The sequence below is a fragment of the Pelobates fuscus genome, chromosome 5, assembly GCF_036172605.1.
Source record: "Pelobates fuscus isolate aPelFus1 chromosome 5, aPelFus1.pri, whole genome shotgun sequence".
NCBI classification, from domain to species: domain Eukaryota; kingdom Metazoa; phylum Chordata; class Amphibia; order Anura; family Pelobatidae; genus Pelobates; species Pelobates fuscus.
The window spans coordinates 6,010,813-6,082,543 of NC_086321.1; the positions used below are offsets into that span (position 1 = coordinate 6,010,813).

Consider the following 71,731-nt stretch of genomic DNA (forward strand, 5'->3'; position numbering starts at 1 on the left):
CTGCTTTTTTCCTGATGAAATAGTGACTCGGTGTGTTTAACTAGAACGTACACTTTGAGTCAATATGTCTCTGTAGAATTCGTTGTCACTTTATATCGAGCTCTCTCTATTTGTGGCACGTTCATTCAGTGAAGTAGACATTCTTTTAGCAAATAAACATAACGATAAATGTTTGCTCCATATTAGGCTGACTGACACTTTCATAGCTAATTCTAGCATTCTCACCATAGAAAATGATCTGTACTAATACCTATGGAGACAATCTGTTACCTTCAGTGTGTATACTTCCACGATATTATATTTTTATAACATCTAGGTTTATAGGCTGCAGATTGAGTCACCTATTTCCATCTCATACAGTCTCAATTAGCTTTGTGTTATACTGATATTATGATGTTGGAGATCGCCATCATTTACTTTACTCCTATTCATTTGACTAATTTATTTCTGTAATTATTTTTGCCTTGTGTCCTTCCTTACTCCCCTTATCCCCTATGTATACGCCCTAAGCATTATATGTTGTTTACTCTGTTTGTCTTAATTAGACAGCCACTTTGTACCATATTATCTTCTTAGGGGTAGTCTATTTTAGGAAACGTCTTTTGGTATTAATAAAGTATCTTCTAGATTTTTAATAATTCCCCATTTTAGGGACAGATTCCTCTCTCTTTTTCTTCGTTTCATTACCACAGGGTTACCCCCTTGTCTGTTCCCTCTATATTTGGATAACCTCCTTGGACAACTTTTTTCTATTCATCATTTCCAGGTTTCAATACCTATCCGGCCTTGCTGACAAGCCATAATATAAATTAACAAGAGTTATTTCATCTTTTGTATTTATCTGTTTACTTCTCTTCTGTTAATTGAGTATTAAACTTTCTTGAATGACTGACCTCCTAGACAAACTAGGTGACTTAAGCCTAGGTCAAGAGGAAATTACTAATGTTTTCTCGACCAATCCATTATCCTCACATGGAGTCACTAACGACAACATCAACACTGCATTCTTTGAGATTCAGAAGACATATCAAGAGCAAATAAAAAGCTTCTGGGAATTAACAAGTTTAAAGCAATATCTAGAACAAAAATTAGTTCCTAGAGGCCTACGTCCCGACATTTTGCCAGATAAAATCCAGATTTAAGAGCAGCTCAACGAATGGAATTCCATTTTATTGGGCTGCTCTTTCAAACGAATGGATTTTCTGGTAAAGTTGGAAACGAATAACTTTGAGGCAAGTAACCTCAAACTAAATGGAGAGATCACTGTGATCAAAAATTACAAATCTGACGATCTATATACCCCCATGGAAACTAAACTCCAACAAAATATCATTAACTTTGGACAGCATTTAAAAATAAAAAAACAAATTCCAAAGAGACTTTAAAGACTTCAAAAATGGCAATATTTTCAGACAAACCAACAAATAGAAACATCTATTATTGTTAAACCTGCAGATAAAGGGGGGTAGTTATCTTGGATAGAGATATGTATATACAAGAGATTAATAGACAGTTGACAGATACATATCTGAAATTAAAGAAAGACCCCACTGAAGAAATAACTAATAAGCTAAAATTGTTTTTAGAAAAAGGTCTGAAAGACAGGATCCTCAATAAAAGGGAATTTTCCTTTTTAAATCCAGAACATCCGAAGTTCCCAGTTATATATCATCCTTTGACCCGCAATCCAACAAAGCGTCCATCAAAACATTTTTGTCCACAACAGGAGCTGATGCTAAGAAAGCTATATTACACCAAAGGAGATTACCACAGAATGTCACCAAGCAACAAAGAGACATCATTAAAAATGTGGCTAATGATACATCGATTACCATAAGGTCAGCAGACAAAGGGGGAGGTATAGTGATCATGAACTACCGAGACTATGCTGATGAAATAAAGATGCAACTAGCGGATCAACAGACTTATAGCCTGTTACAACAGGATCCAACTAAGATGATCCAGCAAAAAGCGGAAGATCTTTTGAGCATGGGGTTACGTGCAGGATATATAGATTTGAAGCTATATAAATATCTTTTAAAAATACACCCTCGCACGCCAATTCTCTACACTATACCAAAGATCCACAAAAATCAACAAAAGCCACCGGGAAGACCGATTGTATCTGCCATCGATGGGCTATTGGAGCCAATTGCTAAGTGGTTAGAGGCTTTGTTCCAAACTCCAATTGCAGAACTTGAAACATGCATTAAAGACACACAATCCCTTTTGACAAAAATGGCGTTATTAGAGATCAAGAGTAACAAACTGATACTGATCACGATGGATGTGAGCAGTTTATATACTGTGATCCCCCATGAAGAAGGAGTAAACGCGATGCGACAGGTACTGACACACTCTACCTCTTACAAAGGTCCTCCAATTGAATTTGTGCTTGAATTACTGATGTTCACTTTACAAAATAATTATTTTCGGTTTGAACATTCATGGTACTTACAAATAGCGGGCACCTCTATGGGGGCCGCCATGGCTCCGATGTACGCAAATGTGTACATGTATGTGTATGAAAAAGAACACATTTTGGCAAAATACAAGCAACACATTCAAGGGTATTACCGTTTTATAGATGATATCCTAATTATGTGGAACGGCACCGTAGAGGAAGCTCAATCAATGGTGACACAACTGAATCAACTACCGTCACCAATTAGGATGACAGCCAATGTAGATGCCAATCAAGTACAATTCCTGGACCTATCAATATCTATAGGTGATGACAAATTGGAGTACAGTCTGTTCACTAAACCGACGGATAGAAACACCTTGTTACATTACCAAAGTGCGCATCCATTGATGTTAAAGAACTCAAAAATTACCAAAGGCACAGTATATGCGGACCATAAGAAACAATTCAAATACGGAGGTGATGGAACAACAGATACAGGCGATGACCACCAAGTTTTTTGAAAAAGGTTACCCAAGGCCAGTCCTACTGAAAGCACTCGAAGAGGCAAGAGTTGCACGCGCTCAAGAGAAGACAAGTTGCCCGGCGAGACTAACCTTCCCAATACAGTTTCATCAGTCAGCTACACACATCACCTCCGCGATAAGGAAGAATTGGAAGATGCTAGCAAGCGACAACACCCTCCCGAAAGTTTTTAAAGAACCCCCTTTAATAAGCTATAAAAGAAACCGAAATCTGAAGGATCTATTGGTACAGACGGACCCTGTTAAGAGCTACACACCAACAATGACAACCCAGAACAGAGGATCAGTCCGGTGTCTGGGATGTGTAACATGTGGCCAAATGACGCCAGCTCGTTTGTTTAACCATCCCCACAATAGCAAGACATATCAAATAAAGTATACCATCACATGTAAAACCAGATTTGTAATATACAAGTTAATCTGCCCATGTGGATTAGCATATATCGGGAAAACTGAGACGGCGTTGTGCGAACGTATTAGAGGACATCGATCCAGTATACGACTAGCATATAGAGACTCGATTTCTGACAAACCAGTGGCCAAACACTTTTTGGAGCATCAGCACCCATTGACATCCCTGAAGTTTATGGGGATTGATCATGTTCCCGTACCCAGGAGAGGCGGTGATCGTGGCAAATTGCTGCTACAGAGGGAAGCCTTCTGGATATACAAATTGGGAACAGTTTCTCCAAAAGGCCTTAATGAGACATTACCCTTGAATTGTTTCCTATAACCTTGCTATACCTATTTAGCCATGTATTCTTGCTAATTTTTTGTATACTTAAGATTGATCATAATATGGTCACTATCAATTTTTATTTATTTTATTTCTGTCCAGGTTCATTGTTTAATATACACATTGTGATCTGAAAATTACAGTCTAATATATTGTTACTTTGCTATCTTTGCACTTTTACAATCACTTAAGCACTTTACTTAGCACTTTAGTATTTGCACTTACATTTGGCACTGGTCACTATTAGAGCATTGTTCAATTAGTCTGCACTGGCAAATCTATGGGGTGATATCCACACCCTAATATTTCACAGAAATTGTAAGTTGTATTAACACATATTTTACATTCATCCATCCAGTTCACCCCTTCAGTATACACTGAAGCTTATTCATTTATTTATTGACTTTAATGTGCACTTTATTATTATTTTTATTTTAGTAGTATTATGAGCCCTTTAAGACCCTTAACACGTCCGATACTGTGAGGGTTGCCATGGAGAGGTAGCCATGACAACCAAGTTTGTGTACAAACAAAACCCAGTCACCGGCACGCATTTAGACACTCCGATCGGCATTTCAATGTCTTCACATAGCCCGCACATGCGCAGATTGCGCTCGGACTTATACAGTGTTTTGGATACTTGGGGCATCCGTAGGATAGGCGGAGTTCCGCGATCACATTGCACATGCGCACTATCATCGGCTAGATGCCGAGAATCATACTCAGCACCTGGGGTGAGTCTTTTCCTTCCACAATATGATAATTATTGTGATAATTATTGTTTTAGTATGCACTATTGATTAATTATTGCTTAATTACTTAACCTATATATTAGGGCACTGTTTATGTGTAATTTATTGATCCTGATGAAAGTCCTGAGAGAGGACTGAAACGTTGATCCTGGCATCATGTTTTAAACTTGCTTAATAAAAGAAGATTTTTAACCTGAAGACTGAGTGCTACCTTTCTACATGTATGTATGTATGTATGTATGTATGTATGTATGTATGTATGTATGTATGTATGTATGTATGTATGTATATATATATATATATATATATATATATAGCCAAAGGTCCATAAATACCCCATCAATCCTCCAGGTCGTCCTATCGTCTCCAGCCCTTAGTAAGGAACACCCCGGCTTTCCTGCAGGATTCGATGAGTTTACTTGACATTTTAAAAGATTTTGCGTGGCATGATGGCTATCTTCTTGCCACATGCGACGTGTCCAGCTTGTACACCATTATCCAACATGAGAAAGGGTGTGAAGCTGTTAATTTTTATCTTGAAGCATCTAAGACATATGGAGAATCACAAAGGAATATTATCTTGGAGGGGATATGGATGATTCTGATAAATAATTACTTCTGGTTTGAGGAGGAATTCTTTCTGCAGACCAGAGGTACAACTATGGGGACCAAGTTTGCGCCATGTTATTCCAATCTTTTTAGGTCCTTCTGGGAACATTTTTTTGTTTTCCAGGGGCATGACTGGCGCAAACTTGGTCCTTTACAGGAGATATATTGATATATTTATTGTTTGGAAAGGGTCTGAAGAAACTTTCCTCCAATTTTTTGCACATTTAAATCATAACGATTGGGGCATCACACTTACAAAAAATGTGAATCAAGACAATGTGGACTTTTTAGATTTAAATATTTTTATTCAAGATAATATTTTAATGACCAAAACTTTTTTTAAACAAGTCGATGTAAATAGTTTTATTGAACTGAAAAGTTGCCATCATCGTCCATGGTTAACAAACATACCGAAGGGACAGTTTTTAAGGATACATAGGAATTGTACTAGGGAAGAGGACTATACCATTCAAGCTACAACTCTTAAGAATCAACTTTTAGAAAAAGGATATGACGAATATGATTTACAAGATAAGATCAATCAAGTTGCGAATATGGATAGATCCCTCTTATTACAATATAAACAGAAAGAAGACAATAGACAGAAAAATGATCAGATTCCTTTTATTTTAAATTTTTCAAGTAATATTGGTGCTGTAAAGAGTATTATCAATAAGAATTGGCATATCCTCCAGCAAGAGGAGGATATCCAACAATATATAGGCACTAAACCGAAGTTTATATTCAGAGGGGCCAAGAATCTTAGACAAACGTTAACCTCTAGTTTTATCAAAACAGAAGTTCCTAAGAACTTTTTAACTAATTGGACACAGGAGCAGAAAGGTTTTTTTCTGTTGTGGAATGTGCCAAGCTTGTTGTAATACTATGAAAACCCCTAAAAAAAAAAATGATGAATTTTATTCTACTGTCACTAATAAGAAATATAATATTAAATCCTTAGTCACATGTCATTACACAAATGTTATTTATCTTTTGAGTTGTTCTTGTGGCTTTCAGTATGTGGGAAAGTCATCACGACAGCTAAAAATAAGGATTAGTGAACACCTTAGAAACATAAAAAAAAAGTCTTCCAAATCATAGTGTGTCTAGACATTTTTCTCAACATCATAATTCAGACCCTAAGTTTCTAAATTTTTGTGCAATTGAAAAGGTAGTAAGGAACTGGAGAGGAGGAGATGTTTCTAAGATGCTTAGTCTAAAGGAATCTAAATGGAATTTTGAACTACGCACCTTAATCCCAAAAGGACTTAATATCGACTTTGAGATTAATACAATTTTATAATATATTTTATACTTATATATTTTATTATTTTTTATCTTCTATTTATTCATGATTGCTAACTAAGAAATCTAATTACTCTTGTCAGTTTATCTATATGAATTTGTATTGTTGGGCTTATATATATATTGTGTATAATATACATTTTTTTTTAACTTTTTTCTATATATTTATTTTTTATATTGTTTATATTGCATATGCTTTTAATATATGGAGAGACTAAAATGTTTATTTTTATATCTTTCTTGTGTTCTTTTTATATATACCCCTGCTATTATTTTATGGAACTATCTTACCACTTTAAAAATGGCCTCTTTGGCATCATGAGGGACTAATAAGGACTTCAAAGGAGTATGGGAAAAAAAGGAAGGGACACATCGCTGTTACACGACGAAACCGGAAGTGACGCGACGGCCTGGAATTCGATACACACACGTCGCAGGAAGTGACACTATGGACTGGAACCACACGTCACAGGAAGTAACGCAACGGACGGGCAGAATGGATTTTTAGCTTCCCCATTCACTGAGACACCTGCGAGTAGATCTTGTAACGGTTGTCTCTGGCAGTGAGGGAAAAAGACTTGTTTTGTTTGCTTGATGTTGTTATATATTTTCTTTTATTGTAAATAGGTTGGAGGCATGAATAGAACACCAGAAATGTCCGGACCGGATGTGTAGCCATCTTGGAGGTGGCAGTACACATCCGGTTCGGACCATATAAGGAAATGGGTGGGATCTTTGCTACATGTGTAACAAATGATACAATTATGTAACCCATGTTAATACATATATAAATGTCACTAGGCTCATTGTAATGCTGAACAGCACCTGAGGAAGACCATATGTAAATGGTTGAAACGCGTTGTGCATCTTTTATTTTATTTTTTATGTAATAAATCTTTGTTTATACATCTTTTACTCCTGACTCCTGACTCCAATTTTCCACCAAAAGACCACTGCAACAATTTGATCCATTTGAGAGGAGGAAGAGATTCTTAATGTCCTTGAAAGTGACATAAAAGGCGATATAAGTTCTGAGCCAACTTTCAAACGGCTCAAAAAAGTGTGAGTGGTTACAGCTCATTAATTTCCATATCACTGTGGTTATATACAGATTACACTATGTTCTGTTATATATTTTCTGTATAGGAAATTTATACCACGTATAGTGATGTCGCGAACATAAAATTTTCGGTTTGCGAACCGCGAACGCGAATTTCCGCGAACCAGGCGAACCGCCATAGACTTCAATAGGCAGGCCAATTTTAAAACCCACAGGGACTCTTTCTGGCCACAATAGTGATTGAGGGGGGGGCGGGGGAGACCTACTCTCCTTACCCCCCCTGGCCCCCACCCCTGGGCGGCGGGTGGGGGCCATAAAGATAATGAGTAGGGGGACCTACTGTCCTCCCCCTCTCCGACCCCCACCCCTGGGCGGTGGGGGGGCCATAATGATAATGAGGGGGGGAACCTACTGTCCTCCCCCCCCGGCTCCCACCCCTGGGCGGCGGGTGGGGGCCATAAAGATAATGAGGGGGGGGACCTACTGTCCTCCCCCTCTCCGGCTCCCACCCCTGGGCGGCAGGTGAGGGCCATAAAGATAATGAGGGGGGACCTACTGTCCTCCCCCTCTCCGGCCCCCACCCCTGGGTGGTGGGGGGCCATAATGATAATGAGGGGGGGAACCTACTGTCCTTCCCCCCGTCTCCCACCCCTGGGCGGCGGGTGGGGGCCATAAAGATAATGAGGGGGGGGACCTACTGTCCTCCCCCTCTCCGGCCCCCACCCCTGATCGGTGGGTGGGAGCCCTAAATACTAATAAGGGGGGACCTAATGTCCTCCCCCCTGGCCCCCACCCTAAAAATAATGAGGGAGGGACCTTTAACTAAGAACCTGTAAAAGAAAAAAAAAAACCTTACCATTCGATGTTTTGTTTCTTCTAAAATCTTTGTTCAGCCCCAAAAAAGGCCAAATAAAAAGCTATAATAACCGACGCAATTAAATTAAAAAAAAAAAAAAAAAAAAAATTATCCATCTTCACCCATGGAGGGCTCCGCGCAGACTGAGCTCTGCAGGGCAGGGTAAGGCTTATAAAGCCTTGCCACGCCCTGCAATTAGGCTAAGAACACTCTGATTGGCTGGTTTAAGCCAATCAGAGTGCTCTTTGACATTTTACACAGCGTGGGAAAATTCCAAAGAACTTTCCCACGCTGTGTAAAATGACACAGAGCATTGTGATTGGATGGATTTCAAGCCCCCGCGCAGGGGTGGGGGCCGGGGGGAGGACAGTAGGTCCCCCTTGTTGTTTTTTTGATGACGAATAGGGGCGGATCGAACATCGCATGTGTTCTCGCCCGCGGTGGCGAACGCAAACATGCTATGTTCGCCGGGAACTATTCGCTGGCAAATAGTTCGGGACAACACTTATAGTGATGTCGCAAACACGAAATTTTCGGTTCGCGAACGGCGAACGGGAACTTCCGCAAACGTTCGCGAACCGGGCGAACCGCCATTGACTTCAATAGGCAGGCGAATTTTAAAACCCACAGGGACTCTTTCTGGCCACAAAAGTGATGGAAAAGTTGTTTCAAGGGGACTAACACCTTGACTGTGGCATGCCGGAGGGGGATCCATGGCAAAACTCCCATGGAAAATTACATAGTTGATGCAGAGTCTGGTTTTAATCCATAAAGGGCAGAAATCACCTAACATTCCTAAATCGCAATGAATATGGATTGACACCTGACATATGACATATTGACACCTTGACATATGGATTGACACCTGTCCTCAGAGCCCCTGATCCACACGGACACAGAGCAGAATAGGGACTGTTCCCCTTACATAGGGTCACTTGGCAGGTATGGATTGACACCTGTCCTCAAAGCCCCTGATACACACTGACACAGAGCAGAATAGAGACTGTTCCTCGTCCTCAAAGCCCCTGATACACACTGACACAGAGCAGAATAGAGACTGTTCCCCGTCCTCAGAGACCATGATACACACTGACACAGAGCAGAATAGAGACCGGGGGTCTAGTAGCGTTGACACCCAGCACAGGTCGTTCTCCTTCAGCCTTTTTATATGAGGGTCCCTCAACAGGCGCGACAGCATGAAAGACCACATTTGCACAAGGTTGGATGCCGAGCTACTCATTTCCCGTTCCTCCTCCTCACACAGAGTAGAATTAGAGACTGTTCCGCGTCCTCAGAGACCATGATACACACTGACACAGAGCAGAATAGAGACTGTTCCCTGTCCTCAAAGCCCCTGATACACACTGACACAGAGCAGAATAGAGACTGTTCCCCCTACATAGGGTCACTTGGCAGATATGGATTGACACCTATCCTAAGGATCCCTGAAACACACTGACACAGAGCAGAATAGAGACTGAAACCGTGTCTAGGAATCCAGCAGCGTGCTTTTCCGTCCGACCAGCTTCAGGCTTCTTCTACCGCCGCAGATCACGTCTTAGTGATTCACATACCGTAAGTTACCTTCCCGTTACGCCAGGCACAGTCCCACGGCATCGCTTACGGCCACGGTCCTCACTTTACGGTCACAAATCTCTATGCAACCGTTTGATGCACCTTGCGGTTCGGGTAATAACCTACATACTTATTTAAATACCGCTCGTATATATGCTTCTACATAGCCCCAAACGGGAATATCGGTTATGGGTTATTTAAGTGAAACAGATATACATAGCTATATAGTATAAAAGCATTCTGTATTCCTATATACCCATTTAAACACATACATATTGATATTCATGCATTGTTATAAATACACTCCATACTGCAATCATCACTTTTGCGGCATAAGGCACATTAAAATACAACTTCAGCTTTTAATGTGACTTAAACGGTTATATCAATTTTCACATGCACAGCAAGCAACCGTACCAAATGATACATGCTACGGCATCACCATGTAACATTCCCACAAGATCCATAATTACTGCCTACCTGTTACACTCACAGGCTACACCACACCAAAAAACACATAAAACTCTAAATCTGTTTTTAATCAGTTATGGCAAACTCATGCGTTTACCAGATAAACTCACCACCATATATATGTCCATACAGCAGCACATGGTACACATATATAATGATCCGGGGTGTATTTCCATATAGACACACATGGTACACATATATTGTCCTGGTTTTGCCGTTAAACACAGGGCTGGGCTAAGCAATGGGTTATTAAACTTAGTTTCATCTTGAATATTGCCTACGTTTAAAGATACCTCGGCCATAACATACCAACTAATATACATCCATCATATATAACCGTCTAAATAACACTGGATACGTGCTACGCGGACATTTATTCATACATATTTCAAACCATACATGGGTTAATTAACTGTCTCAACACACATGACAAACGGCTGTTCTACTCTGCCACCTACAGGCCAGCATACATTTACAATAACATCATCCACATGGACCTCTGTGTATATATATATATATATATATATATATATATATGGTACATGGGTTACCTACACGACCACTTCATCATATGTTCATACGGGGCTTTACAAACACTGACCCCTAAATTAATATACCAAACAAACTACACGATCAAAAAAATTACAGACACATATATTAAATTATTATATATAATAATTATTATTATATATTAAATTAATTACCTCTCCTCAAAACAAATAGCACATCCCCTAACTGGGAAACCTTAAATCAAATATGTACATTTCAGATAAAAAACGTAAATCCATGCCAAATTGCTACGTTCAACTTACTACAAGACGCAATCTCAGCCACCTACAACCTGACAAGCACAAAACGTACGGATATCTTACAAACATCCTCACCACTGACCTCTACGGGTCAAAGAGACAAACATTATTAAGAATTGATCATGCCAAATGTATTTATTTTCATACGGTTTCCATCTATTTAGTTACAGGTATCTACTGCCACCTATACAGATTGTCTAGTTCTTAAGTTATACTTCCAGGTACGTACACCTGCTCACAGTATCTAAATATGATTCCCCCAAAAAATAGATAAAGTAGATAAAATAGATAAGTACTGGCAGTCAGGGTCATAGGGGCCAATAACAGTAATATCTCCTTCTCGGCATTATGCTTCGGATTAGCGGTCCCGGAATTATTCAGACTCCTCAGCACGACAACAAACAACACGGAAGCAGGGGAAGGCCCCAGCACCACCAGTTTGGGGGACATCCAGGCTATGCTGGCCTCACTCATGAGCTCCATGGGCAAGGTCAACGACAGACTGGCTAACCTCGAGGCGGTGACCACAGCCCTCACCAAGGCAGGCCTTCCCGACAGCGCTCAAACAAAACCAGTCGAACCACGGGCTACGGGTAACGTTAACTCAGATACCCATGACGTTGATCCCGCACACACTATCCCAGCCCACATCAAGAAAGACATCCTGGAGGGCAAAGATGTCAACCTAGCATCCTTACTAATTGCCTCCCAGGATGTGGTAGAAAACAAGACTTACATGTATGACGAGGTATCGGTGGTGGTCAGATCTAAAGACTCCAGGTTGAACCGTAAACTGACCATCCCGGAATTTGTTGGCCCACTGGCCAACTAGAATGCCCAAATTTACAGTCTGTAAACCAGAACCCAACAGCAGTAAATACCCTAATAGCACAAGAATTGTCAGAAGGGTTCGTGTTCGGACCATTCACAACCCCACCATTTACATCATGGCGTACGAACCCCATCGGGATTGTCACTGGGAAGACTTCCCTCAAACAAAGACTCATTATTGATCTTTCAGCCCCTCATACATCCGCTATCCCAAGTCTCAACTCCCTCATTCCCTCCGAAGAATTTTCCCTTCAATACGCCACCAATGATCACGCCATTACAGCCATCACACAAACTGGGGTCGGAGCTTGGTTAAGTAAAACGGACATTACAAATGCCTTCAAACTGCTACCAATCCACCCTACACTCTGGCACCTACATGGTATAAAATGGGCAGACAAATACTATTTCTTCTCCCGCTTAACTTTTGGGTCGAAAAGTAGCCCAAAGATTTTTGACACTTTCGCTGAAACCACTTGGGTGTCCCAGTATCCGTCAAGAAAACTGAAGGTCCGGACACCATCATTACATTCCTGGGTATACAACTGGACTCAGCATCCATGCAAGCAAGCTTACCACACGACAAAATTGACAACATTATCAACAGCATAAACCACTACATTTTCCTGGGTACTTGCAACCGCAAGGAACTCCAGTCCCTTATAGGTTCCTTAAACTTCTCCATGCGCATCATTCCTCAAGGAAGGGCTTTCATATCCAGACTGCTTTGTCTTTTTCCCCACTTTCAACACGAGAACCACAGACTGTCCATGGATCAACAAGTCACAGCAGACCTACAAATGTGGAGGAGGTTCTTGACCAGCTGGAATGGTAAAAGTTTGTTCCTCCCCGCATTATCAGACAAGTCACCAACCATATGGTCAGACGCAGCATCCAACAAGGGTTTTGCAGCCATCTTTGGTAACAAATGGCTGTGGGGTAAGTGGCCTGAAGAAGTCGTGACTTAGAAGGCTTTTTCACAATCTCAGCCCTCTTTGAAATCTACCCTATTGTAGCAGCTGCTGTGGCATGGGGGCATCAATGGTCTGGCTTGTCGGTTCGCTGCCACTCAGATAATCAAGCCACATGTCATATAATCAACAAAAGCAGGTCATCATCCCTTACAATCATGAGGTTTCTTAGAAGACTCACGTGGCTGGCAGCATGTCATAACTTCTACTTAGTTTGCTTTCATGTGCCAGGTATCAGTAACGTTGCAGCTAACAGCCTGTCTCGTTTTAAATTTCAGGACTTCCGACAAGCACACCCGTCAGCAGCTCAAGCAGCCACAGTCGCCCCTCCGTTCTCACAACTAATCATTGACTAGACATAATCATGAAACATAGCAGGGATCTAGCCACATTAGCTCTATCACACAACACTCACACTACATATAACAGAGCCTTCACACTATTTAACAGATTTCTCGCCGATCACGACATATCACAACCATTCGTCATGACATCTATTATAGCTTTCGCTTCCTTTTGCCACCTTAAATTACACAATTAAGTTATATCTGACAGGCATACAACATCACATACTAACCCTAAGACCTAACACTCACAGTTTCATGGCAACATACCAGGTAAAGAATATACTCAGAGGTATCCAAAAATCCGTACCTCCACGACCACCACAGCGATTACCTATAGACAATAAACTTTTCCAGTCACTATCCGACCTATTAGATTCCAGACCTTTCCACTCTACCACCAATTCAGTCATTAAAACAGCCATGTACACAGCCTTCTACGAGTTCCTCAGGCCAAGGGAATTCACCACTGTAACAACTACTCAAACAGATAGATGCCTGCTACACAAACACCTACAAAAACACAGCGACCACTACACACTCTTTACCCCAGTCAAAGACAAGCCAACATGCGCATCCAATAGAGATCACATATTACCCTACCCTAAACAAATGGTGTCCAGTAGCAGCCTTAGACGCCTATCTTCGTAACACCACAGTACTACCATCACAACCTTTATTCAAACTCCAACACACAGTACTCACCACCACGGTATTTATGAGATATATACGATCCCTGCTAACAATGTTGGGGCTCAAACCTTCTCACTACTCTGGTCACTCGTTTTGCATAGGAGCAGCCTCCACCGCATCCAGCGCAAACGTACCAGTACACGTCATCAAGGCTTTGGGACGTTGGAAGTCATCCGCCTATACTACATATATACCCAAACCAACACAAGAACTAAGAAATGATTTTAAAGCCATATCTGGATAATTGTATATATTGTTGACTGTAATAAATATTTTGTTATTCACTTTTTGCCCTCTTTATTTACAGGCCTACCGTATCGTCGGTATTGGCACACCACAACAGACTTGCTCTTTTATACTATTCCAGTCCTACTGAAGTCTCACTCCTTATACGATTACTTTGCCCTTTACACAAGTAGTAAGGCCGTTTGGCCTGTATTTGTGGGAGGGGCTTAAGTTAACTCCCCTATATAAGCTACACCTCTTACCTGACTCCTTACCGATCAAGGTCAGCGTCTGAATGCCCCTCCCACCCACTCCTCATACTTACACAACCTTATTACTTTTCTTCTTCTTTACTTTCTACTCCTTGGTGGGCCCTCTTTATTTACAGGCCTACCGTATCGTCGGTATCGGCACACCACAACCTTGCTCTTTTATACTATTCCAAGTTCCTACTGTAACCTCACTCCTTATACGATTACTTTGCCCCTTATATATATTTTTTAGGGGGATTCCCTTTGAAGGTATTCAGTATTTATATTATTTAGAGGATCTATTTAGTGGTAGTTTATTGGGATTGTATCCCTATATTATTGTCCTTTTCTTCCTTATCCAGATAGAGTTATATTATATATACCAGAGAGCATTTAGAGCACGATCTATTAAAGCTTATTTTTTTTGTGCTCAATTCTGTTTATATATACTCATACCTAACACTAGGGAGAATGGATATATGTTGTCTATTTTTTTTGTTTCATTGTCACAAGTTGAATAACACATTCTTTCATTGTTTAAGTACTATTATTTTATTTATATTTCTCTGTGGGACTACTTCATTTTCTCCAGATTTATGCAGCTAGATACATCTGCTTTTTGCAGCTGATTCTCTCTGCATTTTTCATCTCGTTTTTTAGTAATATTTTACACGAATCATACATATGTACTTATGCCCATCTATATTAATATGAGGCAATAAGGATTCATCTGATCACACTAGTGACACATTGTTCAAATAACAATAACTAATTATATGGATATCTATTCAAATCTTGCTGGTGATTCATATATAATTGATAACTTTTTTCAATCAACTTAATTAAATTCTACTCCTACATTGGTAGATTATTGAAAACAATATTTGTACACATGTCTCTATACTAATCTATATTAATAAAAAGTGATATTCATCATCTTATCACACGAGTGGCATGATAATCTAGCCATCACATATATAATATTACTATCATTGTTATTACTGTTTATGCAACAACCATTGCTGATTTATATCTGCATTTGTATCAAATTAAGTTTTCTTAATGTATAATTTACTGATTGCTACCCTAATCTATATTGTTTATTGAAATGATCTAGTCCGATCAATCACATAGTTTATATGTGTCTGTATAAACATAGAGCTATTGTTGCTTCGGTTTGCTAGTTTCCGATTATATAAAGAACTTTGCTTTCACTATTTTACCTTTTAGACCCTACCGAGCCACCGTACCCTTACACACACCCCTCAACTGAAAAATGGACCAATCAGACTGAAGGGCGTGATATTTAATTCAACCACTGGGGGGAGTCATTTCCCCCTGACGAGCCTCTAAATCAGGCGAAACGCGCATCGGGCTTGACACCTTGCCGACACCATCCGGATATCTTTCTATTTGCATCCCTTGACTTACTACGATAATTGTGCTAGGGTTTAGACCTTACACCTACCATAACCCGATAACTGTTTTGGGTACTTGTACAATTTGGCAGACCGTTAGCCACCACTGGTGTGGTATATACCTTCCTATCAGCAACAATTCAGTTATTACTCTGACTAACTTTAATTTGGCTGATTGATAGCCACTCCGAGTCAGTGGGCAGCAATATATACCGATCAGGGTATTCGTCACGTAGCTAATTCAGATTACACTTTACTATTACTAATCTTTATGAGCTCTTTGCTCTGTAATAGTGTTTCTGTCTCTATCTTCTCTTTACTATAACTGGTGCCCATGAAGGCACTATTTCTACCTATATTTATATTTTGATTATTACTAGTAATGTTCAACCTAGTGATTCCACAGCTCCACGATTTGGTCAGCTTTCTGTGATATCTGTAGTCACTGTATGGATCTAGTTCCATCTCCTGTTGTGAAGTGCTGTCCGTTCACTTCAGTGCATTACTCCTACACCATTTGAGTGAGTCCAGCACTGCTGCTTTTTTCCTGATGAAATAGTGACTCAGTGTGTTTAACTAGAACGTACACTTTGAGTCAATATGTCTCTGTAGAATTAGTCGTCACTTTATATCGAGCTCTCTCTATTTGTGGCACGTTCATTCAGTGAAGTAGACATTCTTTTAGCAAATAAACATAACGATACATTTTTGCTCCATATTAGGCTGACTGACACTTTCATAGCTAATTCTAGCATTCTCACCATAGAAAATGATCTGTACTAATACCTATGGAGACAATCTGTTACCTTCAGTGTGTATACTTCCACGATATTATATTTTTATAACATCTAGGTTTATAGGCTGCAGATTGAGTCACCTATTTCCATACGGATCTACTTCTCTTTTTTGCCTCATACAGTCTCAATTAGCTTCGTGTTATACTGATATTATGATGTTGGAGGTCGCTATCATTTACTTTACTCCTATTCATTTGACTAATTTCTGTAATTATTTTTGCCTTGTGTCCTTCCTTACTCCCCTTATCCCCTATGTATACGCCCTAAGCATTATATGTTGTTTACTCTGTCTGTCTTAATTAGACAGCCACTTTGTACCATATTATCTTCTTAGGGGTAGTCTATTTTAGGAAACGTCTTTTGGTATTAATAAAGTATCTTCTAGATTTTTAATAATTCCCCATTTTAGGGACAGATTCCTCTCTCTTTTTCTTCGTTTCATTACCACAGGTTTACCCCCTTGTCTGTTCCCTCTATATTTGGATAACCTCCTTGGCCAACTTTTTTCTATCCATATTGTGTTCAGCTACATCTGCTGAGTACAACGATACCCCCATTGTATGCCTTTGCCCCTATTCTGTGAAGCTACAACGCCATATAGGAGACCATGATATTTCAGTTTCTATAGTTGGAATTTTCAGAGAAGGTCCTATGTCTGATTTTGTGGCATTATAGCCATTTGACTGTTAAATTAACCCCATAAAGGCCTTCCATTTGAGAAAGCAGACACTCCAGAGTATGTTATGCATATATTATGCCTTAACTTGCCACCATTTTTTTCACCAATTTATTTTAAATTTTGTGGTGAGAATTTTTATTTGTAATTTTATTATATACATGTTGTATTTTCATTGGGTATTTCTTACATTTGATAAGTGCCACTGTCATAAATGCCCCCTAAATATGCTCAGTTACCTCTTCTGAGTAAAACAATATGCCCAATGTATGACCCAGACACTATTTTGTGAAGTTACAGTGCTGTGAAAGAGACGTGATAAGTTCAGGTTTTTAAGTGTGAATTTACATGGAGAGTTTTAATGGGTCTGTATTCTATCTTTAAATATGTTAGCAGGCTGCTTTTTCCAACTACCCCAAAAAGGCATACTATTTCTTAAAGAGAAAGGGTATTTCAAAAGGCAAATTTTGAACCTTAGCGTGGGATAATTTTTCTGTTAGCTTGTATCAAGTGTAGTGGTAATAAGCATTTTTTCTATCTTTTTGACACACAGTGAGCTTGTACTGTGTATTTTGCAAACCTTATGTGCGCTACGGCTTTATAATACTTTACAAATGTGTGTTTTATTGCAGTAAAAGCCAAGAGTTTTATGACATTACCTGTAAAAATGCCATGCAGAGCTTGGATAATTGCAACATTTCCTCATTTTGTTTTATATAGTTCCATATATAAATACTTGATGTGACATGAGAGCCCTGTTTTCCCTGAACAAAATGATACACAATAAGTTTGGGTGCCCTTAAAGGACCACTCTAGGCACCCAGACCACTTCAGCTTAATGAAGTGGTCTGGGTGCCAGGTCCAGCTAGGGTTAACCCATTTTTTTTATAAACATAGCAGTTTCAGAGAAACTGCTATGTTTATTAATGGATTAAGCCTTCCCCCAAATCCTCTAGTGGCTGTCTCACTGACAGCCACTAGAGGCGCTTGCGTGATTCTCACTGTGAAAATCACAGTGAGAGCATGCAAGCGTCCATAGGAGAGCATTGTAAATGCTTTCCTATGCGACCGGCTGAATGCGCGCGCAGCTCTTGATGCGCATTCAGCCGAAAGGGAGGATCGGAGGAGGATCAGAGGCAGAGAGCTCCCTGCTCAGCGCTGGAAAAAGGTAAGTTTTACCACTTTTCCCTTTTCCAGAGCCGGGTGGGAGGGGGACCCTGAGGGTGGGGGCACCCTCAGGGCACTCGTGCCAGGAAAACGAGTGTTTTCCTGGCACTAGAGTGGTCCTATAACCCCTTAAGGACACATGACATGTGTGACATGTCATGATTCCCTTTTATTACAGAAGTTTGGTCCTTAAGGGGTTAATAGGAAAGCAGTGAATTACGGTTTAACAGACATAGTCAAAGTCCAGGTTTTGTTTTTGTACAATCAGTCCTTAAAGGGACACTATAGTCACCTGAACAATTTTAGCTTAATGAAGCAGTTTTGGTGTATAGAACATGCCCCTGCAGCCTCACTGCTCAATCCTCTGCCATTTTGGAGTTAAATCCCTTTGTTTATGAACCCTAGTCACACCTCCCTGCATGTGACTTGCACAGCCTTCCATAAACACTTCCTGTAAAGAGAGCCCTATTTAGGCTTTTATTGCAAATTCTGTTTAATTAAGATTTCCTTATCCCCTGTTAGGTTAATAGCTTGCTAGACCCTGCAAGAGCCTCCTGTATGTGATTAAAGTTCAATTCAGAGATTGAGATACAATTATTTAAGGTAAATTACATCTGTTTGAAAGTGAAACCAGTTCTTTTTTTTTCATGCAGGCTCTGTCAATCATAGCCAGGGGAGGTGTGGCTAGGGCTGCATAAACAGGAACAAAGTGATTTAACTCCTAAATGACAGAATTGAGCAGTGAAATAGCAGGGGAACGATCTATACACTAAAACTGCTTTATTTAGCTAAAGTAATTTAGGTGACTATAGTGTTCCTTTAATGGGTTAAAAGGACACCATAATGACAGATTTCCTTCAATTTAGGGCTTCCCTGGCAATATTTATTTTGATCCGAAATTCTCCAGATACATGAAGTTACAGAAACCTGAGGTAATTCTTGGCTTTAAAAGTGCTGAATTGTAGGGGGATTTTCTACTGGCTCTTGCACAATACTCCTACAAGTTGTCCTCTTAAACTAATTAACAAGTTACATCATCAGATCACCCCACACCCCCCTTTATTCATTCATTCAGGGGTACATAGTCACACTGGGTGGAGTAGAATGTCCACTCACCTTTGTTTTGTAGATCTGCCCCCTGGTGGACAGATGGCTATTTTCTTCCAGTTTCTATAACACACCCCAACCCTTTACATAACACAATTGGGATGTTAGAAAGAATAAACAGAAATATTGTTTATCCCCAGCTCTCAGGTTTACCATATCAAACAATAGATATCTACACACTTGTTAAACCAGATACTGAATACTAGGGCATTATAATTCATAGTCTGCCATTTATGCATATTGGGGTGTGTATATACTATTGTAATAATTTATGTTAATATTCCTAAATACAGGGTAAATGTTTTCAAAACCACAAGGTTATGGATGTAAAAGATTTCAAAGAATGTACGAAGTTTAGACAGTTATTTAAATATACAAATTTATTTTAATCTTCGGGTATTAACATTCCATTACATATTAAGTCAAACCCTTACATAAATGAGTGGGGATTCCAAACTAAATTTCAATTTCAAGACAAATGATTTGACCAACAATCCTGCAGTATTTAAGTTTCATACGGACTATTGCAGGTTATATAAAAAAAATAGGTAAAAATTGGCTGTGTATAATTATATAAAAGTATCAAATATATTCTTCCTATCTGGGAGTGTATGATTCTACACTTTCATAATGGATTTCCCACATATTCACCGGGAACTATAGAGTATAAAAACTGCACAGAACCTCACCCATAAAAAAGGGACTGGAGGGGGCGGGGCCCGACCGCCATGCTGACCGGTCGCATGCTACTGAGGCTCCTGATGAATCCACACTAAAATCAGCAGAAATCATGGTCCCACCACAGGAAAATGTGAGCAGAGATCCATTAGTGTGCACAGGAGATGGTGGACGCCACTGCAGACTCCGAGATCGGGAGTTTTGGGGCCTTGCGGTGCAAAACTTCGGAGCCTGCGGCCTACTTGGGTGAGACGCGGGGCAGACGGCCGCTGCCCTGCCGACAAGCCTGACTATCCCGCCAAAACCCTGTGACACCTCCAACGGGCCCCGTTCTCCCCCCCCTTGGACCGGGGGGGTTGTCCCGGTCCCCACTGGTGGGAACTGACCCTCCGCAACACCCCCCCCCCCCCGCAGGGTATGCACAACATCAGGGGCCCTGCCTGGCGGTCTCGAGGGCGTGACTGCCAATCACCCATCACTCACAGGCAGCCCCAGCAACAGAAAGCATTTCATACTCACCTGGGGATTAAGCGGTGAATCCCTACTGTCTCACCTCCGCACCGTGAACTTAGGCCTGGTCTCCACGACGGCCTTCCTGGGTCCTGAGCTCTAGAGGTCACCCCTCCAACCGCAGCCCAATGCCTGGACTGAGTACACTTACCGGGAAATCCGTTGCCGGCCTTTAATGGAACCGGAACCGAGGGCACAGATGGTTGGCTCATACAGAGCCCGGGGCTGGCAGCGTGGCACACACCGGAGCCACCCCAATAGCTGGACGCAACTACTGCACCACACGGATCGGAGGCACAGGAACAACACGACCGGCAAACCTTGCACACCTGACAACCTGCCAACGGGGAGCAGAAGGACTTTCCCAAAGAAACCCAGTGGAGCCATTCAGTTTGGTTTTGTTTTTAGTTGAAAAGCTTATTATCACCCTTAATTCACCTTAAGCAAGCCGTATTAATGTTATGCGATAAGGGCTTCATGCTGCCTTCAGTGACCCTCACCAGTTATGCTATACACCATGTGGACATTTAATGACTGCCTGATCATCAGATGCAATGCTATACACACTCCTGTCGTATTAGTTATGACATAGTACAGCTTGAACAGTGTAGCATCTTCACGTTCTTAGCAGTGTTATCATTGTACCACTTATATTATTTTGCACATATAAAGCAGCAGACTTGCTTTGTGGAAATTACTCCTCCACCAAGATCACACAGATTTTAAGACATCAAGAGGAATATCCAGAATTAAGGATGACTGATCATTTATTTAAAAGCAAGGCCTTCTCATCCGTGTACCAGCAGTATATGGTTCCTGTGTCCAGTGACGTCATGAATCTGATTTTCTCATATTTGAAGGAGAAGAAAAGTAAACCGTATGATACAGCAGTCGATGTTGGCTGCGGTACTGGGAGATATACAATGCCTCTAGCAAAAAGGTTCAAAAAGGTTATCGGTGTAGACATCAGTGAATCTCAGCTTGAGGAAGCCAAACAATTCTGTTCCTTGGAAAATGTAACTTTCCAGGTGGCTGCTGCTGAGAACTTACCCCTAGATGATGCATCTGTGGACCTTGTAAATGCAGGACTTGCTGCTCATTGGTTCAATGTGGAAAAATTTGTGCATGAAGCAGTTCGAGTTTTAAAGCCCAACGGCTGTCTGGCAGTTCATGCTTTTGTTCCAATTTTTAAATTACAAGATGGCAATAATGATGCAGCGCTAAATGTTGTTATGAAGCAGTGTTTAGACAAAATATCAGAATTCAAGTACGAAAACAACAATATTATGCATCACCAGTATGAAGAGGTGTTCAATGCTATACCATTAAAAGACAAGAAGTGGGTTACGGACATCCCCGTTGTATTTGAAATGTCTGTTGAAGAAATAATAGGATTTTTTCAGTCTATATACATGTATCAAGAATTCCTGAAACATGATAAAAATGAAGCCATCAGATTCCTGATGCATCTTGAACAGAGGTTTTGTGACATTATAGGAGATGGGTCTGAGTCAGCCCTCATTAAGGTCCATATCAAACACTATTGTGTCCTAGCCTGCAAATCATCATGAGTCTGGAGAAATAATGGACTGGGGAAGAGATAGTGTAGCATGTGTCAACACTTTCCTCTTGTATTCAAAATTTGTAACATATTTAAAGCTCAACAGCAGAACAAGGAACATTTAGCAGATTATTATTATTTTTTTATTACCATTATTTTCTGCCACATGATAATATTCCATCACACGATGGAAGAGCCAGGAATGAGGACACGTAAGCAGGAAGATTTACAACTCTCCATATATATTTGTTTTTTGTCTCAACTGCCACATTCAAAAAATTCATTTATGGACACCAACCATCGGTAACATCCCTGTTGCTTTTGTAAAAGCTCTGTTTACCGCATATATAAAAGGTATGTTTAATGTCATAAAACTTACAATAAAATACATGTAATACATTACAATACGTTCATGTAATCTTTAAATAAAGAAAATATTGACCTTTGTTTGTAAAAAAAAAAAAGGGACTGGAAGCTGTTTTATCCCACCATATAAATAAAATATAGGAAGAAAATAAATTAGGAAGTCTGAATTATAAATTATGTTCACTCTTTGCACATTTTTATAAGTATATATTTATCCTAATGAATGTTCACAAACAGGAAATTGTCACTAAAGAGTAGTGTCGCGAACGCGAACTTCCGCAAATGTTCGCTAACCGGCGAACCGCCATTGACTTCAATGGGCAGGCGAATTTTAAAACCAACAGGGACTCTTTCTGGCCACAAAAGTGCTGGAAAAGTTGTTTCAAGGGGACTAACACCTGGACTGTGGCATGCCGGAGGGGGATCCATGGCAAAACTCCCATGGAAAATTACATATTTGATGCAGAGTCTGGTTTTAATCCATAAAGGGCAGAAATCACCTAACATTGACACCTGTCCTCAAAGCCCTGCCCTGATACACACCGACACAGAGCAGAATAGAGACTGTTCACCGTCCACAGAGACCATGATACACACTGACACAGAGCAGAATAGGGACTGTTCCCCGTCCACAGAGACCATGATACACACTGACACAGAGCAGAATAGGGACTGTTACCCCTACATAGGGTCACTTGGCAGGTATGGATTGACACCTGTCCTCAAAGCCCATGATACACACTGGGGGGAGCTACTGTCCTCCCCAACCCCTGCGTGGTGGGTGGGGGCCATAAATCACAATGGGGGGACCTACTGTCCTCCCCCCCTCGGCCCCCACCCCTGCGCGGTGGGTATGGGCCATAAATCACAATGGGGGGGCCTACTTTCCTCCCCCCCGGCCCCCATCCCTGCGCGGTGGGTGGGGGGCATAAATCACAATGGGACGGACCTACTGATAGGAGTGGAGTATTGTTCATATCAGTTTAATACCTTCCGCGTCTCCTATCAGTAGACGTGTAAATGGCAGAGATTTTTAATTGTTGAATTCCCTCCCCTTTTTAGGCCAAGGTGGGAAGATGCTTAGACCACTGGTATATTGGTGCCATCTTGGAGGATTTTTTTTTGGTTTGGTTTTTGAAGCCACAGTGCTGCACCAGTGGGCCTAAAAATAAGGCATGTACACATGCCTGAAAAATTTGGTATTGTTGCAGCCACTGCTGTAGCAGCGGGCAGAAAAATTTATGTTTGTTTCACAGGCAGAAAGTGCCCTAAAACATGGCGGCTTGAACCCTAGTTGGTGGCGGATAAGTCACGCAAGTCAAACGTCATTCAGAGCTAAAATACAGCAGCGTGTGGACCATTTTTAGCCCAAGGCAGCTCATCTCATCAGGCCTTTTTTAAGCGAATGTATCGCCCAATGTCAGTCCCTTCGGGATCCATCCCTCATTCATCTTAATAAAGGTGAGGTAATCTAGACTTTTTTGACCTAGGCGACTTCTCTTCTCAGTGACAATACCTCCTGCTGCACTGAAGGTCCTTTCTGACAGGACACTTGAAGCAGGGCAGGCCAGAAGTTCTATCGCAAATTGGGATAGCTCAGGCCACAGGTCAAGCCTGCACACCCAGTAGTCAAGGGGTTCATCGCTCCTCAGAGTGTCGATATCTGCAGTTAAGGCGAGTCGCTCTCTGAGGGTGGATCCCGAAGGGCTGTGGCGATGCATAGGACTTAAAAAGGTCCGCATGTCCTCCATCAACAACACGTCTTTAAAGCTTCCTGTCCTTGCCGGCGTGGTCGTGGGAGGAGGAGGAGGATGACTTCCACCTCTCCCCCTGTTAGATTCCCGTTGTGCTGTGACATCACCCTTATACGCTGTGTAAAGCATACTTTTTAATTTTTTTTGCAAATGCTGCATCCTTTCCGACTTGTAATTCGGTAACATTTCCGCCACTTTCTGCTTATACCGGGGGTCTAGTAGCGTGGACACCCAGTACAGGTCGTTCTCCTTCAGCCTTTTTATACGAGGGTCCCTTTACAGGCAGGACAGCATGAAAGACCCCATTTGCACAAGGTTGGATGCCGAGCTACTCATTTCCCGTTCCTCCTCCTCACTGATGTCATTGAAGGTATGTTCTTCCCCCCAGCCACGTACAACACCACGGGTACCAGATAGGTGACAACGAGCACCCTGGGATGCCTGTTGTGGTTGGTCTTGCTCCTCCTCCTCCTCCTCAAAGCTACAATCCTCCTCTGACTCCTCTTCCTCACAATCCTCTTCCAGCGTTGCCGCAGGTCCAGCAAGCGATGCTGATAAGGCTGTTTCTGGTGGTGATGGTGACCACAACTCTTCCTCTTCACGCTCATTTACAGCCTGATCCAGCACTCTTCGCAGGGCACGCTCCAGGAAGAAAACAAATGGTATGATGTCGCTGATGGTGCCTTCGTTGCGACTGACTAGGTTTGTCACCTCCTCAAAAGGACGCATGAGCCTACAGGCATTGCGCATGAGCGTCCAGTAACGTGGCAAAAAAATTCCCAGCTCCCCTGAGGCTGTCCTAGCACCCCGGTCATACAAATATTCATTAACAGCTTTTTCTTGTTGGAGCAGGCGGTCGAACATTAGTTGTGTTGAATTCCAACGTGTAGGGCTGTCGCAAATCAAGCGCCTCACTGGCATGTTGTTTCGCCGCTGGATATCGGCAAAGTGAGCCATGGCCGTGTAGGAATGCCTGAAATGGCCACACACCTTCCTGGCCTGCTTCAGGACGTCCTGTAAGCCTGTGTACTTATGCACAAAGCGTTGTACGATCAGATTACACACATGTGCCATGCACGGCACATGTGTCAATTTGCCCAACTTCATTGCCGCTATCAAATTTTTTCCGTTGTCACACACCACTTTGCCGATATCCAGTTGCTGCGGAGTCTGCCACTTTTCCACCTGTGCGTTCAGGGCGGACAGGAGTGCTTGTCCGGTGTGACTCTCTGCTTTCAAGCAAGTCAAACCCAAGACGGCGTGACACTGCCGTATCCGGGATGTGGAATAGTACCTGGGGAGCTGGGGGGGTGCCGTTGATGTGGAGCAAGAAGCAGCGGCACAAGAGGACTCAGCCGAGGAGGTTATGGAAGAGGATGGAGTAGGAGGAGTAGAGGAGGTGGCAGCAGGACTGCCTGCAATTCGTGGCGGTGTCACCAACTCCTCTGCAATGCCACGCATTCCTTGCTTGTCAGCCGTCAGCAGGTTTACCCAATGCGCAGTGTAGGTGATATACCTGCCCTGACCATGCTTTACAGACCAGGTATCAGTGGTCAGATGGACCCTTGCCCCAACACTGTGTGCCAGACATGCCATGACCTCCTTTTGCACAATCGAGTACAAGTTGGGGATTGCCTTTTGTGAAAAGAAATTCCGGCCGGGTACCTTCCACTGCGGTGTCCCAATAGCTACAAATTTTTTGAACGCCTCAGACTCAACCAGATGGTATGGTAAAAGCTGGCGGGCTAATAGTTCGGACAAGCCAGCTGTCAGACGCTGGGCAAGGGGGTGACTTGGTGACATTGGCTTCTTATGCTCAAACATGTCCTTGACAGACACATGACTGTGGGCAGATGAGCTGGAACTGCTCAAGGCGGGAGACGGAGTGGCGGATGGTTGAGATGGGGCAAGAAGGACAGCAGTGGTTGACGTGGCTGAAGATGCTGGACCAGGAGGAGTATGGCGGCTTAGAGTAGGCGTGTTGCTTGTACTCATGTGTTGATCCCATAGGCGTTTGTGATGTGAGATCATGTGCCTATGCAAAGCAGTTGTACCTAGGTGGGTGTTGGACCTACCACGACTCAGTTTCCTTTGGCACAGGTTGCAAATGGCATCGCTGTTGTCAGAGGCAGACACACAAAAAAAATGCCACACTGCTGAGCTCTGCAATGACGGCATTCTGGTGGTGGACACAGCATGCGTTGATTGGCGTGCTGTCGGGCTGACCCCGGGTGCCGATGCATGCTGTCTGACTGTGCCACTAGCTCCTTGCGACGACCCCCCCTGCTTCCAGCTCGTCTCCTCCTCCTCTCTGTCTCCCCATCTGAACTTTCGCCCTGTACAATTATCATCATCATCACACCGTACCTCCATGTGTTTAATGCTGCCTGCCTGAGACATATCCCTGTTATCTACATCCTCTAGCAATAATGGTTGCGCATCACTCATTTCTTCAAACGGGTGTGTGAATAACTCCTCTGACATACCAAGTAAAGCGGCTGTGGTGCTAGTTTTGGTGGTGGCGGCAGGCGGGTGAGTGGTATCTTGAGAGGTGCCTGAAGCTAAGCTGGAGGAGGATGGTGCATCAAGGTTCCGAGCGGAGGCTGTACAAGATTGGGTGTCCTGTGTTAGCCAGTCAACTATGTCCTCAGAACTTTTCAAGTTCAGGGTACGTGGCTTCTGAAAACTGGGCATTATTCTAGGGCAAAAGGGAATCACAGCACCACGACCACGACGGCCCCTGCGGGGTGGCCTGCCTCTGCCTGTCATTTTTTTTGTGATTAGTGGTACTATGCGTGCAAGCTACTGTGAGACCAGATATGATTGGCAATGTGAACTGTAACAGTTCTGCAGAGCACACACTGTAGGCCTGACACACCCGCTTGAAGACAAGTAACTGCTATTCAATCTATAACAGTGAAAAACAAATTTTGGTTGTAAAAGCACGCTATAGAGACACCAGATATGAGTGGCAACTGTCAAAGTACGCTGGCAGGGTTGTGCAGGGCAAACGCTGAAGGAAGGCCTGACAGAGCCGCTTGAAGGACACTGACTGGCTGCTATTAGCTTACACTGGAAACCTTTTTTCTTTGTAAAAGCACACTAAAGAGACACCAGATATGATTGGCAACGGTCAAAGCACGCTGGCACAGGTCTGCAGAGCACACGCTGAAGTAGGCCTGACACCCAGACGCTTGCAGACAACTAACTGATCTTCTATTACAGTGAAAAAAAATAATTTCTTTAAAATCTAAAGCTTAAGCTATTGTTAAAACAGATATGAGTGGTGGCACTGACTGTGCAAATGGGCAAGGCATCCAACCTGACACAGAAGCTGGCAGGCAGGCAACTGCTCTTCTATTACAGTGAAAACAAATTATTTATTTAAAATCTAAAGCTTAACCAATTGTTAAAACAGATATGAGTGGTGGCACTGGGCAAGTGGGCACAGTATCCAATGTGAACCTCACACAGAAGTTGGCAGGCAGGCACCTGCAATTACATTACACAGGAAAAAAAAAAAAAAAAAAAAAGCAGCCTGATGTTATAGCCCTAAAAAGGGCTTTTTGGGGTGCTGTCCTTACAGCAGAGATCAGATGAGTCCTTCAGGATTGTAGTGGACACTGAATACCCTAGCCTAGCTATCAATTTCCCTATCTAATCAGCAGCAGCTAAACTTTCCCTCCTCTCACTAAGCATGCAGCTTCAGAATGAATCGAAAATGGATGCTGGGAGGGAGGTTGGAGGGTGTGGAAGGGAGGGAGTGCTGCTGATTGGCTGGAATGTGTCTGCTGACCGAGAGGCACAGGGTCAAAGTTTGCCCAATGATGACGAATAGGGGGCGGATCGAACTGCGCATGTGTCCGCCCGCCGCGGCAACGCGAACACGCTAAGTTCGCCGGGAACTGTTTGCCGGCGGACAGTTCGGTACATCACTACTAAAGAGATTGTGTTATGTGTATGTGTATAAAATGGACAGTTCAAGGATTGTCAATGTATCATGTTCTATTGACTATCCTTGGTTAACTTTATTTTAAGATAATGTTAGAACCTGATACAAAGAGTAATATATTAATGTGAAGATAAGGATTTAATACAAGATAGATATCGGATAATGAATTATAACTTTAGTCTTGAATTTGGTTTCTACACAAACTGTTCCATTCATATTGTTCACGTCTCAGGTTCTCTCAGCTAGGACGAAGTAATAAGAATACAATGTAATCTACATATCAGTAGACACACCCATACCTGGTCAGTCAGGGAGCCCGACCTAATGCCACACGTGTAAATGGCCACCCATTGTCCACATTGTGCTTCCCCCCCTATAAAGCAGGTTCGCACACCTTCTACCCTGTTACTCTGTAATCCCAGATATTCAGTATCTCTAGAATATTTACAGCAAAACCTGTTGAAGACTCGAATAGAGATCAAATCCAACTGATTTACAGAAAATCTATATCTTCGCTATTTAAAATAACTAAAAAGGTAAACATTTTCCAATTTTTATGAGTTATATTTTTTTTTACTATTCCAGGCAACATCCCTCAGGGAGTAATATGTTCTAGGTCAGGGTAGTCAACCTTCACCCCCCTGCCAGAATTATGGGAGATGTAGGAGCTGGAGTGCTGATGGTTGTTATAGGTGAAGCTTAATTAATCTCAATCCAATTACTTTTAGTCAGTATGTATGGATATACTGTCAGTAAAAAAAAAGGTAAAAATACAAATATTGTCTGTATATTTTAAAACTTTTAAAGACCATTGCATTTCACTGCAAGACCCTTAGATTCAATATCCTTAAAGTTAGTGCATTTTGGGGGACATGCGGCTTGAATATCCAAGATTTGAATTTTGTTCACTAATGGGCTGTAAAACATGCTATTTTTATTACAGGTTCTAGTCATGGCAGCCAGTGGATCCAACGTGGAGCTGCTCCTGGAAGGTCTGGTTGATATGTTTTCCCAGACCTTGCACAAGGCTGACCTGTCGGAGTTATTTACGGTCATCAGAAAGCTTGGCAGTGGGTCATTTGGCTCTGTATTAATGGTGAGACAAGAAAACATGTCAGTTATTACATTTTACTAAGAATTCTCATGATTGCAGATGTCCCTGGGTTCTTTTATTGTAAATGTAAGCATTCATAAGCATCAAAAGGAAGGATTTCAACCAATTCTAAAATAAAAAAAAACAAAAATAGTCAATTACTAGAATTGTGGAATGTAATGCTCAAAACCAAAACATCAGTTCTCTCTCTTAAACTCATCTTTCCTCTCCTGTTTGTGTTCTCTACCCCACATTATTGGTATTTGGCCATTTTGCTTAGTTTCCTATAGTGCATTTGGTTAAACTGCTCTTTAATCTGCATATTGTCAAATCAAATTCTCTTTAACTGCCTGTCAGAAACTTCCTTTTGTTCTCCAATTCTTCAAATGACAACTTTAATTTCCAAAAATAGACAGATTTATTATACAAATACTGACTTGCTTCCTCCGATACCTGTAATTTAAATGTTACATGTTCATTATAGTCATTTTCTGTTTGAATTGCAGCTCAAGTAAAGGCTTTGATAAAAAGCAGGCTGTCCCAAAGTAGCTTCCTCATGGAGTTCAGTCTGTCCTTCTTACATGACAATATCATTGGGAGTTATGGCCTGGCTTTTGAAACCCAAGAGCTTTATGTCTGCTCAGGAGCCCTCACCGATTGGGGATCTACTGTCGCCGATTCCGGTTAATGTAAGCATATTAACAAATAACTGAAATTAAGCAGACTAACTATAGCTACCGTATGCAGAAATCTAAACATTTCAAAATGCATTTAATATTTCAAATCGGTCTTTCAGAAGCTGTAGTGAAGAGGTGGAGTGCAGATATCCAGTGCAATCGAGTTCATGAAGAATAAGGGACTTGTCCACCGGTATATTAAACCATAAAATATCCTGGTGTTTGATAGTGAATGCTCTTGAGCCAAAATTACAGACTTTGGATTAACTTGTGCCAAGGGCAAATCAATCAGGCACCAGACAGGAACAATGTCTTACATGTCTCCTGAACTATATGAAACCTCCATGGACCCGTTAGCTGCAGATCCCAGGATGGATGTGTGGGCTTTTGGTGTAGTCCTTTTTCTTCTGCTGACTGGAAGTTTTCCATGGAAGTTTGCTACATTGACCGACAGGTAATACAGCAGATTTTCACATTGGCAAACACATTTCTCTTCACACTACATCCCTTCTCCTTGGGACAAGCTGCCCCCTGGCCCGGATTTCAAAAAAAATGCTCCATAACATCTTGTCCATAGACATCAATACAAGAGGGAAAGCTAAAGATGTGTTGATGTACATGGACGAGATTTTGAAATCTGAAATTCCGCACAAGGCTAGGAGAAAGGTCAGAGCGAAGAGGAACATGGACCATGAATAACTGTAGGTAAATATTTGTTAATTGGCAAGTGAATAAGACATTGTAAATAACAGTTACATACAGGAGGAGGGAGATTAGAGATCTTTGAAAACACTGAATCCACTTGAATGTGACAAACATGTGAAGATTAACTTTATTAAAATGTATTTCATTATTCTCCATACACAGCTTAGTAATAGAATATAAACCAGGATTATTTCATATTTAGAAGCTCACTTTATGCCTTTCAGTGGTCACCTACAGGAACATGTTCTGTGCATTGGGTGGTGCTCACACAAGATCCAATAATGTTTGCATTATGTCAGGTATCCATTTGGTTTATTTTGCATGTATGATCACAAGGTCTTTAGAACGTTTAGATTTGTAAACATCCTAAAACTTCAAATCTTAAAGGGGTTAAACTTACAATAAATAAAATAAGTAATAGGAAACGTGTATTTTATAGAATCTATTCCATTTTCTTAAGGTTTTATTTAGTAATTATAAAGGAGTTTGTTTATTTTACCAACTGCTTCATAAACGGTGTGAGGTTACATTTTAAATTGGAAGTTATTTGAAGTTCATGCATTGCTTGTATTATATACACATTACAATAACGCATTTTATAAACCAGCTCCTTGCCCCATGGATGAGGTTATACAGGGAGAAGATCAAAGGGCAGATTATGATACATATTTTCCCAATAATTGATATTAATTTCTAATTTTATACAGGAGCAAGCTGAACCAGGCAGGAAACCAAGGGTGGAAACACCTCTCTCAATCTACACCAGGATGAACAGAGTCCCACTCAGAGCATGGTGTAATAACATGTGGGTTTATGCAGTTACTACTCCAGTGCACTGGGTGGAGCTCTAGTGCTTTCACATTGTACATACTGGATATTTCCTATGGATGATCTTCTTACAGCTACTAAAAAAGTAAAATGATTAATTTGTATAGTTTGTAAACATGTTACTAGTAATAAGGAACATTGTAGAAGCCATATTGCATAAAATTATATGTAAATGGTCATTACTGCAATAATATAAAAAGTAAATATTTAACATGAGCCAAACCAGAGTAAATCCTAAAGTATGGTATGGACACGTCATTCAGTATGAAGGAGAGACTGTCTAGCACAGCTAGAAGATCTTTTTGAAAGTAATTGGAAACATCAGGAAAGACCGGTCCATCTGATTTCTACATGGGCACACTTTCAGAAGTCTATAAATTCTTTCCCATCTACTGGAATTTTCTTCTTATCTCCTCAAATCTCCAATACATGGGCCTGCATTATCATGGTTTGGAATACCGCCTTTGAATGGTAAGTACCATGCTTTTGGATGTCTCACGAGCGCCATGGTACCCCCCCATGTATAGGTTTTATGGGGTTTTGGAAAGTTACACGGTCATATATACGGCTTATCCATTTATGCTTTTTCACCTTGAAATTTGGCAAAGTGATTTTCTGGGCCTATATCGCATTTGAGAGAGCATGGCAGCCTGGGTAATAACATTTCCACTATTATGGCATACCATTTTCAAAAGTAGGCAACCCAGAGTATAAGAAATGGTGCATTGCAAGATGTTTGGTCTAACCACTTTATCAGAAATTAAGGGCCCACATAGCGGTTAAAGCTTTATTTGTGCTTTTTCACACACATGAACTCAATTTTCACAGGACATTTCATATTCCTGATATGAGTTATTGCAACAAAGCCTCACTATTTGTATTTAACATTGTCTCCTGAATGTAACAGTACCCCCATGTACTAGATTTTCTGTTTTGGGGGGGAAGTCACGGGGACAATAATATTAGATGTCCTTTTCAAAGTTGGCAATTTAACAAAGTGATTTTATGGGTCTCTCTCGCCTTTGAGAGAGCATGGCAGCCTGGGTAATAACATTTCCACTATTATGGCATACCATTTTCAAAAGAAGGCACCCCAGAGTATAACAAATGGCATAATTTGAGATGTTAGGTCTAGCCATTTTAACAGAAATGCTGGGCCCATGTAGCGATTTCTACTTTGATTTTTGTCTTTTTAAATCAGATAAATAGCATTTTCACTGGAAATGTCATAATCCTGATATTAGTTAGTGCACTAGAGACTTAGTATTTTGATTTAACACTCTTCTGAATATAACGGTACCCCCACGTACTATTATTCCAGATTTTACTGATAAGGCACAGGGCAAAATATATTAGATGCCCTTTCAGCTTGTAAGTTTGCCAATATTATTTTCAGGGCCTATGTGGCTTTTCAGAGAGTATGGCAGCCTGGGTAATAACATTCCCACCATTATGGCAAACCATTTTCAAAAGTAGGCATCCCAGAGTATAACAAATGGCATAATTTGAGATGTTAGGTCTAGCCATTTTAACAGAAATGCTGGGCCCATGTAGCGATTTCTGAAAAATATTTTTATGTACTTTAAATGTATTTAATGTGTTGATATAAATATTATAAGTTATTCGGATTGCTTCAAGAACACTGAAATTGAGAAGCCATACCTTGGCCTATAGAGTATTACAGACTTTCATTGTATAGGAATGGAGACCACATCTGGTTCACTTTAAGAGTGATGTTGAAGGGCTTGTTTATAGTAACCTTTGACCTAGCCTTGAAAGCCTGAATTCCTTTGAAGACTCACATTTCTACAGACAATTATTCATTACATCATGTATATAGAAGTTCTTTGTCTCACATATCTTGACGCCAAATATAACGTATGACTTTAATCATAGATTTCAAATTAGGCTAAGTAACTCCCCTTTTTCTAAGATAGCCACTTATTTTAAAGTAAGGCAATCTTATGTATACTCCCCTCTGTAACTGAATTTTAAACCCATAAAACTAATTGTAGTTTAGAATTCGTGGCCAATACCTTTAACATCAAAAATGGATAACAACTGGAACATTGCTCTCTGTATTGGACAAAGAATGTTAAAGACATTTGTTATTACCAGATGGATGATAATTGTTATGTTTGAATAAACATAAGTTAAACTGCAAGATACTTGATTCGATTGTTAAGAAAACTGATATGTGACAAACAAAGATTTCACGGAATGCCAATTTCCTACATTTAATGGTGGAGAATGCGGGCACCAACAGCAAACTTTTGATTTAAGCCTGAATTATGACTGCTACAAGCTACAAGAAGATTACAATAAGAAGACAAGAAACTCACTGAAGAAAAGTTGAAATTGTTCCCTGAAGAAAAAAGCTTTAGTACCCGGCTTGAAACAGGAGAAACACAATTGACTGATACAGCAGGATGGCATCCCAAAAATCCTTTATTTAAACATTCAGCTTTACTATGCGAAAATAGAGTTGCGCAGGGTGAAAAATCGTTCGAACGTGGAAATATGCTCAGTACTGACGGAAGAATATGACGATAATAATTGAGAGGACAATCTGTATCCTTTGATCCATACTTTATTTATGAAGAAATAAATGTTATGACGAATTGCAGATCGAAGATGGCATTTCGGAGGATTCTCAAGAAATAACTACATATTCCAAAAAGTATTCTTCCATCAGATGATGCGCACACCTGTGGAAATCAAATACTTCAAGGGTATGTGTCTTTAACATGTCTGTAGAAGTTGCTCATATGTATATTAAAACAAATTGTATTAACTGTTAGTTAATTATGGATTGGCAGCAAAAGACTGCTGTCAAATGGAACAGGATCTGTCTGTAAAAGAGTTAATCCTTTAAACGCTATTGTGTATTGAAATGGTTAGACAGATTAACTGGTATTGAGCAAAGCAATGTGGTTAAAAGGGAAAGAAAAAGTTGCATTACTGGCAAAAGGCTTTCTGGAAACTAAAGATTCTATAAAGGAATGGTGTCAACTTAAAAAGACCAGTAATTGTTATGTTTGTAATACATCGAAACAAAAAAGAAATGTGTTGTAAAACAATTGAAAAATATATGTGTTGTTGCAAGGTCTAGTAATTTACCTAGCCTCTAGCTAAACTGTAAATCTCCTTAAAAGTGTTAAAAGAAGGAAATCGCCCCCATGGCTCTCTTTTGAGAGTGCATTGGATGCAACATTAGTTGAAACAAAACCTCAGACTCTCGGCAGTTGTTGAAAGGATTAAGTAATGTCAAGGAAATTAAGATTTTAATATAATGAAAGAAATGCTTAAGAATCAGACTGATCTGTTAAATAGAACCCATAAAACAATGTCTCACGTGTCCAATATTAGACGTTGTTACTAATTTTGACAATTTGCAAAAATTGTTAGTCTGGGGAATGTTACAGATATTTTGTGGAAAAATCTGAAAGATTTGGATTTTAGTTTGGAAGTAGAAGTTGTGTGAAAAGGGCAGAAGAGAAGAAAAGATATAGGAAAATTGGGAAATTGTGCAAGGAAAAGGGTCAGATGGATACTCTCAGATTAGCCAGATTGAGTAAAAATGTGTCTAAATATGATGAGCAAAAAGGACCTTTTTACAATATGAGGGTTTTTGAAGGTGAAATGAATAAACGAAAATTTAGTGATGTGGTAGCCACCAGATGTCGTTTGATCTGGCTGCCAGTCTCATTAAGTGAATGGGTTAAAAATTAACTCATTGATGTGTTGGAGGATAAAGAATGTGAAAAGCCCAGAGTTTAGTTGCAGGAATTGTTTCCAAATATATTGCTAATGGTTGTACAGTGTGCAACTGGTTTGAATAGTTTAGAATTTTCTATTTTTGATTAATTTAAATGGAGAAAATTATGATATACATGTTTGCGCTAATTTAAGGAATAAGGCATGGAATTTGATTACTGACACAAAACAGTTTACTATGTCTAAAGAGTAACACAGGCAGAGTGTTAGTGAATATGTCTCTAGAATATCAGGGTAACCAAATGAGCTAGATTAAGAGATTTTGCTGCTATGGAAATTATGAAATCCTTGCAATTGTTAAAAAGGAAAAACACAGGAATAACTACAATGTTGCACAGACACACTTTTGTCTAGGGATACTTCAGCAGGACTGGCCCCTATTAAAAATGTGTCTAGTGAAGAAGGTAGAATGAGAAATTAGGTTATAAATTGAATATGGTAATTTTAGAGTGAGGTTTAAGGAAAGACCACAAAATTAACAAAATTACCAGGGTACTAAAAACTATTCGGCCACACCCCAAGATAGATATTATAGGGTTTTATTAGAGTAATTCTATGGTATGCTATAATTGCAACCAATAAGGTCATGTTAGGAGATATTGTCCTAAATATGAAGAAAAAACTTACCCAGTGAAAGGGAAAGAAAATTGAATTTCCCAGACCATAAGAATCTACAGAGAGTGGCAGCTGTAAAAACAGAGCATACATCTTCAACCAACCCCCCCTCACATATCAAATTCATGTGAAGAGTGTATACTGATGTTAAGTGCCATTGAAAGAAAGGTGGAGGCAGTCACAAATCGACAAGTAAAATCTGCCTAAGCCCACCAATAAATAGGGATGTTTAATCCCTAGCTATTATCAGATCTATCTTGCTGATAACGAAGTGAAGATGGGCGACCATATATTTATGGAAGACTAGAGGGAAAAATAACAGTTTTATTAGAAACAGGAGCAGGAATGACTCTAATAAAACACGCTTGCCTTTAAAAATTTAAGCATATCAACAAATCCCTTCTAAGTTTTTAATGGAAAACATGCACATGCAATTCTATCCACTGATAATGAAGTTGAGTTTGAAGGAGGTAAAATAAATTGTGACTTATGGGTCGACCTCTCCTCCCACTGTACTATTATGGGAATGGATGTTGTCAATGGAAAAAAAAAAATTGTATGTGGATTTATTAAATTTGGTTTTATGGCAAGCTTTAGGTGAGAGCAAAACAGGTTGAGTGATTAAACCTAATAATTTAAGATAGTTTAGTCATGATATAACTGTAAAACAGAGTGAAGTGTCACCTTCTATACAACAAGATGATGAGGTTGTACCATATCTTAAAACTAAATACCCCACAGTGTGCTCTAAGTCTAAACAAGATTGTGGGATAGTGAATTTGCAAGTTGTAATTGTAGTTCTAGACCCCCCCCCCTGCAGTTAAACAATATAAGATCCCAAAGAATCACAAGAAGGTGTGAATCAGGTGATAAAAGCATTGGTATCTCAAGGAGTGTTGAGAGTGGGTAATTCCAAATTTAAGTCACCATTTGGCTAATAATCAAGCCAATGGCACTTATGGTTTAATTGTAGACACGTATGTGGTGAATAAGTAAATCTCATCAGATATCATGGCGCAAATAGATGCTAATGTTAAGTACTTTCTGTATTGGATATAGTCAATGTGTTCTTTTCTATACCATTCAATCCAGATAGCTAGTATCGCTATGCTTTTACCTTTAAAAATCATCAATATCTGTTCCAGGTGTTGCTACAGGGCTTCCACGCCTCACCAGCTTACTTTCATAAAGCAATGGCTCAAGTATTGGAACCCCTGGGGTATGGGAATAAGATTTTGCAATATATTGATGATCTGTTAAGTTCAAACAGTAACAAGGGAAGAGCATGAGCAGATACTGTGTGATAATTGTCAAACACTGGCAGATAATGGGTTAAAACTGAACACATTCAAAGTGCAGATCTTGAAGGAAAGATTTACTTTCCTAGGAGTTAATATAGATCCAGAATGTAAAACGCCATGTACAGCAAGGGTTAAAGCATTGCAGCAATTGCCAAGGCCAATGACAGGGTATCATCTACAGAAATGTTTAAGCTTGATAAATGTTAGCAGAGAATTTATATATGATATGGCAGGGATAGCAAAACCCTTATGCAATATGCTAAAATATAAAAGATAAGATCATCTGGACAGGGGAATTTGAAAAGAGTTAAATCTGTTAAAAGATGCTCTCACACAAGCGCCTGTGCTAGCTGCTCCCATTGAAACAGTACCATATATTGTTCAATGTTACGCAGGTGTCTCTTCATTAATAGCAGTTTAATGCAAAGGTAGCATGAATCTTTACGAATACTGGGATATTTTTCTAAAATTATGTATCCAGTGGAAAGAGGAATGTTTTCCTGTGTAAAACAGCTCATGGCTGTATGATTGGCTTTAGAAGCAACACAACCCATGGCAGGATTTGGACAGATACATTTACAAACCCCCCAAATATCTAAAACTGTTACAAAATTGTTCTGAGTTAGGAGTATATAGCCAGTTACAAAATAAACCACCCAGGGTAGAAACCAGTAAAAGCTATGTTATTCCTGATTTGATGTCAGAAGGAAATGGAAATATAATCCAGATCTCCTTTTGAGAAGCAAACAATACAAGGGATTTCTAGTTTGTATGTGGAGGAACAAGATTTTATGTTGATGGATCACATCACACAGGTTATGCCATATATGACGATTAAACAAAAGAATTGCAAAGATAGACTGCCAGGCCATATGTCTGCTCAGAAAACTGAGTTAGAGTCTGTAAAGAAATTTCTAGAAATATATGACCCAGTGAATATAATCAGTGACAGCAGTTATGTAGTTAAAGCTTTAACACTTTACCCCCAATATGGAGAAACGAGGAATGGTAGATTCTCAGGATAAAGCTTTAAAACATGCAGGTATTCTGGCAGAACTGTTTAATTATTAAAAAGAAAAAAAAGGGTTTAACTTGTTGTGAAACAGACTTGTAGATCAGGAATCAAAGGAAACTTTGTTTGAGGAGTTGTAATACTTGAGAAATGTAATGAGTGCAACTGTTAGTAAAAGACAAATAACAAATACCCTATAAGATCAGATAGAGAATGAAAGGATGTAGCTTTCAGTATAAAAAGAATGGATCTAGATACTGAAACTGGCATGTACAGAGTTAAACACAATGAAACACAAACATTTGTACCTAGTGGCTTATTACAAGAGCTGATTGTATTCAATCATCGTACACAGGGCATTTGGGTACAGGACAACTGTTTAAGGTCCTGCAAAATAAATTGTATCATCCTAATTTAAACCAAAAAGTGTATCCATATATTGCAGAAGTGTCTCATATGTGCTCAATTTAATCCAAGACCTAAATACTAGAAACCAAAATTGCAGAGAGATCCTATGGCAAAAAGACCATGGTACTCTATATAAATTAAAATCTATGGAACACAATTGGAACGCATGACGCACGCACACAGCGGAACGTGATGACGTCTCATACCCGGAACCAGTAAGTGATTACATTCCGATGGCGAACAGCTGAATTTCATCGGTGGAACTCATGAATGAATGTTTATTACGGATTGTGGGGTGTATTTAAGAGGGAGGGAGAGGGAATGTTTTTTTTATTCATTGTTAAACCTGTCACACTGCTGCAAGGTCCCTGAGGAAGTCCCTGTAGTGGGAAGAAACGCGTTGGACACATTGTGGACAGTTTTTATCCTATGCTGATTGATTCTTACCTATGTGTAACTAATAAATGCTTTTTGTACTTTGCACAAGCCTTTCTACTTTTTTCATTCTGGATTTATTTTCTTTTTGTATCTTTCTCCACTAATGAGATTGAATAATTTTGAAAGCAGAGAAACATCTGAGAACAAGGAGTTGTGATACGCCCTATTTTCACTGAAAGTGTGAGTGATCCATTTGGCACATATCACTATTATACATCTATCAAACAGAGTCGCACTGTTACTTTTTATTTCCCTATAGTTGGATTGACCCATATTTTGGTTTCATATTTATATGGAAGATTTGAGGATATCGTCGGGTTAAAATCTACTATTTAGAGGAAAGTTTCATTATTTATTTACAAACACCTGGTGTTATGTCACATTGGTGAAATTGTATCACCACAAAGCTATACAGTGAAAGGATTTTGTGTTTTGTTTCACAATTATCCAAATATATCAGCTTATATAATTTAGAAATAGTAAATCTTAATCAGGAAAGTTAAAATTCTGCAAACGTAAAATCTGGTTAGAATTATTCTTATTGGATGGTCATAGGAATGGTGAATGATCTTGCCTATGAGAATTGCAGCCAGCAGTGGAAGAGTTAATTTAGTGTAATTAAACCGTCAGACAACGTTTTTATTGTTTTACGCTGCACTGCTGTGTTCTGTGAACTTTTGTCTTCTTTATGAATTTGGTTTCTAAGCAGTGTCCCATCATAAATCTTGTTGACAACTGGTGTATGTAACTGTTGCTTTTAGTGGTCTATATTGTGTTAAACCACTGCCATATTGTATAGTTATGTTAGACCTAAATATTCACTGATTGGCACGCATGTTACACATATTTTTATTGTCACATTATATTTTTATAATTAATTTGTGATTAATGTTTGAAATAAAAATCTTCTGGTGAAACTTCCTCTAGGATCTAAATTAAAATTGTGGGTAATTCTCAGCTTTAAAATCTTTCATCAGGAACAGTGCCAAGATATACATTTTTTTATTTAATAAATAAATTTTATAATTTTTATGAAATTACTTTAATATTTATCACCCCATAAATATCCTCCCAACACTGAAGTGTTGGAAAAACTAAAACCACACAAGGAATATTTTTTAGTTTTCTTGTAAAATGTGAAAGTGCATATAGACTGGTTGCTAATTTTACTCAAGATCCGTTAATTAATGCATTTGTGAAAAAATTTGGAACTCTAGATCCAACTGCAATTGTGATAACTAAAGAAAAAAGAACTGAGAGAAGTTGCTTTGTTCTTAAATAAAGTAATGCAGGAGTCCAGAAATTAAGGGGTTAAAATGGCTTTTGGAATTAGGCAGAGAAAGAAGCCTCCTTGTAAGAGAGTGATACAAACAGCTGAACCCCTTCCAATTGTTTCAACTGAAAACTGCAAAGTTAAAAGGCTAAGGCAGACTAACTCCTAAAGTTATTTGTTTTTGGTGCAATAAAAAAAAAAAAAAACACATTATTTAAGGTCTTGCAGATATTTTATCCGAGATATCAAATCAAAAGCAAATGAGAAATTGAATTTGTTGATTGAACATTTTGACAGAAAATACATGTGGAAATAAATCAATTGAGGCCTTTCCTTGTAAACTGATAATCAGACAAATAAGAGCAATTTTAGCGAAATTCAAATTAGGAGACAGACAAGCAATGCAGTGTAACACAGAAAGTTATAAGGATCAGAGAACTTCACGAGATATGATCAGTTTAGAAAATGAGCATGGATATGTGCTCAGGCTGATTCCAGAGTTATAAACAGCACAAAAAAATATATATAATTATGTTTTACTGAATTGTTAGTCTTAACTGCTTTTTGTTTTTATGTGTGTTCTAGGAAAGTATTCGGTGAATTAATTAAAATGTGTTCATTAAGGTTATCTCAGAATGAAATACACTAATGTAACAGTTAGGTTGATTTAAAATCTTTGATTTAATTCATGAGAATGAGATTTTAATGTCATGACTGATAATGGATTACTATATTTTGCAAAGCCTGGACATACATAGGTTTTGATTATATAGAAGAAAAAAGTTGCTAAAGTATAGTGTGAAACAATATTTGTCTATAACAACTGACATATGACAAGGTGATACCTCCAGATTATTAAACAGTTTAAAAGGGGGGTATGATTAGTAAGGTATGGTTAGTAAAACATTGAAAATTGAAATGTGTAGAAAGATTGATATAAAAGGACATTTAAAGAATTTACAACATCACATGGCACAAAAGCAATGACCACTAGATGGTAGATCTCATGAGAAGAAATGAATGTTTTGGAGTGCATGTAATTCAATGTTAAACTGTATAATATATGATTGAGTTGTAAATTATGTAAGCCATGCTGGACATGTTTTTTGTTTTCATGTAGGTAAAGCGTGACAGATCCTTGTGACAATAAATTAGGAAAGCATTCCTTTAGACAACTGGACATCAGCTCTTGGAAAGAGATTTCATCTGACCTGCAAACTGTGAAAGCTTTTACAGAGTTCATTCGATACAGAAGATTAACAGACTTAAAAAGAAAGAAATAAACACTAACATACCTATCAATTCCTCAATATTAACAGAAAAGAAAACAGGCAATGAAACGTTACTTTATCAGTTATGAGTATATTGATACCAAGAGAGAGTATTTATAAATGTGTAACACATGGAAGAAAATGACAAAATATAGTATTGAAGAGAACTATTACATTATGACATAACATATGAGAAGTATCAGGGGCAGATAAAATTAGGTTTTTGTATAGCTAATACTACAAAGAGTGAGTTCAAAAGTATTTCATAGATTCACAAGAATTAGTTATTTGTTAATATCGAGGTGAAGTAAAACAAACTATGGTAACTAGCGGAAGAAAACTAAGGAAGGATAATTTATATTAAATAATGGTATACATTAAGAATATAAGAGGAATAGATTTGAAATGTAGTTGAGTATAGTAAACAATTATATTTGGCCTTAGTCTAAAAATGTCTGGGCTAGGGAGAATAGGTTTCTGGATATGACGGTATCCAATGAATAAGTTATTTAATGACTAGGAATAAGAGTTTCTGGGCAGTATAACCCCTAGTTTAGTTTAGTTAGTTCAAGAAGTGTACTAAGGAATACGGATTGGTCAGAACAAATGTTTGGGTAACATTTGGACAATCCTAATTTTATGTTCGGATGTAATACATTAATAAGTCATCACAATTAAGGTCTAATGAGGAGAGCGATGATAATGAATTTAAATTATTCTCTGAGTTCTTTATAAGTAAACCTTTCGCCGAATGAATGAAAAGTTTGTTACTATAAGGTGGGATGTTCGCGGGAACAATAATGATGTCAATAAATAGATGTGATCGGAAGATTCCTAGAATAATAAGTATTAACAAACATTATTTGCAGAATTAGATAACTTCATGGTTGATAACACCACAACCTTTGAAGCTTTGCAAACTATTATGAGTCTTATAAGTAGTGTTGGTATATTTCAGGTAGTGAGAGCCTACTGTATATACAGATTATATACTATGATTGTAAAGTACTGATACAATCATCACTAGGTGGGATTAATGGTATAGGAATGTAATTCATGAATACAAAGTGACAGTTTAATTTACTAGAAAACATGATTCATGGATATATAACTGGATGGGATATACAAGCAATACATGTATTAGTACTTGAGTAATATCAATTCTTGAGAATGAAAATACTTTGTGATATGTGTCTGTATTAGCAATATGATAGGGATACAGTTATTTAGAATGTTACAAGATCTTGATTGCATCTACAAAGACATGACTGTAACAGATCAGGTAGATCTTTCTCAATACTTTACATTATTTATTGGATCAACCTTTGTAAATATTTTATTAATTTATAATAGATAGATATATTTAGTTTTTTTAGTTTTTTTCTTCAAGTCGTTATGAATACCAATACATAGCGGAAGCACAGGGAGTTTGAAGTAAAGCAAGCATTAGGAGGGTAGAAACTCGACCTAAGAATTCTCATAACAGAAAGTTGTGACTACATCTTGTCTTATGCTCAATGACTGATGAATATGATACAAGTGATGTATGAACGAACAGGTCAGTGACATGGTGTTATGGTTTTAAGACAAACCATGAACAGAGGGAATATAGAATATTGCATATTCTATGTTTCTATTGATTATTTATGGATATTAAAACAGAATGTGACGGCAGACAAGAACCATTCGGCCCATCTAGTCTGCCCAGTTTTCTAAATACTTTCATTAGTACCTGGCCTTATCTTATAGTTAGGATAGCCTTATGCCTATCCCACGCATGCTTAAACTCCTTTACTGTGTTAACCTCTACCACTTCGGCTGGAAGGCTATTCCATGCATCCACTACCCTCTCAGTAAAGTAATACTTCCTGATATTATTTTTAAACCTTTGTCCCTCTAATTTAAGACCATGTCCTCTTGTTGTGGTAGTTTTTCTTCTTTTAAATATATAGTCTCCTCCTTTACTGTGTTGATTCCCTTTATGTATTTAAATGTTTCTATCATATCCCCCCTGTCTCGTGTTTCCTCCAAGCTATACATGTTAAGATCCTTTAACCTTTCCTGGTAAGTTTTATCCTGCAGTCCATTAACCAGTTTAGTAGCCCTTCTCTAAACTCAAAAGTATCAATATCCTTCTGGATTGACATAAGTAACAGATGGTATCAATAAGTCACAAGGTTTTCTTGTATGAGAACTCTGGAATGTTTATTGGGGGTCTTGTCCGTATATGGTAGAGCTATACTCTGACGTCAGTATGGGCACATCTATATAGTAACTGAACAAATGGACACCAGGTCTCTCTCTTGGCTCTTCTTCCTGTACAGCGATGTAACGCTTCCTTCAAAAAGTTCAGCAATTACCATCTGCTGTTGAACATCTATGATCATGTAACATCCTTTGTTGTTTTATTATGTATCAGTAACCAAGAATACACCATAAGAAACACAAGTCAGATTGCGTATGAGTACTTTTCATTAATATAGACGTATATTAATGTAGCGAGCCTTTGACCCAAGACTATATATACACAAAAGATGTACATATCAACAGGAGAAAACACAGACCACTTATTACACTAAGCAACTCATTAGAATATTCTCTATATCTAGCCACGGGAATGATGGGAAATAAATTATAAATCCCACCGATAATCTAATAAAATGTCCAAACAATGAGCTGTGTATGATGGGCACTAGGTTTAGCTTGTAGACCTTAGAAGACAAATGTGCTGATTACCATTTAAAGAAATAAAACCCGTGACAAGAGCCCTCTGTTTCTATCCCAGTAAGAAGGTATCTTGAGATGGAAACCTACTAACAGCTAGCAGCTTTCTTTCACAGACAGTCTAGTGCGCAATGTAGGAATCGGCCTTGTATTGAAACATCTCACTCACAGATTGACAATTAACGCTTGGAGTTCTGAAATATCGCCAGTAAATGGAAGTTAATGGATCAGATGTAAAGTTACTCAATATAAAAGAAAAATCCATGTTTCCATGGTGATTGGGCATTTAGCTCTTGGCCCCAGAATTGCACCTCAAACCTTCCCTGTAGTGTATTCTCATACATAGTTGTCTTTATTTGTAGGAAATTAGCTGTTCCTGAGAAGTTGGTCACACCACAGTTCCATTAATGGAATCATATTGTCTTGCAGCCAAAAATTTATATTTATTCAAACATATACACCATCCGAAAATAACAAAGTCTTTGCACATATCTGGACCAATACAGCAGTGTGTAAGCACTTCAAGATCGGACCCATTTTTAATGTTAAAAGAATTGGTGAAGAATTTCTAACTGCAAACATTTTTTAAATGCAGTTACTTAGAGGCATACATATCAAGTTATTGGATACCTTATAATGTGGCCATCATAGAAAAGGGGTAATGGCTTAATAACCATTCTGTCCAGTCTATGATTAAAGCCATACGTTATATTTGGGTGGTAAAACATAATTTACACCAAGAACATTCTATATACAGTGCCTTGCAAAAGTATTCACCCCCTTGGCATTTTTCGTGTTTTGTTGCGTCCCAACCTGGAATGAACATTGATTGTTTGAGGATTTGCATCATTTAATTTACAGAACATGCCCAAAACTTTGGAGAGTTTTTTATTGTGAAGCAAACAAATAGGAGAAAATAACAGAAAAAGTCAATGTGCATAACTACTCACCCCCCAAAAGTCAATACTTTGTAGAGCCACCTTTTGCAGCAATCACAGATCCACGTCACTTTGGATAAGTCTATGAGCTTGCCACATCTTACCACGGCAACGTTTGCCCATTCCTCTTTACAAAACTGCTCCAGCTCCTTCAAGTTGGATGGTTTGCGCTTGTGAACAGCAATCTAAGTCTGAACACAGATTTTCATATTGGATTGAGGTCTAGGCTTTGACTAGGACATTCCAACACATTTACATGTTTCCCCTTAAACCACTCAAGTGTTGCTTTAGCAGTGTGTTTGGGGTCATTGTCCTGCTGGAAGGTGAACCTCCGTCCTAGCCTCATATCCCGCACAGTGGTACAGGTTTTGCTAAAGAATATCCGTGTATTTAGCAGCATCCATCTTTCCCTCAACTCTGACCAGTTTCCCAGTCCCGGCTGCTTGAAAACATCCCCACAGCATGATGCTGCCACCACCATGTTTCACTGTGGGGATGGTGTTCTTTGGGTGATGTGATGTGTTGGGTTTGCGCCAGACATAGCTTTGGTAGCTGAAAAGTTAAATTTTAGTCTCATCAGGCCAGAGCACCTTCCTCTATACATTTTGGTAATATCCCACATGCCTTTTCACAAACTCAAAACGTGCCATTTTGTTTTTTTTGCTAAAAGTAATGTCTTTCTTCTGGCCACTCTGCCATAAAGCCCATCTCTATGGAGCGTACGGCTTATTGTTGACCTATGAACAGATACTCCAGTCTCTGCTGTGGAACTCTGCAGCTCCTCCAGGGTTACCTTAGGTCTCTGTGCTGCCCTCTCTGATTAATGCCCTCCTTGCCCGGTCCGTGAGTTTTAGTGGGCGGCCGTCTCTTGGCATATAACATAAAGTTGTGACTACATCTTGTCTTATGCTCAATGACTGATATGAATGTGATACATGAATAAACAGGTTAGTGACATTGTGTTATGGTTTTAAGACAAACCATGAACAGAGGGAATATAGAATATTGCATATTCTATGTTTCTATTGATTACTTATGGATATTAAAACATAGAATGTGTCATGTTCTTTCCATTGAGATTTGATGGTGCTCCTGAGAATCAAAATATTTGTATTTTTTTTTTTTTTTTTTTTTAACCCAACCCTGACTTCTCAACGACATTCGTCGTATTTCTCAACGACATTGTCCCTTACTTGTTTGCAGAGTTGCTTGGTCTTCATGGCAATGTTTGGTTAGTGGTGCCTCTTGCTTAGCCTCTGGGGCCTTTCAAAAAAAAAAAAAAAAAAGTGTGTATATGTAATGACAAAATCATGTGACACTTGATTGCACACAGGTGGACATCACTAATTATGTGACTTCTGGAGGGAATTGGTTGCACCAGTGCTTTTTCTGGGCTTCATAATAAAGGTGGTGAATACATACGCACATGCCAATTTTCTGTTTTATATTTCTAAAAAATAGTTTTATGTATATATTTCTCATTTCACTTCACCAACTTAGACTATTGTGTTCTGATCCATCACGGAAAATTCAGATTAATAAAACATTGAACTTAAGGCTGTAATGTAACAAAATAGGTAAAAAGTCAAGAGGGGTGAATACTTTTGCAAGGCACTGTACACATGGTTAAATGAATGCCTTCAGAAAGGAGTGTCACGGTAGTGTACCCCAACACGCAAGATTTAGCCCAACAAGAGACAAGATAAAGCAGATACGTTTTACAGAGCCTTAGAATGGCCGGACTCAACGTAGTACAGAGAAGTGACAGAGTCAGGAACGAGCCGAGGTCAAGGGAACAGAGAGACAGCGTAAACAATAACTAGCCAAGGTCTGGTACACAGGAGTCAGAAGCCGGCAGACAATACAAAGCAGGGATAAAAAGCCAAGGTCAAGTACGAAAAAAACATTATTGAACGCACTAAAGGGAACTAAATCAGAAACCACGATAGGGCAGGGAGCTAAAAGGAAAGAGGAGTATAAATACCAATTTGATTGGCCCCTGTCATATCCATGCCCCCCAAACGTGATTATGGGGAATGTGGAATGACATGGGCCAATGGGAGACAGTTTCACATTTCGTCTCCCACTGTCCCTTTAAGAGCGCGCCCGAGATGTGCGGTCAGTGCCCGCCTTCCTGTAAACTCAGTCAGACGAGCCACGTGCGGCTCATGCAGATGCAGGACCGCGCCCGGCAGGAACAGAGGACCTTGCCAGGCTCCCAGAGAGGGTAAGTACTGCTACAAGGAGTCTCTTCCTAATACACACGTGAGTCTGGCTTGCAGTGCTGGGTCAAATGTTAATATCAACAGGCCTTCATCAATCTATCTGAACTAGAACCAGATGTAGTGACCATTGATATACAATGGAAGTGTGTAATACTAGATACATAGGTAGGGCCTCAGTTCCTGTGTCTGAAATGAAATTAATTTGAATATAAAGAATTAGAATATTCATCTTACAAAGAAAAAATCCTACAGATATTTTAAATTCCATTAAATATTTCATTATTCAGCTCTGCCCCCTGCTGGATGCAGACTGACATTGTTATTGTAGGTGGGAAATTATTCTAACTCTAAACCCAAATTTATTAACACACCCAAATCCTGCATTTACATAGAAACTGCTAAACAGACTAAAAGGAGACAGTAACTTAATATAGTAGTCTGTGAGTGTATTTTTTTTTTTCTTTCTAACCTCAGACCTTATATTTCAGACTGGGCCCCTTAAAACAGCATTAACACCCAGCACTCCCAAGCAACCAAGTCCTGCTGAATCTTCAGAGCAGAGGTATCATCTCTGGAAGATTGCCCACCCTACCCTCCCCACACCATCCCACCCCATGGTCGTCAACTTACTTATAGATAGTGCACACCAGCTGGTTTTCTTAACACACCATTCAAATCACTAAACCTCTCCTCACCTGAATTTATTTAACACACTGCATCCTTACATTGGTTTAATCACTCATTGATATTTGTGTGTTTGTATATATGATCTACATATCTATATAATACACATTTTTTCTAATGTTCTCCCTTCTATTTTTCACTTTAACACTAACTTCTCTCATCACTAAAATATCCCTATCCTTTCACTCACCTGTTCCTAGCAACACCATAATTATTACTTCCACCTTACTCCCCTCCCCTCTCTATTCATCCCATGCACTCTACACATACCTTTCCAGCCTATCTCCACCAACTCCTCCCAAATCCTCTACATACATACCCTCCTACAAAACTTTCAAATCCTACTCCCACCTTCACTTCCTTTCTATCCTTCTGCTCCTAGCTGCTGGTGATGTCTCTCCTAACCCCGGCCCCCTCGCAACAAACTCAGCACATACTAATCTCATACCCATCTCATGTTCCTCTAAATCCTCCTTCAATACTGCCCTCTGGAACGCACGCTCTGTTTGCAATATAACTAAATCCACTGCTGTCCATGACTTCTTCATCTCTCGTTCTATAGATTTACTAGCCATAACAGAAACCTGGCTCTCCCCCTCTGACAAACCACCCCTGCATCTTTGTCCTTCGGTGGTCTCCAACTTACCCACAACCCAAGAAACTCTGAATGTAAAGGTGGTGGTGTTGGGTTTCTCCTCTCCCCTCACTGCTCTTTTAAACCTCTTCCCACCCCCCCTTCTCTCCCTTTCCCGTCATTTGAAATACACTCAATTCGCCTTTTCAAACCCTTCTCTGCTAACATTGCTGTTATTTACCGTCCCCCTGGTTCCCCTCTTCTCTTCCTTGACCACTTTGCTGCCTGGCTACCCTATTTCCTCTCTTCTAACATTCCATCCCTAATTCTCGGGGACTTCAATATTCCTATAAACCCACCTTTGACCTCTGCAGCCACTAAACTACTTTCAATTACTTCCTCCCTCGGGCTATCGCAGTGGGCAAATTCTCCCACCCATGTAGCTGGCAATACCCTTGACCTAATCTTCACTTATGCATGTACAGTATCTAATATCTGCAACACTCCATATCCACTCTCTGATCACCACCTCTTATCATTTGCTCTCACATACCCCCTCACCCAAAAACCTCAGCCTAACCCCCCTCAACTCAGGAGGGAGCTTAATTCTCTAGATCTCCAACAGTTGTCAGCTGACATTGATTCACAACTGCTGTCCATCCCTTCCCTCTCCTGTCCTTCACGGGCCATCTCCATATATAACTCTACTCTTACATCTGCCTTGAACACTGCAGCGCCACTCCAAACAAGTACCTCGAGGAGGACCCGCCCCCAACCATGGCATACTAAATCAACGCGCTACCTGCAAAGATGCTCCCGTTGTGCTGAACGCTCCTGGAGGAAGTCCCGCACCCAGGCAGACTTTCTCCATTATAGATTCATATTGTGTTCATACAGTGCAGCCCTTGCCCTTGCCAAACAGTCCTATTTTCCGCTCTCATTAGTTCATGTTCCCGCAACCCCAGGCGTCTCTTTCACACCTTTAATTCTCTTCTTCGCCCTGCTGTGGCCACCCCCAAAACTAACCTTACTGCTGATAACTTTGCATGTTACTTCACTGACAAGATTGAACAGCTAAGGAAAGAATTCTCCCCTCCTTGCCTTTCTGTTTCTCAATCACACATAGATCATGCCTTTCCTACCCTTCAGACATTCTCTCCAGCTACTGACCAAGAGGTGGCTGCTCTTCTTTGCTCCTCTCGCCCCACCACTTGCCCGCTCGATCCTGTCCCATCTCACCTTATCAGATCTCTCTCCACTTGTCTCGTGCCTTCTCTAACACACATTTTCAACTGCTCGCTCTCTTCTGGCATCGTCCCTGCTGACCTTAAACATGCCACTGTAGTACCTATACTAAAAAAAACATCCCTCGACCCATCCACCCCCTCTAACTACCGTCCCATATCCCTGCTCCCTTTTTCCTCAAAGCTTCTGGAAAGACTTGTCTTTACCCGTGTGTCTCATTTCCTCAATTCCAACTCTCTCCTTGACCCCCTTCAATCTGGCTTCCGCCCCCTCCACTCTACAGAGACTGCCCTTATCAAAGTTACTAACGACCTAATCGCAGCTAAATCCAAAGGCCACTACTCCATACTAATTCTTCTTGACCTCTCAGCGGCCTTTGACACCGTTGATCATGCTCTCCTTCTTCAAACTCTTCAATCGCTTGGTCTCTGTGACTCTGTCCTCTCATGGTTTTCCTCTTATCTCTCCCAACGCTCATTCAGTGTCTCCTTTTCTATTGAAACCTCCTCCCCTTGCCCCGTCTCGGTTGGAGTTCCCCAAGGCTCCGTCCTTGGTCCCATTCTATTTTCTCTTTATACTGACTCTCTTGGCAAACTTATTACCTCTTTTGGATTTCACTACCACCTGTACGCTGATGACACCCAGCTATATCTCTCCTCCCCGGACCTCTCCCCTGCCGTCCTGCAACGTGTCACTGCTTGCCTTTCTTCCATCTCTGACTGGATGTCATCCCGCTTTCTGAAACTCAATCTCTCAAAAACTGAGCTCCTTGTCTTTCCTCCTCCTAATACTGATCCTCCTCTTTCACGCTCTCCCTTCAAGTTTGTGGTACCAACATCAGTCCATCCTTGCAAGCGCGCTGTCTTGGCGTCATACTTGACTCTGGTCTCACATTTGAGCCTCACATCCAGCATGTTGCCAAATCCTGTAGATTCCATCTTAAAAACATAGCCCGCATCCGCCCCTTTCTTGCACCAGATACTACCAAGGAGCTTGTCCATTGGTCTTCCCAATAGCCATACTGCACCCTTACAGTCTGTAATGAATGCTGCTGCTAGACTGATTTTCCTCTCTAGTCGTTTCTCTCACACCTCACCCCTCTGCCAGTCCTTACATTGGCTTCCTGTATGCTATAGGAGTCAATTCAAGGTACTAACTCACACCTATAAAGCACTGAACAACTCTAGCCCCTCTTATATCTCCTCACAGATCCATAGGTATGTCCCTTCTCGGTCTCTCCGCTCTGCCCGTGACCACCTCCTGTCCGTTGTCCGCACTCGTACGGCCAACTCGCGCTTGCAGGACTTCTCACGGGCGGCTCCCTTCCTATGGAATAGCCTGCCTACCGCCATCAGACTCTCCCCTAGTCTTGCATCTTTTAAGAAGTGCCTTAAAACCCATCTCTTTAGGAAAGCTTATGGCCTCCAAGACTAACCCTTACCTCACATACCTGTCTCTCTTGCCCTCTCCTAAAGGGCAGCCCACCTTATTTGATTGTAAATTCCTGTCCTATTGTGTTTTACACCCTACCTCCTATAGAATGTAAGCTCGTTTGAGCAGGGTCCTCTTCAACCTACTGTTCCTGTAAGTTTATTTGTAATTGTCCTATTTATAGTTAAATCCCCTCTCATAATATTGTAAAGCGCTTCGGAATCTGTTGGTGCTATATAAATGGCAATAATAATAATAATATTTATATTAGGAGATTGACAATACTAAGCCTTGATTAATACTGAGGTGTGCAATTACTGTGATTACTGAATAGAAAGCTTTTAGAAGGTTTGATTTACATAATATTCAAAAATAAAAACTCTCAAATATGCATTTTCTTTTCAAAAGAAATAAGATATAATACAGTGCCAAGAATACTCTGAAAGCAAGACTTTAAAAAAAAAAAAAAAATTGCAAACACTGACATTTTAGTCAAATTGTAATCCATCCACTGATTCTTTATCTTCCCCAGTTTCTGAATTCCTTCATGGCTTCTGTTATAAACTGCCCTGCTTCCCTGGGTTGTGGAGAAGCCTATTTGCCAGCCTCCTTCCTCATGACTATGGCCCCTGGGAGATTGTGCCCCTGAAAACGTATGGACTTTTATTGGGTGTGTATGGCCCTTTAAGAACCGTTTGGGGACATATTGTGACTTTGTTTAACAATGCCCCTTTAAGACTGTCCCCAAACCTTTAATATACTGTGTCCCTGGCTTTCTCCCACTTGGTTCAGTAAATGGGGCTTACTGAACCAAGTACCACACAGGCAGACCACCCAGAAGTGGAAGTGTGCAGGCAATTTACCTCCCAGGCTGTGAGGTTACTGCAGGTTAATTGACGAGCGCTGGGTGGCCGCTGTTCGTGCAAACGAACACATGGCGGCAGCCATCTTTGCTCATTCGAACAAGGTCAGCGGTATGTGTAGCCAAATTCATGGAACTGAAATCGGCTACACATTTCCGCGAACACCGCTGACCCTTACCTTCTCCTACACTAAACTTTCAGCTGCAGAGACTAAGTCCCGTTCAAAGATTCAAACGTCCGTTCAAATGGGACGTAGTCGTTTTTCAGTGTGAAATAGACCGACCGCACAGCCCAAATGTATGTAACTGTTTTGGGCAGGAAAATGTGCTTGCGGTCGGTCATAAAGGACTTCCGTCTAACTTTTGATCTACTGGATGGATTTGTGTTATGTTTATATTTAAATTGTGCTGATTAATATGTAATTTTTATGAAGATTGGATGTATGGTTTTAAAGTTACAGTGGATGTGTAAAAACTGTATTTTTACTGTCTGATAATTATGTACCATAATTATATCACAGGCAGAGGGGGAGGATTTTGTGTGTAATTGCTGGGAGTGTTTTCGTTAATGTACGTGTATGATTGATTGTTTTGTTAAACCTCCTATCCAAGGGAAACCTGCATAAAAGAAGGTTATGTTGGTGCCAACAAACAGAATGACTTGATCCTCTAACTTGCAGCCTTGACTCATGTTTGTAGGGGACAGCTATAATCACTACAGGGATTGCTATGCTCTTCATACTCCCTTAGCTACTGAGCTCTTGTAAGAGCTCTTGTTCCTGATCCTGCTTCGCTCTACAGAAGGAAGAGGTTCACCTACTGGAACCTGGAGCCTGGTCGTAGGTCTAGGGCACAGAGCAAACGGCGAGATACCAGCCCAGCAGCGGTGGTTCGTGGAGTCTGCAGTACTTATGGTGGCTACGCAGTAGTTATGGTGTCTACGGTGCTGATGGTCCTTTGGCGAGCGCTAGGAGCATCCTTTCTATGGTCCAGCTTCCAGCCAGCCTGGAGGCAACCGTAACAGCTTCTTCTTGCAATCACTGTCACTGCAATGAGCAGCTATCACATGGTAGAAAGGTTCACCAGTGCATGAATTATTGCATATATATTGTTATTGTATGAATACTCTCCCACTGCAATCACAATAAGGAACCAATGTAAGCCCCTATCCACACTGCACGAGAGCCGGTCAGGGGGCAGCATTATATAGAGGGGCAAAACCAGGAAACATTTAGATCCCCACATCGTGCCATGAAATCCACTGGTAGGAACCATTACGCTATGTCCATAGACAATGGAAGAAGTGTGTTTTTACATTATTTGGCATTAAATGTTGCCAGGAGATACTTTATATGAATAATAATGACAATCATCTCAATACAAAGTAAAAGCAATATCAGATCACACAGGGATAAGTAGGGTAAAAGGAGGAACAAAATAAGAACGTTCTTCCTGAGGGTCAAAAATAAATATTCTGTATAAGGATCAGAGAGTGAGCAGAAAATATAAATCTATATAGAGAATAGTTCTGACCCTGTGGAAGATTGTACACAGGGATAACTAGGGTAATAGCAGGGGATGCCTGAATCTTCTACAGGGTCAGAACTATTCTCTATATAGATATAGATTTTCTCCTCACTCTCTGACCATTATACAGAATATGTTTTACCCTCTGGAACAACGTGGTTATTTTGTTCCTCCTACTACCCTACTTGTGTACGATCCGATCTGGCTATAACCCCGGATCATGGATCAGGTTCGAGATGGGTCAGTTTCTCCAGAAATGCTTTAGATTTACAGGAAGATCTCCTGAAAGCTTGTTATTCCAAGATAATGTTAGTCCAAAAAATAAAAGTTAAAATATTACCTGCATTATTTCCAGGATTCTGTTAAAATAGATTTTAACTTAATTAGTTTATGTTCTAACATTGTGAAATCTAGAACAGTGACATCATTTAGCAACAGTTTCTTTCCAAGAGTCTCAGTTTCCATGTTTCCCAAGTTTCTATTTATATGTAAATGAATGGGAACCCTGGTGGGTAATTAACCTATTGTATGCAAAGTTACCCAATCAGCTGCCCCTTATTAGACCCATATCCACCCTCTCTGCTCAGTAACATTCTGTATCCAGAGCGACAGACTGAGCGAGTGTCGATTCTATTCCTGGCTCTACTCATCTCTAGAAGGTAAGGATTTCATAGTATGGCAGTCTCAGTCCGGGTATCGATGGGATGAAGGGTTAATAGACTGTGGGAAAAGGGTTGGTTTATAGGTTATTGGTTAGGATGTGTGGTGGATTGGCAATTAGACGGTCAGAAGATTTTCAGGCTTTGTGGAAGTAACTGGCTGAAGACGCTGTGAATTTATGTACAAATATAAATATTCTTAAAATGAAAGCAATTCTAAAGCGTCTTCTCAAAGTTTTATCTGTTAGAATTTAGTACCAAAATAAATTAGTGTGATGTGAGCACTTTAAAATATAACGTTTATTGATGGACGTTAAAATATCCCAAGAAAGGGGGTATTAGTCTGTAGATAAATACATAGAAAGTAATAGTATATAAAGTAGAACAAGGGGGTGAAAAAATAGAATACAAAATGATAAAAATCCAAGTATCTCGAAGTAGATGGGATACAAAAAGGAGTCAAACGTTAATACTACACATTTAGGCACATATTTCCTGGTGGGTAATAAAGAATCAAGTATACCACGTATACGCTGCACAGTTAACTGTTGCAACTGTGTATCACATAGCTTTTTATCATTTTGTTTTGTTTTTTCACCCCCTTGTTCTACTTTATATACTATTACTTTCTATGTATTTATCTACAAACTATAGCTCAATGCCCCCCTTTTTGGGAACATTTAGTTTGGTAGTACAATTACAGGGTTTCAAACCCCTTGACAAAGTGGTGAAGCAAAGTTTCTCACTTGCGGTCAATTAGTGGTGGACGAGATCGATTCTTCGTTTTAGAATGTAGTATTTATGATATTTTGCCTTATTAAACCTTCCATCCTCTCCAGTAATCTCATTACTCACTGTTTTACTTTCTATATTCCTCTTTTACAGATCTTTTCCCCAGCTCACAGTTTCTTCAATTAAAGCTTGCCCTCCTCTCCACCCAAAATCCCATTGCTCTAATTTAAAGTCTCATAACTCTCTCTCTGATCATATTTTAGCCCACCCGACCTTCACCGTGTCTTGTAGTTCTCTTGCCCTTCACCTCTGATACTGCATTCTAAAATGCTAAGAATGGAAATAAAAAGGATTTACCCAAAATATAGTGCAATGGCTCATTTATAGAATTTAACATTTTTTAATTTCTTATACATGTTTAAATGTCTATTTTTAATAAAAGCCTTCATAGTGCATATGTTTTTGGGTTTGTACATTTACCATTTGATCTAATAATGTAAGGACAATAAACACATGTCTCCCCCACCGTTCTGCACAGCTAATTGCATACAACCTTTATTCTATCAGAGCAGTGATCCGGGTTTGTGTCCCCAAAGAAGGCACATTAACTGCATCTTCAGAGCACCTTCAGCCAATACCAAGACCTGTAGGCTAAATCAGGCAGCAATACATTTATACTAAATGTTTAATGATATCAATTACACTGATCACTTTCTTTGGTTTTAGAATGGCCGCTACAATCATGGATGTCACTAAGGAGACAGCAAAGGATCTTCTGCAGCTGGTGGGAGAGACATCTCAGACCATGACGAGGATGTCTGTAATGGATCACTTTGACCCAATTAAAGAACTGGGCAAAGGTTCTTATGGGAAGGTTCTCCTCGCCAATCACAGGCGTTCAGGTAAGTTACATTAGCTTGTATGCTCATCTCTCACCTTTTAAAAAAAAACTGGAGTCCTTTATTTTATACAGAGTAAGTTCTAATGGATTTCTGCATTTAGCAGGGTAAAGTACAATGCCGATGCTTTTTGGCACCTCAAGAAATTGCTACAGTCCATAAACAAAGCCATGGTTTTATAAAACTATTATCTGTATAAACATGAGTAGCTGGAGATCACAGTATATTTTGTTTTGTTAACAGGACAGCTGGTGGCCTTGAAAATGCTGGTGAAGGAGAAGACTTTAGCAGATAATTTCCTCTTGGAATATAGTATCTGCGTCTACCTTGGGATTCATCCCCATATCGTTACCACCTTTAGAATGGCCTTCGAAACACCAAGCAACTATGTGTTTGTTCAGGAGGTTGCACCAGCTGGGACACTACATTCCATCATAACACCAAAGGTGAGGTTTCCAAAAATTGGCACGCAGTTAGTTTTATGGTATTAATAATCAATGTAATTCCCATGTAAATAAACACCCCCTACTCCCCTGTCCTCCTACCCATTGTTATTGTAAATAAAAATGAATCTCTTATGTCTGATGGATTCAATTATTATCTTCTCACCTTTACAGGTTGGTTTACAAGAGGACATTGTGAAGCGCTGCATTCTTCAGCTGACGAGTGCCTTGGAGTTCATCCACTACAAGGGACTGGTCCATCGGGACATCAAGCTGAATAATATTCTGCTCATGGACCATGAATGCCATTGCATCAAACTTGCAGACTTTGGACTCACCCGACTCCAGGGAACCTATGTACCAGGAATGTCCTGGATCATTCCCTACATGGCTCCTGAACTCTGCCTTGTTGCAGACAGTGAGCAGATATTATTGCACCCTAGCCTTGATGTGTGGGCATTTGGAGTCCTGGTGTATGTGATGCTCACTGGCTGTTTCCCATGGAAGGAGGCTTTACCAAGGGACCAACAATATTTGCAGTTTGTTCACTGGCAGGTATTTAAAGACACTGTGCCAATACCAGCCGAGTGGAGGTTGGTTACCACTGAATCCCAGCATTTCTTCAGACTAATGTTGGCCATTGATGCTACTGACAGATGTTCTGTATCACACATTATGGAATATATTCACTGGCCATGGAAAGCCGATATCCCCCATAAGGACATTACATGAGGCACGCAGACCAAAAGTGGGCAGTAACTTAGGAAATCAAAGCTGCAGATTCCGGTAAGTCTGATTGTAGCCGAACGCATTTTTCAACTCACAAATATATCCAAGATTGAGATAGGATACAACAATAGTTTAAGAACTGATGTGTTTTGTTTAGGATAAGGGAACATTTTATCCACTATTTTAACTGCTAACTAGTTGAAATGTAGACAATGGTTTAAAGTAGCACGCTGTTACAGCAGTTTGTAGATATACCACAAAGAAAATATGCATGCAATTTGGTTTCCATTTCTCTTTGGGGTTATATAAAATATTGATTTATGTATATTCATTTTGTTCTTGTATATTGCTAGACTTTGGTTAGTTAAAGGGATACTCCAGGCACCCAGATCACTTCTGCCCATTGGAGTGGTCTGGGTGCCAACTCCCATCACCCTTACCCTCTAAGTGTATTTATTGCAGTTTTTATAAACTACAATAATTACTTTGCACGGTTAAGTCCTCCGGCTTCTTAAAACACGAAAAGTGTTTTAAACTACGCTGGACGTCCTGACGCTATGCATGAGGACCTCCAACGTCGTCAGTGTGGCAGAAGCAGCCACAAGAGACTGTTACTTAAAATGTTATATGTTATTCGAACTACCTGTCACTGAATGTACCTTGTATTTTACCAGCATGTTAATGTAATCGGTTCCCGAACCAGAAATGCGTAGCCGGTTCGGGAACCGATTGAAAGTACCGAATGCAAGACCACCCTGCTGTGGTCGTGTGCCTCCCCTTAATAGAAAGAAACAAGGTTGCAAGTACCGTAATTGGGTTCGTGGGTGGCCGCCGTTCGCCTAATCTCCACGTGGCGGCGGCCATCTTAACTCCCGAACAGCGGTGTTTGGTCGTCGAGCGTCTGGAACTAAAATCGGACACTCGACTACCCAGACACCGCTCAGACCTCCAGGACCACCAAAACGCACGATCTAAACTGCCGAACGGCCCACCGTTCGGTAGTTTGAATCCCCCAGACTAGGGGATTCATCCGAACGAAAGATTAGAGTCGGATGGCTGAAATGTTCGGTATTTTGTGTTCAGGGAAATAGACCGACTACAGGGCCAGAATCCATGGAGCTGTTTTCGGCTACCGAATCCCTGCAGTCGGTCAAATCTTTAAATGGCTTTAACTCCCGAACCCCTGGTCTGATCTGGGTGAATTTTGAATATGTTGCTCACCCAGAACAGACCTACCAGGGGACCCCTCATTTGTCACCGTATCCTCTGTATTTGGGGGACATCCAGAAACTGGGGAAAACTCTGTTCCCACTAATGAGCTTAACTGTTAATCTAAGGGGAGGAGAGGGAGAGGAGGTGACTACGATGTGATTGGTTATTTTAAGTTACCTCCCTTGCATGGGAAAAAGACATAAAAGCAAATGTGTGAATAAAGCTGTCAGTTGACCTCCAAGCTATGTGTCGTCTAGTTCTTGGAGGGAAGGGATTGTAACTACGCTATCTGTTTTATACCTGTCTTGGATTGCTGTTCCTGTCTACCAGCGGAGCTACCTTGGATCATACCTTTACTCCGCTACAGTCAGAATCCCCATAGGAAAGCATTGCTGCACATTAGGTCATGGGCGAAACCTGACCCAGGACGGAGGGACATCGGCGCTGGATTCAGCTAAGTCACTGAAAGGGTTTTAACCCCTTCAGCAACATAGGGTGGGGTGGGAGAGGGGCACTGCAGGAACCTGCAGGGCCAGGAAAACAGATTTTCCTGGCACTGGAGAGTCCATTTAAGTAACATTTAAACTGGTCGATAAACTGATTGGTTTTGATGAATGGCTAGGTATAAACTCTATTTTTAAGTCTTATATAATGTTACAAAAAGGACTGTCTATGATACATAAATGATACGCGGTACCTAACCAGTATATGCAACAGATTAAAGATTCTGTAAAAACCGTGAAACTTGGAATAGCACACAATCTATACATGCATTATCAAGGAACAATATACTTAGACTGTAGACCTCATTTGTGACACTAATGATACATAAAAGGGATTTAAATTTAAGAGCAATATAGAAAGACCCAGTTAGGGAGAGAATGGTCAAGTTTGACTGTATGGTGAGTGCGTTTCAAGGCATAGCTTGTGTATGTACGATGAACGGTCTTGTACAGGGGTGGGAATGCTCTTGGGAGGGGAGGGGGTGGCAGCAAGTATCCCTTTTGTCAATTGTTTAATAAACTATTTTACTGCTAAGCAAGGAACCCAGTTACACACACACACACACACACACATCTTTAATGCAGTGTTGGTGATTTTGTGCACATGTGAATTGTTGGTTTAATGGTTACGGAAGCCGTGCTGAATGAATATTAATTTATGCCAGTTACATACACACATAGTTTGAGAAGGATTTGGAGGTGTATGTGCCTTTTTCCTGTTGATATTATATTCTAAAATGTTTTTATGGTGTCCTTGTGCTACATTTTAACTTTCAGTCCTCCATAGCACTTCTATTTTTAACCCAAATTATCACTGACCTTTAAATCTTTGTCTAGTGATGCACTAGGATTACAGTTGCTGATTCGTGTGTTTGATATAATGTCTCTTGTTTACACAGCAGGTAATGTAACCTCCTCCTTGGACAATCTGGATCTCACACTCACATACAGCAAGATGAACAGGGCTCCACCTGCTGCTTGTTGTAGTAGCGCAAGTTATTCCCCCAATGCAGAAGGTGTTACTCCCAAAACCATCAGTTGGTAAGTTCTTATTCTCACATCGTTGCAGTAAAAGCCACGAGTTTTATGACATTACCTGTAAAAATGCCATGCAGAGCTTGGATAATTGCAACATTTCCTCATTTTGTTTTATATAGTTCCATATATAAATACTTGATGTGACATGAGAGCCCTGTTTTCCCTGAACAAAATGATACACAATAAGTTTGGGTGCCCTTAAAGGACCACTCTAGGCACCCAGACCACTTCAACTTAATAAAGTGGTCTGGGTGCCAGGTCCAGCTAGGGTTAACCCATTTTTTTTATAAACATAGCAGTTTCAGAGAAACTGCTATGTTTATTAATGGATTAAGCCTTCCCCCAAATCCTCTAGTGGCTGTCTCACTGACAGCCGCTAGAGGCGCTTGCGTGATTCTCACTGTGAAAATCACAGTGAGAGCATGCAAGCGTCCATAGGAGAGCATTGTAAATGCTTTCCTATGCGACCGGCTGAATGCCCGCGCAGCTCTTGATGCGCATTCAGCCGAAAGGGAGGATCGGAGGAGGATCAGAGGCAGAGAGCTCCCTGCTCAGCGCTGGAAAAAGCCAGAGCCGGGTGGGAGGGGGACCCTGAGGGTGGGGGCACCCTCAGGGCACTCTAGTGCCAGGAAAACAAGTGTTTTCTTGGCACTAGAGTGGTCCTATAAACCCTTAAGGACACATGACATGTGTGACATGTCATGATTCCCTTTTATTACAGAAGTTTGGTCCTTAAGGGGTTAATAGGAAAGCAGTGAATTACGGTTTAACAGACATAGTCAAAGTCCAGGTTTTGTTTTTGTACAATCAGTCCTTAAAGGGACACTATAGTCACCTGAACAACTTTAGCTTAATGAAGCAGTTTTGGTGTATAGAACATGCCCCTGCAGCCTCACTGCTCAATCCTCTGCCATTTTGGAGTTAAATCCCTTTGTTTATGAACCCTAGTCACACCTCCCTGCATGTGACTTGCACAGCCTTCCATAAACACTTCCTGTAAAGAGAGCCCTATTTAGGCTTTTATTGCAAGTTCTGTTTAATTAAGATTTCCTTATCCCCTGTTAGGTTAATAGCTTGCTAGACCCTGCAAGAGCCTCCTGTATGTGATTAAAGTTAAATTTAGAGATTGAGATACAATTATTTAAGGTAAATTACATCTGTTTGAAAGTGAAACCAGTTTTTTTTCATGCAGGCTCTGCCAATCATAGCCAGGGGAGGTGTGGCTAGGGCTGCATAAACAGAAACAAAGTGATTTAACTCCTAAATGACAGAGAATTGAGCAGTGAAATAGCAGGGGAATGATCTATACACTAAAACTGCGTAATTTAGCTAAAGTCATTTAGGTGACTATAGTGTTCCTTTAATGGGTTAAAAGGACACCATAATGACAGATTTCCTTCAATTTAGGGCTTCCCTGTCAATATTTATTTTGATCCGAAATTCTCCAGATACATGAAGTTACAGAAACCATACAATCAATTCGGCAGAACAAAATCAATTTGGCAAAAACTAAATGTTTCACCACATCCAAATCTGTTTCATCCTCTAAGCTCACCCTAGAGAGGTGTCCTTTAATACAATGCCAGACACAGTGTAAATATGGGATTTAGGATATTAAGTTGGAATTTACCTGAGGTAATTCTTGGCTTTAAAAGTGCTGAATTGTGGGGGGATTTTCTACTGGCTCTTGCACAATACTCCTACAAGTTGTCCTCTTAAACTAATTAACAAGTTACATCATCAGATCACCCCACACCCCCCTTTATTCATTCATTCAGGGGTACATAGTCACACTGGGTGGAGTAGAACGTCCACTCACCTTTGTTTTGTAGATCTGCCCCCTGGTGGACAGATGGCTATTTTCTTCCAGTTTCTATAACACACCCCAACCCTTTACATAACACAATTGGGATGTTAGAAAGAATAAACAGAAATATTGTTTATCCCCAGCTCTCAGGTTTACCATATCAAACAATAGATATCTACACACTTGTTAAACCAGATACTGAGTACTAGGGCATTATAATTCATAGTCTGCCATTTATGCATATTGGGGTGTGTATATACTATTGTAATAATTTATGTTAACCCCTTAAGGACAGAGCTTCAGAAGCTTGTCTTTCACTTAATGACAACGGCATTTTTTGCATTTTTTGCTATTTGCGTTCAACTGCAATTTGCATTTTACTAATTTATTGCACCGACACATATTATATACCGTTTTTTAAAGGACAGAAAGGGCTTTAATTTGATGTAACACATATATATATAAATGCTTATTTATTATAAAAAAAATACAGAAATATGCAAAAAAATGAATTTTTGTGTGTTTTTATTACAGTTTTTGCAATGTGTACATAATTAGTGCAGGTTAAGGAAAGTAATTTAAAATAAATTCATTTAGTTGTTCTGAATTACAGAATATATAATGTGTCTGGGATTTTAAGTTTTTTGTGGTAGTTACAGGTCACAAAGCACAAGGAGTAAAATAAACTTTTTATGTGGAGCGATTTTAGAATTTGGTATGTTTGTCTTGTAAGCCTAATAGCCATAAAAGAAAACAAAATTGCCACACAAAAGTATATATTTATATAAAGTAGACACCACAGGGTATTTACCTAAGGTTGTTTTGACACTTTCTACGTAGCCATTTTACCGCCAACCTCTGCTAAATATTGGAGTAAAATTGTGTTTTTTGGGGGTTTTCGCACACAAACTTATAACAAAGAACTTCTCATGTGTATTTTGTAAAGTTGGTGTGTGCTATTCCTGTACAAAGTTTTATTATGTGTTCAGTTACTTCTGCTGAGTACAACGGTACCCCCATTGTATGTCTTTGGCACTATTTCGTGAAGCTACAGTGCCATATAGGAGACCTGTCCTTTTCAGTATTCACAGTAGAATTTTGAGAGACGGATTTAATGAGCCTATGCTTCCATTTGGGGTATTATAGTAGTTTGACTGTTCAAAAAAACCCCCACAAAGGCCTACCATTTGTAAAAGTAGACACTCCAGGGTATCTCATAAGGTGCATATTGTGCCTTAACATGCCCCCATTTTTTTACCATTACATGCCAAAGTATGTGGTAAAAAATAATTTTGTGCATATTTTACATACGGATTGCATTTTTGCTGGGCATTTTGTATATTTCATGTGTGCCACTAAGTTCAAACCCCCCAAATTATGCTCAGCTAAGTCTTCTGAGTAAAAGGACACCCCCATTCTATGTCTATGGCACTATTTTGTGAAGCTACAGTGCCATATAAGAGACCAAGCCATATCAGTTTTGACCGAACTTTGAATTTTGACGCCGGGCCTATGTGCAATTTCCAAGCATCTTTGCAGGTTTTAAATTCAAACTACCCCACAAAGGCCTACCATTTATTAAAGTAGACACCCCAGGGTATTTCAAAAGGCATATTTTGAACCTTAGCGTGGGATCATTTTTCCGCTAGCGTGTACCAGGTGTAGTGGTTATAAGCGTTTTTTTCTGCCTTTTTGACACACAAAGTGTGTTTGCACAGTATATTTTGCAAACCATATGTGTACTACCACTGTATAATACTTCATATTGTGCTCAGCTATGTCTGCTGAGTACAAAAATACCCCCGTATGTACCTTTGCCAGGTATATGTGGACATCGGAGGGGCACATTTGGGACACAGCCATTCCATTTTTTTTTCAAATTTTGAATTTTTACGCTGTGCCCATGTCCCATTTTAGAGTATTTTACCAGGCTATATAATCCAAATACCCCATAAAGCCATACCATTTCTTAAAGAAGACATCCCAGGGTATTTCAAAAGGCATATTTTGAACCTTAGCGTGGGATCATTTTTCCGCTAGCTTGTACCAGGTGTAGTGGTAATAAGCGTTTTTTCTGCCTTTTTGACACACAAAGTGAGTTTGCACAGTATTTTGCAAACCTTATGTGTACTACCACTGTATAATACTTCATATGTTGCTCAGCTATGTCTGCTGAGTACAAAAATACCCCCGTATGTACCTTTGCTAGGTATATGTGGACATCGGAGGGGCACATTTGGGACACAGCCATTCCATTTTTTTTCAAACTTTAAATTTTTACGCTGTGCCCATGTCCCATTTTAGAGTATTTTACCAGGATATATAAACCAAATACCCCATAAAGCCATACCATTTCTTAAAGAAGACATCCCAGGGTATTTCAAAAGGCATATTTTGAACCTTAGCGTGGGATCATTTTTCCGCTAGCTTGTACCAGGTGTAGTGGTAATGAGCGTTATTAAATGTATTTTTTTACTTTTTAAAACTATTTTTTAAACTTTTGTTTTGATTATTCATTTTTTTAAAGTTTCCTAAACTTTCGTAAAACTTTTTTTTTTTACAGATTTAACATTTTTCTAAGCTTTTTTTTTTACGTTAACCCCTAACTAGCAGTAAGCAGCACAAACAGTAAATTCCCCATTTTCCCATAACTCCCACCCACCCCAGCTAGCAAAATATTTAATTATACAATATTTAAATTAGTTAATTAAATAAATTTAACCCCTGAGGGTTAAAAAATAAAAGTTAATCGTCAGGGGTTAAAAAAAAAAAATTAGAACAGTATAATACTGTGATCTGTATTTTGATCACTGTAGGCAGTGATCGGTTGGCAGGGAAGGGGTTAATTTTTATTTGGACTGGGTAAAGGGTTTATTTTTTTAATTTTTTACTTAAATGTTATTAAAACTTTTTTTAACTTAATTTTTTAACTTTTTAAAGCTTATTTTTAAACTTTTTTTAACGTTAACCCCTAGTTAGCGTAATACTAAATCCCCCAATTCCCCACTAACTTCCACCCTCCCCAGCTAGCTAAATTTATAATTTTAAAATATTTAAATTAATTAATAAAATAAATTGAACCCCTGAGGGTTAAAAAAAAAAAAGAATTAACCCTCAGGGGTTAAAAAAAAATCAGATCTTAGTAAAATGTAATCCCTGCCAATTGATCACTGTAGTCAGTGATCAATTGGCAGGGAAGGGGTTAATTTTTTATTAAAATGGGTAAAGGGGGGTTAAAGGGGGGGTTGGGATTTTAATTTTACTATTTTTTTTTCCACCAGGGGGCAGGATCACTGAAGATCCGTCTCCCTGCACTTCACACAGAACCAGGAAGTGCAGGGAGGCGGAGGTGAGTATAGAGAGCACATGTGCCCGCTCAGACATGCTGTCAGAGCGGGCACATGTACTCTAACAGCCCGATCCGGTGCTCCCGGTCTGCCTCTAATGCAGAGGCAGACCGGAGCACCATTAACCCCACGATCGCCGCGATTGCGGCGATCTGGGGTTAATTTTAACGGGTGACGGACGAGGTCCGTCACTCGTCATTAACGCATTCCCCTGAGTGACGGACCTTGTCCGTCACTCGTCGTTAAGGGGTTAATATTCCTAAATACAGGGTAAATGTTTTCAAAACCACAAGGTTATGGATGTAAAAGATTTCAAAGAATGTACGAAGTTTAGACAGTTATTTAAATATACAAATTTATTTTAATCTTCGGGTATTAACATTCCATTACATATTAAGTCAAACCCTTACATAAATGAGTGGGGATTCCAAACTAAATTTCAATTTCGAGACAAATGATTTGACCAACAAACCTGCAGTATTTAAGTTTCATACGGACTATTGCAGGTTATATAAAAAAAATAGGTAAAAATTGGCTGTGTATAATTATATAAAAGTATCAAATATATTCTTCCTATCTGGGAGTGTATGATTCTACACTTTCATAATGGATTTCCCACATATTCACCGGGAACTATAGGGTATAAAAACTGCACAGAACCTCACCCATAAAAAAGGGACTGGAGGGGGCGGGGCCCGACCGCCATGCTGACCGGTCGCATGCTACTGAGGCTCCTGATGAATCCACACTAAAATCAGCAGAAATCATGGTCCCACCCAGGGCCGGCCTTAGGGGTGTGCGAGCTGTGCGGCCGCACAGGGCGCCATGGAGCAGGGGGCGCCGTGCGGCCGCACAGCCGGCCGGGTTTAAAAAAATAAAAAAATAATTTTTTTTTTTTTTTAAATTTGCAGCGGGGGCGGAGCTTACCGTGCGGCGGGGGCGGAGCTAAAAGCGCCGGAAAACTGCTGCAGGGGAAGCAGGAAGGAGTCCCTGCTTCCCCACCAGTCACCAGGAGCTGCACTGCCTCCACAGGTAACTGTGATTGTCAGGTGAGTGTGACTCTCTGCCTGTGTGTATTACTGTCTGTGTGTGTGTGTGTGTGTGTGTGTGTGTGTGTATGACTGTCTGCCTCTGTGTGTGTATTACTGTCTGTGTGTGTGTGTGTATGACTGTCTGCCTCTGTGTGTCTGTGTGTGTGTGTGTATGACTGTCTGCCTCTGTGTGTGTATTACTGTCTGTGTGTGTGTGTGTGTGTGTATGACTGTCTGCCTCTGTGTGTCTGTGTGTGTGTGTATGACTGTCTGCCTCTGTGTGTCTGTGTATGACTGTCTGCCTGTGTGTGTCTGTGTGTATGACTGCCTGCATAGGCGTGCGCACGGGGTGTGCCTGGGCACACCCTAATCCCCGCAGCACGCCTATGTATTGAGACCGGCAGGGGAGATCTCAGGATCTCCGCTGTCGGCTCATGCAGAGACGGCGCTATCCGAGCGCCGGCTCTGCTCTCAGCCTTCCTCCCCACCGACCCACAGGCAGGGAGGGAGGCAGGAGAGGACCGGCGGAGCTCTTGCCAGCAGCTCCGCCGGGTTCCTCTCGCGAGATTTGAGCATTGCCGCAGCAACGCTCAAATCTCGCGAGAGTGAACTCTAGCCCCGCAGGGTAGAGTTCACTCTCCACTGGACCACCAGGGATGGCGGTAGCATGGTCCCCCCTCCCTACATAAGGTAACAAGGGAGGGGGGATATTAACTAAACGGCACCTCACCTCACCTCCACTGGACCACCAGGGAAGGCAGCAGGAACAAGAATCCCCCTTCCCTACATAAGGTAAGAAGGGAGGGGGGATATTGAGTCATGTACCCCCACCTCCACCGCACACACACCCACACACACAGCACCTACACACATACAGCACCCTCACACAGCACACACATACATACAGCACCTTCACACATACAGCACACACACACACAGCACCTTCACACATACAGCACACACACACACAGGACCTACACACATACAGTACACACACACACAGGACCTACACACATACAGCACCCACACACACATACAGCACCCACACACACATACAGCACCCACACACACATACAGCACCCACACACACATACAGCACCCACACACACATACAGCACCCACACACACATACAGCACCCACACACACATACAGCACCCACACACACATACAGCACCCACACACACATACAGCACCCACACACACATACAGCACCCACACACACATACAGCACCCACACACACATACAGCACCCACACACACATACAGCACCCACACACACATACAGCACCCACACACACATACAGCACCCACACACATACAGCACAAACACACACATACAGCACAAACACACACATACAGCACCCTCACACAGCACACACATACAGCACCTACACACATATAGCACACATACAGCACCCACACACATAGCGCCCTTACACGCACACACACACACACACACACACACACACAGCAGTGTGTGTGTGTGTATAAATAAAAAAAAAAAATATATATATATATATATATATATATACACACATACATATACACGCGGCGTGTGTTTGTGCTTTAGGGTGCACACCCTAATGCAATAGGCTGCGCACGCCTATGTCTGCCTGTGTGTGTCTGTGTGTATGACTGTCTGCGTGTGTGTATGACTGTCTGCCTCTGTGTGTGTCTGTGTGTATGACTGTGTGTGTGTCTGTGTGTATTACTGTCTGCCTCTGTGTGTGTCTGTGTGTATTACTGTCTGTATGACTGACTGCCTCTGTGTGTGTCTGTGTGTATTACTGTCTGTGTCTGTGTGTATGACTGACTGTCTGCCTGTGTGTGTGTGTGTGTGTATGACTGTCTGCCTGTGTGTGTGTGTATGGCCGTCTGACTCTGTGTGTGTCACATACAACCAATACACGCATATCACACACTGTTAATACACCCATTACAAATATCACACATAGCATACATATCACACACAGTCATCACACCTACTATCACATACACAGACAACACAAACATTACAGCATACATGGATGACGGGGGGGGGGGGGGGGGCGCTGTGAAGATTTTTCGCACAGGGCGTCTAAATGCCTAAGGCCGGCCCTGGTCCCACCACAGGAAAATGTGAGCAGAGATCCATTAGTGTGCACAGGAGATGGTGGACGCCACTGCAGACTCCGAGATTGGGAGTTTTGGGGCCTTGCGGTGCAAAACTTCGGAGCCTGCGGCCTACTTGGGTGAGACGCGGGGCAGACGGCCGCTGCCCTGCCGACAAGCCTGACTATCCCGCCAAAACCCTGTGACACCTCCAACGGGCCCCATTCTCCCCCCCCTTGGACCGGGGGGGTTATCCCGGTCCCCACTGGTGGGAACTGACTCTCCGCAACACCCCCCCCCCCCCCGGTGTGGCCCACACCGGGCGTGACTCTGCCAATCACCCATCACTCACAGGCAGCCCCAGCAACAGAAAGCATTTCATACTCACCTGGGGATTAAGCGGTGAATCCCTACTGTCTCACCTCCGCACCGTGAACTTAGGCCTGGTCTCCACGACGGCCTTCCTGGGTCCTGAGCCCTAGAGGTCACCCCTCCAACCGCAGCCCAATGCCTGGACTGACTACACTTACCGGGAAATCCGTTGCCGGCCTTTAATGGAACCGGAACCGAGGGCACAGATGGTTGGCTCATACAGAGCCCGGGGCTGGCAGCGTGGCACACACCGGAGCCACCCCAATAGCTGGACGCAACTACTGCCCCACACGGATCGGAGGCACAGGAACAACACGACCGGCAAACCTTGCACACCTGACAACCTGCCAACGGGGAGCAGAGGGACTTTCCCAAAGAAACCCAGTGGAGCCATTCAGTTTGGTTTTGTTTTTAGTTGGAAAGCTTATTATCACCCTTAATTCACCTTAAGCAAGCCGTATTAATGTTATGCGATAAGGGCTTCATGCGGCCTTCAGTGACCCTCACCAGTTATGCTATACACCATGTGGACATTTAATGACTGCCTGATCATCAGATGCAATGCTATACACACTCCTGTCGTATTAGTTATGACATAGTACAGCTTGAACAGTGTAGCATCTTCACGTTCTTAGCAGTGTTATCATTGTACCACTTATATTATTTTGCACATATAAAGCAGCAGACTTGCTTTGTGGAAATTACTCCTCCACCAAGATCACACAGATTTTAAGACATCAAGAGGAATATCCAGAATTAAGGATGACTGATCATTTATTTAAAAGCAAGGCCTTCTCATCCGTGTACCAGCAGTATATGGTTCCTGTGTCCAGTGACGTCATGAATCTGATTCTCATATTTGAAGGAGAAGAAAAGTAAACCGTATGATACAGCAGTCGATGTTGGCTGCGGTACTGGGAGATATACAATGCCTCTAGCAAAAAGGTTCAAAAAGGTTATCGGTGTAGACATCAGTGAATCTCAGCTTGAGGAAGCCAAACAATTCTGTTCCTTGGAAAATGTAACTTTCCAGGTGGCTGCTTCTGAGAACTTACCCCTTGATGATGCATCTGTGGACCTTGTAAATGCAGGACTTGCTGCTCATTGGTTCAATGTGGAAAAATTTGTGCATGAAGCAGTTCGAGTTTTAAAGCCCAACGGCTGTCTGGCAGTTCATGCTTTTGTTCCAATTTTTAAATTACAAGATGGCAATAATGATCCAGCGCTAAATGTTGTTATGAAGCAGTGTTTAGACAAAATATCAGAATTCAAGTACGAAAACAACAATATTATGCATCACCAGTATGAAGAGGTGTTCAATGCTATACCATTAAAAGACAAGAAGTGGGTTACGGACATCCCCGTTGTATTTGAAATGTCTGTTGAAGAAATAATAGGATTTTTTCAGTCTATATACATGTATCAATAATTCCTGAAACATGATAAAAATGAAGCCATCAGATTCCTGATGCATCTTGAACAGAGGTTTTGTGACATTATAGGAGATGGGTCTGAGTCAGCCCTCATTAAGGTCCATATCAAACACTATTGTGTCCTAGCCTGCAAATCATCATGAGTCTGGAGAAATAATGGACTGGGGAAGAGATAGTGTAGCATGTGTCAACACTTTCCTCTTGTATTCAAAATTTGTAACATATTTAAAGCTCAACAGCAGAACAAGGAACATTTAGCAGATAAATACCATTATTTTCTGCCACATGATAATATTCCATCACACGATGGAAGAGCCAGGAATGAGGACACGTAAGCAGGAAGATTTCCAACTCTCCATATATATTTGTTTTTTGTCTCAACTGCCACATTCAAAAAATTCATTTATGGACACCAACCATCGGTAACATCCCTGTTGCTTTTGTAAAAGCACTCATGTTTACCGCATATAGAAAAGGTATGTTTAATGTCATAAAACTTACAATAAAATATATGTAATACATTACAATACGTTCATGTAATCTTTAAATAAAGAAAATATTGACCTTTGTTTGAAAAAAAAAAAAAAAAAAAAAAGGGACTGGAAGCTGTTTTATCCCACCATATAAATAAAATATAGGAAGAAAATAAATTAGGAAGTCTGAATTATAAATTATGTTCACTCTTTGCACATTTTTATAAGTATATATTTATCCTAATGAATGTTCACAAACAGGAAATTGTCACTAAAGAGTAGTGTTGTCGCGAACCCGAAATTTTCGGTTCGCGACAGCGAACGCGAACTTCCGCAAATGTTCGCTAACCGGCGAACCGCGCGAACCGCGCGAACCGCCATTGACTTCAATGGGCAGGCGAATTTTAAAACCAACAGGGACTCTTTCTGGCCACAAAAGTGATGGAAAAGTTGTTTCAAGGGGACTAACACCTGGACTGTGGCATGCCGGAGGGGGATCCATGGCAAAACTCCCATGGAAAATTACATAGTTGATGCAGAGTCTGGTTTTAATCCATAAAGGGCAGAAATCACCTAACATTGACACCTGTCCTCAAAGCCCTGCCCTGATACACACTGACACAGAGCAGAATAGGGACTGTTCCCCCTACATAGGGTCACTTGGAAGATATGGATTGACACCTGTCCTCAAAACCCCTGATACACACTGACACAGAGCAGAATAGGGACTGTTCCCTGTCCACAGAGACCATGATACACACTGACACAGAGCAGAATAGGGACTGTTCCCCGTCCACAGAGACCATGATACACACTGACACAGAGCAGAATAGGAACTGTTACCCCTACATAGGGTCACTTGGCAGGAATGGATTGACACCTGTCCTCAAAGACCATGATACACACTGGGGGGAGCTACTGGGGGAGCTA

At 40.6% G+C, this 71,731-nt stretch overlaps 2 protein-coding genes and 1 pseudogene across 2 annotated transcripts; all 3 read left to right on the top strand.

Annotated features, from left to right (window-relative positions):
- Positions 1 to 21,457: 21,457 nt before the first annotated feature.
- On the top strand, positions 21,458 to 22,381 carry LOC134612348 (putative methyltransferase DDB_G0268948). Its single transcript, XM_063456686.1, has one exon. The coding sequence runs from the start codon at positions 21,546 to 21,548 to the stop codon at positions 22,359 to 22,361; it is 816 nt and encodes a 271-aa protein (XP_063312756.1). The 5' UTR covers positions 21,458 to 21,545; the 3' UTR covers positions 22,362 to 22,381.
- A 33,768-nt stretch (positions 22,382 to 56,149) lies between these two features.
- On the top strand, positions 56,150 to 57,496 carry LOC134610528 (serine/threonine-protein kinase SBK1-like). The gene is made up of 3 exons (XM_063453492.1): positions 56,150 to 56,324; positions 56,565 to 56,767; positions 56,939 to 57,496. Exons 1-3 carry the CDS (start codon positions 56,150 to 56,152, stop codon positions 57,494 to 57,496), a joined length of 936 nt encoding a protein of 311 aa, XP_063309562.1.
- Positions 57,497 to 69,569: 12,073 nt separating this feature from the next.
- On the top strand, positions 69,570 to 70,491 carry LOC134612349 (putative methyltransferase DDB_G0268948; annotated as a pseudogene).
- Positions 70,492 to 71,731: the final 1,240 nt, after the last annotated feature.

Excerpts from the sequence above, each read along its gene's own strand:
- LOC134612348 (XM_063456686.1), top strand. The coding sequence starts at position 21,546 with ATGACTGATCATTTATTTAAAAGCAAGGCCTTCTCATCCGTGTACCAG.
- LOC134610528 (XM_063453492.1), top strand. The coding sequence starts at position 56,150 with ATGGCCGCTACAATCATGGATGTCACTAAGGAGACAGCAAAGGATCTT. Across the intron at positions 56,325-56,564 it reads CGCCAATCACAGGCGTTCAG|GACAGCTGGTGGCCTTGAAA; the intron begins GTAAGTTACATT and ends TTTTGTTAACAG. Across the intron at positions 56,768-56,938 it reads ATTCCATCATAACACCAAAG|GTTGGTTTACAAGAGGACAT; the intron begins GTGAGGTTTCCA and ends TCACCTTTACAG.